Source organism: Hyla sarda, unplaced genomic scaffold, assembly GCF_029499605.1.
Source record: "Hyla sarda isolate aHylSar1 unplaced genomic scaffold, aHylSar1.hap1 scaffold_26, whole genome shotgun sequence".
Classification (NCBI taxonomy): Eukaryota; Metazoa; Chordata; class Amphibia; order Anura; family Hylidae; genus Hyla; species Hyla sarda.
Window position 1 is genome coordinate 249,914 of NW_026609289.1, and position 72,089 is coordinate 322,002.

General features: G+C 43.0%; 4 non-coding genes and 7 pseudogenes across 4 annotated transcripts; 2 read left to right on the forward strand and 9 right to left on the reverse strand.

The window, feature by feature from the left end:
- The first annotated feature begins 9,440 nt into the window (after positions 1–9,440).
- Positions 9,441–9,617, forward strand: LOC130324148 (U2 spliceosomal RNA; annotated as a pseudogene).
- Positions 9,618–16,303: 6,686 nt separating this feature from the next.
- Positions 16,304–16,505, forward strand: LOC130324145 (U2 spliceosomal RNA; annotated as a pseudogene).
- Positions 16,506–18,783: 2,278 nt separating this feature from the next.
- LOC130324154 (U2 spliceosomal RNA) lies at positions 18,784–18,962 on the reverse strand (annotated as a pseudogene).
- Positions 18,963–21,043: 2,081 nt separating this feature from the next.
- On the reverse strand, positions 21,044–21,218 carry LOC130324149 (U2 spliceosomal RNA; annotated as a pseudogene).
- An 8,099-nt stretch (positions 21,219–29,317) lies between these two features.
- Positions 29,318–29,506, reverse strand: LOC130324146 (U2 spliceosomal RNA). Its single transcript, XR_008869256.1, has one exon. It is a non-coding gene; the product is annotated as a U2 spliceosomal RNA (small nuclear RNA).
- A 5,168-nt stretch (positions 29,507–34,674) lies between these two features.
- Positions 34,675–34,807, reverse strand: LOC130324161 (U2 spliceosomal RNA; annotated as a pseudogene).
- A 2,076-nt stretch (positions 34,808–36,883) lies between these two features.
- Positions 36,884–37,091, reverse strand: LOC130324164 (U2 spliceosomal RNA; annotated as a pseudogene).
- Positions 37,092–46,891: 9,800 nt separating this feature from the next.
- On the reverse strand, positions 46,892–47,024 carry LOC130324162 (U2 spliceosomal RNA; annotated as a pseudogene).
- A 2,085-nt stretch (positions 47,025–49,109) lies between these two features.
- On the reverse strand, positions 49,110–49,294 carry LOC130324173 (U2 spliceosomal RNA). The gene has a single exon (XR_008869260.1). It is a non-coding gene; the product is annotated as a U2 spliceosomal RNA (small nuclear RNA).
- Positions 49,295–56,460: 7,166 nt separating this feature from the next.
- On the reverse strand, positions 56,461–56,644 carry LOC130324172 (U2 spliceosomal RNA). Its single transcript, XR_008869259.1, has one exon. It is a non-coding gene; the product is annotated as a U2 spliceosomal RNA (small nuclear RNA).
- Positions 56,645–61,292: 4,648 nt separating this feature from the next.
- Positions 61,293–61,482, reverse strand: LOC130324143 (U2 spliceosomal RNA). The gene has a single exon (XR_008869255.1). It is a non-coding gene; the product is annotated as a U2 spliceosomal RNA (small nuclear RNA).
- Between the last annotated feature and the right edge of the window lie 10,607 nt (positions 61,483–72,089).

Genomic DNA, 72,089 nt, shown 5'->3' on the forward strand with positions numbered 1-72,089 from the left:
GTTTTGCCCATGGAATCCTTGGGCCTAAACGACGAAAGCCAATACCATCATGTGTCGTCAATTTTATTAGGTCTGAATTTCCAGATCCTGACGGGCAATATATTGGATTCCACTGGCCTGATGAATACCCAGCAAGTGACATGGCTGCTGATGTTTGATTCACTATGACACTTACTTTCTGCACTTTTCATGTTACTACAGTTTTACATTGCACTTTTATTGTTTACAATTTTTTTATGTTTATTTATCTTGTTATTTATATTATATTAATTAGTTATTTAAATTTTTATGGTGGTTATTTTATTTTGTCTATTTTAATCTGTCTACACCAGTCATTTCCCAAACGTGGTCCCTCGGCACACTGCTATTCCATTTGACACTTCCCATTGTTGGAGTTTATTTTTCCGTTGATTTTTTTATTTTTTTATTTCCAGCCCTGGCATGCTCGCTGATGACTGACGGCACAGGGTGGAAGGGAAGCCTGCGTGCGAACTGCGCACAGTGTCCCCCTCCCCCTTGCGGCCCAGTGAGGCAAAAATGGAGCCATGGTGAAGAAGATGTAATACCTGCGGTGCCACCGTCACTGCGGTGTCACCCAGGTCCACCCTCTACCCACCCCAACTGTCAACCCCCCCCCCCGTCCACACCCGTGTCACCATGTTCATCCTCCTGTCCTCACTGTCACACATGTTCCCCCTCCCCGTCAATCATGTCTACCCCCTATTCACATCTGTCACCCATGTACACTCCTCTACACCCCTGTTACCCAATTACACCCCTCTGTTACCCATGTACACTCCTCTACACCCCTCTATAAACCATGTACACTCCTCTACACCCCTCTATAAACCATGTACACTCCTCTACACCCCTCTATAAACCATATACACTCCTCTACACCCCTCTGTCACCCATGTACACCCCTCTGTTACCCATGTACACTCATCTACACCCCTCTGTTGCCCACGTAAAATAATTGCGGATCCTAATGTGTTTGTTTTGCATGTTTAACAGTGAAGAATTGTGTGTGGAATAAATAGTCAAGATGGCAACAATTCAAAGTAGAGAAGATATTATTTGTCAGTTGCTATATAAAGCAGAAATTTAAAATACATACCAACTGAAAAATAGATAATCCATACTCCTTGTATCTCGGCCAGCTGCAGCACCTGGCGTATGAGATAACCCCCGGTTTTCTATAAAATTTTACCTTGTTTAAAGGTAGTCTTATATGGCATATAAAAAAAATATTAGTTCCTTAGAAACTGAATATTTTTGATTTACGTTTTTTTTAAACAATTGATGATTAAAATTTATTTTCTGTAATGAAAACATTTCACAAAAACAAGTAGTAATAATATTTTTTAATAAACAACACTATAATAATAAACCATTAATAAAAAAAAGTATTTTTTACTCATGAAAATATACATGAATATGCATGTTAAACAATATAGCACATAAACAAGTATATAGCACATAACAAACAAGTAAAAAATTAAAATCTTGAGTGGTGTTTTTCAACCATTGATTGTTTGTCTGGTTTTTCAATTGGTGCTATATTAGAAGCCATTGTTGACCGGCGAGAGGTCCAGTCTATGGAAATGTTTCCATCGGCAAGTTCCATTACATCCTGCATGATTTTCGAGACGAATTCCTGAGTGGTTGGCTCATACACTGATCGTACAAACCACTCTTTCCGGGCTTTTGAATAGGCAAGATTGTACCTCGGTGTGCCTAAAGGTCCGCTAGTTTCAGTCTCTCTTGTAACAACTGCTTGCACTCTATTCACATTATAATTATGGTCAAGAGCAGCAAGCTGTGTTCGAGCATACACCCCGTCTGTACTAAAATGAAGTCTTTTAGGCCTGTATTTTGTTAGTGAACTATGAAACACTTCCAGATCTCCAGTGTGACAAAAGTTGCTAAGATGTCTAAGGTCTTTTTGTAGTCTTGTATCCATGACAATTTTTCCAAGTTCAACATAACAGGCACTTTGTATTTTTAACCATTTTCGGGTGGACTGAATGTCCTCAGGGAGTTGGTCATGATGACAAGATGATTCCTGACCATTATCATCCTTCCAAAAATGAACGTTGGTGACATGGTACAAGACAGAGTTCCATCTGTTTACAAGTTCATCTGGATTGCATTCACAAGTATTAGAACTCCACCATAAATGATTTTTAATTGGTCCTATCCATTCTGCTAAATCTTGGCAGTTTTTTTTTGCTGACGGCAAGTAGCTTTTTTCCAATAGATTTAGCTAAGTGCCAGACATCAAACTGGTGACCAATTGTTTTATATTCCTCACGCAGCATTTTTTTGATGGATACGTGCCGGTCAGTGCAAATGATGTCTATGTCCACTTTATTTTGCAGTAGAAATTCCATGGCATTCTTGCACGCTATTTTTTCAAGGGCAACAGAGGATAAACCAATACCGATTTGTTGAATGTTGTTAGTTTCTACATCCATCAATGTGTATATACAATATTTTGCACTGTGCCCGGGTGAATCACATTGTCCATCTCCAGCAACACATACTGCATGTTGTGATATTTTTTCCATTTCTAATTTTTGATTAATTGTCCAAGAGTTTTCAATTGCAGGAAATATATATATTTTTGGGATACGGTAGTAAGTAGCCTGGCTAATTCCCAAAATATTAAATATTTTTAGGAACTGTTGGATTTTGATGTAAGTGTTTCCACTAGTAATGATAGCAGTAGCTAACTGTAAATTTCCAATTGGTTTCTTTCCCAATCGGGGCTGGCTCTGCCATATGCGTTTTAAATGTTTGGCCTCACATTCAGCAAAGACTGAAATATATGATCCCTTTGTTTTTTTATACACTCTTAGTATTTTTTTGTTGCAGGGTGGATTAGAGGTACAAGGCATCTTGTGTAGTAATGTGTCCAAATAGCTTTCATAAACTATGAATTTTCTTTCTTCATGATGTGGTACATTTACATTTACAAATTTTTCACTTTGCACATGCTGACTGTCCTCTTCTTCGTAGTCTTCATCATCTGAATGAACTGAGTCTCCCTCATCATCACTTGAACTACTTTCATTTGTTGAGACTGGAGTTGTGATTGTTGATAAACTTTTATCTACTTCTAAAACAGATATAGGGGCATGCAGAGTAGATTCCTCCACAATAACAGTGACTTCAGGGTCTTCAATAGGTTGTATAGGTGAAATTGTCAATTCGGATAAAAGCGTGGCAGGTAGTAGTTCGTGTCTAGCTCTACAACTTTCTTGAAACTCAGGTACACTGTTAAGAGTTGCTGATCCAGTTGGTCCTATATTTTTTTTCGGAGTCGAAAATATTACACTGGCACCTTGCAATGGCTCCGAAGGCAGGTTTCCAAATACCAAGCTTTGTCTTGATTTTTTTTTCTCAAGTTTTTTTTTTAACCAGTCTTCTGCATTGTATTTTTATAGAGAAAGTTGTAGGTTTTACTTGTATACACTGATTTCCGGTTCCCCAATTCCTGTCAAATATAGTTGCTGCTTCCTTTTTCGTTATCTCTGAGGCTTGTGGCTCCGTTTCAGTTGGGTTAACATGAGGTACAATATTTCGGCAGGTTGGGCACATTTCCCCTGGCTTTAAACCATTGGTTGAAGCTACGTCTTCATCCAATCTTTTCCTCTTTTGAGGATTCAGGATTTCAGCCTCAACTGCCTCGGCAGCTTGAACTTGTATATCCTGTGTAGGGAAAATACTAGGAACGGCAAAGGGGGTGAGCCTCTGTTTTCCCGTATTTGGATTAAAGGTATAGTCAGTAGTTTTAAAATGGGCTGAGCAGAGCCGATAATTGTTCGTTTTAGAGAGATGAATGTGGTCAACCAGTTCATCAATTTTGGGAAACTCTTGATCTGTAGCCAATAGCCATGCCATGATACGATCCCTCTCTCTTGGGAAGGAATGCATGATGATATTATGGTCGCCTTTTACGCTCCTTGACTTGCAACCGTTGACAATGCAGCCCGGCATTTTCTAAAGAAGAAAATGGAATAATGGATTTTAAAATAAATACTAAATATGTCTATATAAAAATATTAAAATTACATTATGTTTCTATTTTCTAGGAGAACATTTGAAAAATAATATTTATTGAAAAAGCACCATTCAAATAATAAATACAAGATTAATATGTTAGTTCACTAGTACAGTAATGTAACTCCTTCCAAAATTTTACAAAGCTTTCTAAATAATTGTCATTTTTTTACTTGGCCTGTACTTATTACTGTTTATCCAAAATATGGTTACTCCGGTTGTTGCAAAACTTCATTGGCTGTCATGTATGTGTACCCTCTGTATGTCTGAGATTGCTGGGAGTTTTACTTTTGCAACAGCTTGTGGCACACTGATTGTGAAACACTGCTTTAGTGTGTCCTGTTTTAACTCAAATATTTTTACAAGATGAACACAAATCTTTTCAAATTATTATCGTTTGAGTTGAATCATGGCTTGTGTTTCTTTTGAGCCTTTGTGATAGTGCGGGAGCATTACATTATTGAACTGAGGCATAAGATAGTATCCACTATAATCTAAGAATGGTGCAGAATCACGTGGAATAAAATAGTGTCCATTAGTGGAAGATGTTCCCTATTGTGCATAGAGGCTAAAAAAATCTTTATAAATTATAGAGTAGTGTCATGTACTAAATGAAGATTGTAATTAACTATAAAACCCTTAAATACAGTAGAATATCTGAGAGCCTTTTAGTAATCTACTAAAACCACCCCCCCATATGATTTTAACCACTGTGCCATATTATTTCACCTTGATCCGCCACTATGTCTACTACTAATTTTCACCCTACTATTTCATTGCCCCTTTATTACCTCTGTGTGGCATGAAGAGGAAATACATTTATGTATCTAAAGGTTGTTGGGTTGCCCAAAGCAAACAATCATATAGCTTTTTTGATGAAAGAAGCGATCTGAACGGTTGCCATGGGACACTCTTCAGCTTCACATCAGGACAAGTTGTTCTAAAATCACCCACACTATATTTATGTATTACATAACTTTATGTAAAATTTTTATGCAAACCTGAAAAGCGGCTCTGATAAGTAGTAGACAATAAAGCAAAAGAAAAGAGCTGTTGATGAGTCTTCTGAAAAAAATCAAAAAAGGATAATGTCACATTGACACACAGAACTAAACATCATTTTATTACTTAGATTTTTGATCTATGTTGCACAGCTTTTAAAAAATTTAACACATAGACACCATAGGTGAACTAAGCCTAAATAGACAAAATTTATAACACAACAAATGACAACTTATCACAAGTTAACCCTACTAATCGCTTTTGAAAATGGGGATGTGGCTTCCATAAATGTGTGTAGCCTAGGACTGCACACACCAATACCAAAATATTATACACATAGTAGTACACGCAATTACGAAGCCATTACCGTCTCACTTGAGAACTGAGAGCACGCTCCACTGATCACAACATCACCGCTGTCCAGCCAAATCGTGGCATTGGTCCCTGAACCTAGTCCAATAACACCACCATCTGCATTTTCCAGCAAGAGGCACATACTGGCAAACCTTCATTCCGCTTGAAACTTGGTTAATATTGTAACAGCACTGCAAGGGTAAAAGAGTTCCACAGCGGAGGACTCAAGTAAAGCAGTGCGCCCCTGAATAACTCAGTACTCACCCCCACCCTACTAAATATCACTCATACAGCAGGGCTGTGACGACAGGGTATATTGGGCAGAAAATAGAGGGACTCCAGCACAGCTACTAAACTCATTTTTACGTTTTATTTCGACTACATTGGCACAGTGACGTCCGTGCCAGCTACATGTAATGCTAAGACATTGATTATAACAAAAAAAAATTTTTTATGTACATTTAGTTTATATTACATAATACAATTATGTATGTATTATTAAATGCCAACCTGTATAGCTGTTCTGTAGAGTAGTCAACAATAAACACAAATAAGATAGCTGTAGATGAGTCTTCTGAAAAATGAAAAGGAAAATGTCACATTGACATACAGACCAATACATTATTTTCCTAATTATGGTTTTGATCTATGTATCACAACTTGTTCCAAATTGAATGCATAGACACCTTATGGTGAACATTAGAGATGAGCGAACTTACAGTAAATTCGATTCGTCATAAACTTCTCGGCTCGGCAGTTGATGACTTTTCCTGTGTAAATTAGTTCAGCCTTCAGGTGCTCCGGTGGGCTGGAAAAGGTGGATACAGTCCTAGGAAAGAGTCTCCTAGGACTGTATCCACCTTTTCCAGACCACTGGAGCACCTGAAAGCTGAACTAATTTATTGAGGAAAAGTCATCAACTGCCGAGCCGAGAAGTTTGTGACGAATCAAATTTACTGTAAGTTCGCTCATCTCTAATGTTCACCATAAGGTGTCTATGCATTCAATTTGGAACAAGTTGTGATACATAGATCAAAACCATAATTAGGAAAATCATGTATTGGTCTGTATGTCAATGTGACATTTTCCTTTTCATTTTTCAGAAGACTCATCTACAGCTATCTTATTTGTGTTTATTGTTGACTACTCTACAGAACAGCTATACAGGTTCGTGACGAATCGAATTTACTGTAAGTTCGCTCATCTCTAGTGAACATAGGTTAAAGCATAAATATTGACACAATTGACGCCACAACAGATGACCACTTATCATAAGTTAGTATAGCATCTGGTGTCCATTTTTTCAAGACAGTGGACAGGGCAACGCATAAAGATGTGTTACCCTGTCAGGTGCCCTCTCAGATGTCCAACCATCCTGCCTCAAAATTGATGTCCTACAAAGTTTCCCTCTGGCGTGATTTGCGGGTAAAATCATGCAAGAACTGATACCAATCTTTTCTTTTTGACAGTTCACATTCATCAAGAATCTAAATTTAATGCCAGATGGGTGGACATGATGGAGGGCTTATGACAGGGTAACACAACTTTCTGCTTTCACCTGTCCGTTGGCAAGAAACAATGGACGCATGAGTCAATACAATTTATGCCAAGTTTTCATAAGTTATTCAATCAGTTGTGTCAATATTTAGGGTGAGACCACCTATGCAGGATACCTGATATATGTGAACCACACCATATAGCGCCACCTCTACCCTGTTAATATATATTTTGAATACTATGTTACACAATTAAATTATTATGTTTTATTTTCAAGTTCATTAATTGTGAGGAATACAATTTTGCATTCTGTTGCCTATGTAGCTGGCTCTCCTTTATTTTGGTATAAAAACAATAAAATGGAGGGGAGTGCTTATTTCTCTAAAATTTTATAATTTTTTCTTTTATTAATTTATATTATACGGTTTAGTAGTGGAACCAATCGTATAGATGTAGTCCATTACAAACGCAGGGATTAGCGTTTGTGCCAAAAAATAAATAACCAGGAAGCGGTAACCTCCAATTATTACCAAGTTCACAACCTAAAACGAGGTACCGGGAAGAGCCGGTACCAACAGGCTGGTGTTTTTTAGTCTGGGGAGGGCCAGTAACAATGGTCCTCGTCCACTGTGGTAATGTCAGGCTCTTGCTGTTTGTTTGCTATCTGGCAGAGACTGAAAAAATGGTGACACACACGTTGTTTGTCAAAAATAATTACCAAGATGGGGAAAAAAAAAAAAACGTGTGCAGTTCACCATATTTTCATTCTCAGCCAGATACCAACCAAACAGCAACAGCCTGACGTTACCAGGGTGGGTGAGGACCATTGTTACTGGCCCTCCCCAGCCTAAATAATGCCAGCCTGTTACCACCTAGGCCCAGTAGCGCCATTTTTGATTCTCCGGCCCTGTTGGTACCGGCTCTTCCTAGCACCCCTGTGGCGGTGGGTACCAGGGTAATAATGGGGGGGGGGGATAGCGCTAGCTGGTTTTGGCGCTAAAGCTAAGCCCTGACTTAGTAATGGATTCTGTCTACAAGACAGTTTCCACTACTAAGCCTTATAATGTAAATTTATTACACAAAAATAAAAAATTACAACACGTTTTATAAAAATTTTATTGAAAGAAACACTACCACACAAGCTGTCAAAATATTTTTTTGAATTTACATCAGAGTTGTAGCCCTTCACACGTATCTGAAATAAAAACTAAAAAAAAAGTTACTACATGCATGGCACTCACCCCTGTGGAGAACGTTTTTTTAATGTGGATGCTCCAACTTTTGATAAAAAACAACCCCCATTTCCTGTGTGGGAATGATGGGAGTTGTAATTTAAAAAACATGTTGAGCCTAAAGATTTGCGACAGCAGAAGGCAACCCTTATCATGGGAGTTGTTGTTTAGAAACAGTTATTCATGTGTCTACTAAAATTACTGATGATGAATATAATGAAGTATATGTTTATTGGTCTCAAGAATGTTTTTATCATGTCAGTAAGCAATACATACACACACACATATATATCTCTATGGATATATATATATATATATATATATATATATGGGTATATATATATGGGTGTGTATGTGTTAGCACACTTTTTAAGGATAGTTACTGGTCATATTTTATCCGTTTTAATACAGGTTTTTTTTATGAGGAGGAATGGGTGGTTTAAAACTGTTTTAAGCTGTCCTTATGCTTTTAATCTTCCCCAACAATACAAGATTTTAGAGAAAATTTTCAACCTGTACAACTTTAACGGAAAAAGTATGAATGAAATAACTAATAGCAAAAAACTGTTAAAATATATTAAAGAAAGTGGTTTTATTGCCCCTGTGAATAATTTTAATGGAGAGAAATGCAGGAAAATATGGAAGATGGCAAATATGATTTATCTTTTTAATTCACAGAAAGATCTGGCCTGGAGCTGCATACACGAGTGTCTTCCATGCCGGGGATTTCAAGCACCGAAAAAGAATGGCCAACACTGCAGTATGCCCGAGGGAGGGCTGCCAGGAACCCGAGACCGGACTTGTTTTTATGCAAAAAGGATATAGACTAAAATACTCCCTCTGGTGAAGAAGATAACAGAAATAAAGGACTTAAACTCTGCAGCTGTTTTTTATGGATGTCTGGAATGCCCAATACGGACTCAAGAGATAATGGCATGGAAGATCATAAACTGTGTTAAAGCAGCTCTATGGAATGCCAGAAACATTTTACTTTTTAAACATGAGATTTTATCTGTGAATGATGTTTTAGCTCTTTGTTTTAGTGATATGTACCAGTACTTTTTATTAGACAAGAAATATTATCCTTTATTAGCTAGAAAATGGTATTTTAATGAATGGAACGCCCTTTTGTAAAGCCACCAAGTGCCCATTTTAAGTGTATTATAATTGTATTAATGCAAACTTTTATTGTTATATGTGATTTTATTATCAAAATTTGTTTTTATTGAAAAAACTATATTTAAAAATCGTAATGCACTTTGTAAAATTTTATGAATTCTAAATAAAAAGATACCCCTCAGGGGTAGCCAAGTTAAAAAAAAAAATCTGTTCTTATCTGATACGTCCCCTATCTGGGGACCATATATTAAATGGATGTTTGAGAATGGGGGCCGATTTCGAAGCTTGCTTCCGTCGCCCTATGCATTGACCCGATATGGCAGTATCTTCGGGTACAGTGCACCACCCCCTTACAGGGTTAAAAAGAAAGATTCCTACTTTCATTGCTACCTGCTTGCTGGCTAGCCAGCTAGCCAGCCCTGTGGGCCTTGCTGCTGCTGCAGCCGAAAAACAAAAGGTGGTGCTGCTGCTGCTTGTGTCTGGCCGCTGTTGGAGCGTCCAGGCACAGGACTTCTGCTGCTGCTGACTAAATGGCCTCCTTAATTGGATCATCTGAGCAGCCAGCACACCTGTGCAGCTAGGGCATGACATGATAGGTAGCTGCCTTATAGCGGGTGGGTGCTGAATGTTCCTAATTGACATAACATGGGGGGTCTCCTGGCTGTTCACACAGGTGTGTCATTGCTGTACATTGACCATGCATTGCTTCTGTGGTATTGCAAAGGCAAAGACAAATGCTTCCAGCCATCCATTGCACTAATGGATTGGTCATCAGCTGGCTGTCTATGTCCCGCATCAATATAGACCAAAGTACAGAGGGTTAGGCTATGCTATTGTGCACCTACCTAATGCATCAGAAGGTGCGAGGCCCTTGCTAAATTCTGTGCACAGACTTTGAGATCTATGCTTTAGACTGTATCTAAACCTGCTCCAACATGGACTGACATTCTGGCCTACTTTCAGCCGATGCGACTTGTCTGTCGCTGAACAGTCGCTTTTTATGTATTCAGCACCTATGTATAATGTTGTAAAAATGCTCTAGAAGCTAAAGTCGCAGAAATGTCACACATATTTGGCCTGCAACTTTCTGTGCGACAAATTCAGACAGGAAAAATCAGTATAAATCCTTAGAAAATTATCCCCCAGTGTCTCCATCTGCTGGTGGTATTGAATAAGCATTGCTGCACTGATAGGGTATGCATTAGACGAAAAAAAAGAAGAAAAAGAAGAATAATACGCCGAGAAAAGAGGCGAAAAGGAGAAAAACGTGAAAAAACGTGAAAAAAAAGTAAGGAGAAGGGAAAAAAAGGTGGAATTGGGTTTAAAAGTGATTTCGGCGGAGAAATATATATATATATATATATATATATATATATATATATATACGCGCACACACACATATATATATATAAACGTATTCTCCGTTGAGATATTGCAGCCGCTGCTGTGTCCAGGCCCAGCAGCTTTAGCACTGTGCTGTGATGTCACTCAATACCACTGACATCACTAGGTGTAAACAACATCTCACCTTTGCTGTGTATGTGACTATGGAGCTGGTTGGTGATGTCGTCTATTATGGCCTTCATAGAAGCAACAGGAGATTGTTGCATCCATCTAGAACCCTTAGAACTACAGTGCTAAGATGTCACTCACTTCCACAGGCCTTGCAGAGTGTAAACAACAACAACCCAGCTTTGTTGTGTATGTAACCATAGGGATTGTGATGTCGCCTAGAACCTTCACAGCAGCGACAGCTTTATGAGGAGCATCAGCACTGCTCTGCCTGAGCAGAACCATCACCGCCATAGGTTGTCAAATAACCCGGATTTAACCCACACAAGTAAGTCCAATAGGGTGCAGGCATGTCCTCTATGCTTACAGCTTCCCGTGGGTGTTGGTTTGATACCGTTTGGGGACAGCCAAGGAGGCATCTGCAGGCAACAAAGGTAGGTGTGTGCTTGTGTGTGTGTTTCCTATGCAGATCCTAAGCCCAGTGTCACATGCAAGTAGGAGGAGTAAGAAGGGTTCCTGGCAAATCCGGGTTATGGATTGCATTTAAAAAGGCCCCGTGGGAGTGCAATGGGCCCCTGTCTTGCTGCTTAGCAATAATGGTATGGGTTTAGGTTCTGCTGTGTGTACTGGTGGTTGACTGCCCCCCAGCCCAGAGTGTGCATGGGAAATTGTCTGGCAGCCTCCCTTCCAGCAAGCAGTGATAGTGCCCATGAAGGGGACCTTGTTGGGCCCGCCCCTTTCACGGTTATCGCTTCTCGGCCTTTTGGCTAAGATCAAGAGGTGCGAGGTGGATTGCAGGAGCTATCCCTTGCGGGGGCTACTGTGAATTGTGCGATAATGGCTTTCCAGAGCCGAATTAATTACCTGAAAGATGGAGAGACCAGGATAAAGAATGGATTTCGTGTGGATATCCTTGAAAGTGCATTGGACAAGTTCAGCTTGGAACATCTTGTGAAGAACATCTTCCTAAAGACCTTGCTGGTGAAAAAGCAGGATATTCTATGTCTGCAGCAGCATGGGAGAGCTTCATATGTCCTTGTGCTTGAATCTCACAGCGCCTGTCAGAATCTGCACTACCAATTAAAGTCCAAGCTGAATTCACCTGAGCTGGATGGACTTACCTTCACTGTGTTATACACTGCAGGAGAGACAAACCTGGTGGTGTTCATGTACAATCCGTATGTGAATCTGGCTGACATTGGGCGCTTTCTCCAGAGATATTGCTCTGAGGTGAAAGGAGGAGAGAAAATCTTCAATACAGAGGATCTCTGGACTGGTAAATACAAGTTCCGTGTGAAGTTTAGAGCTGATCCTGATGGAATTGAGGGCATGCAACATCCGCCCTCCAGCTTTACAATTGGCAGAGACAGAGGCTACCTGTTTTATAACAACATGCCGGAATTTTGCAGAAAATGCAGGAGCTTTGGCCACAGACAGGATGCTTGCACTTCACCATCTGTGCAGTTCTGTGGTCATTGCGGCAAAGCTGGACATACCTCAGGAGGTTGCACGGAGGAGGTGGTGTGCAATCTCTGCAGGCAACGTGGACATGTGTTCAAAGACTGTCTGTACAGGTCCAGAACTTGGGCGGAGGTCGCTGCATCATCTTGTGACCAGGCTGCTGCTGCTGCTGCTGCTATTGCTGCCACACCCGAGGCTGGATCCAAACCTGTGGACACTATTCAGACTGTGGATCCTGTTGCTGTTGCTGTTGGGTCTGTTCAGACTGCAGTCTCTGCAGTTAAAAAGAAAGAGACTGTAAAACCTGCTGCTGTAAAGCCAGATGTTATCCAGCGGAAAGTTGGTGGCAGTGAACCCCGTGCTGTCCCTGCTGTCACCATGGGGGCGGTGGAGTCGGTGGTCGCTGTCACTGAGTCGGACTTTGCCGAGTCAGATATGGAGCAGGGATCATCTGTGGCTACACTTGCAAGAGACTGGTCAGAGGAGATGGAGGTTGAAGACGTGAAAAAAAAGAGAAAGAAAGATCCTGTTGTCTCAGATGTGAACAGTGGCCAAACAAAACGGTTACTGGTTGCACCATCTCAAGTTATCCAGGAATTTACATCTCCTGAGTCTGAGGCAGCAACTCCTGAAAAGGGTTAAATGGCTACCATCAGCATTGCCTCGCTTAATGCGAGAGGAATAAAGAGTCCTGCAAGGAGGGCTGCTTTTTTTGCATATTTGTCAACTTTGAATGCAAGAATTTTTCTAATTCAAGAATGTGGAATTGATCATCACATGAATTATGAATACCTGAGAACTGACTGGATATATGGCCCATCTATCTGGTCAGGTGACAACTCAAATAAGAACTCTGGAGTTGGAATACTTTTTAAGGGCCAGGACTTTAACATCATGTCCTTTGTGGAAATTGTGCCTGGGAGGGCATTGCTTGTGAATGTACAATATAATGGAGTGGAGTTGAGGATTATTAACATCTATGCCTCCCCTGTTAAAGAAGAAAGATCCTCCCTCCTAGAGATTGTGCAGTTGTATTTGCATGGAGCTTCCTCTCTTGTCTTGGGAGGAGATTTTAACTGTGTGTTGCCTGATGAGAGGAGAGTCTCTGGGTCTGTGAGAAAAGACAAGACTGAAGTGCAGCTGAAGAATCTAATTCAGGACAACAGATTGCAAGATGCCTGGAAAAGTCAAAACCCATCTGATCCTGGATACACCTGGGAAAGTAACATCTATAAATCCAGAATTGACTTTGTCCTTATTTCTGAAAATATAAAAATTAAAAATGCTAAACTCACAGATAATGTCTTGTCTGACCACAAACTTCTCTCTGTGGAAATTTACTTACCTGATGTCATCAAAGGGAAAGGTGTTTGGAGACTGAACTCACAGCTCCTAGAAGATGAAGTCATAAAGAGAGACTTTGTTATTTATTATAAAAAACTAAAAAATCTCCAACAGCGGTTTGCATCAATGCTGGACTGGTGGGAGCATGCAAAGGCCAAAATAAAAGAATTTTTTATGCGTGCTGGTGTGAACAAAGCCAAGGAGAAGCAAAGGTGGTTTAAAAGGCTAAACACAAAACTGCAAACCTGTTACCAGCTGAGGAGCATTGGTGTGAACATGGATGATACAATTGTAAAGGTGAAAGAGGAGATAAAGAAAGCTGTGGAAGGAAAAGGTAAAGAAATAATTTATAATGCAAAAGTGGAACATATGGAAAAAAATGAGACTTGCTCACGCTTCTTTTTAAAGAAACTTGTTGAAAAGAAAGAATTAATAAAAAATCTTGATGGTGAGACTACTAAAGATGGACTTTTAAATAAAGCACACAGTTTTTATCATGATCTTTTTAGTGAAAAACACATTGACTCTGACTTTTTACCCGAAGTAATGGACTCTGTGCAATATTGTCTGAGTGATCAGGACAAAGATGTTTTGTGCAATAGTGTGAATATGGCTGAAGTGAAAAGTGCAATAAAGAGTTTTTTAAAAGGGAAAACTCCTGGATCTGATGGATTACAAATAGAATTTTACCTGTCTTTTTGGGAAATTTTAAAGTCTGATTTTTATGCTGTTCTTAAAGAGGTTTTTAACTGTGAGAAGCTGCCTGAGTCCTGGAGGAGTGGTGTGGTGACTTTGTTGTACAAGAAAGGAGACAAGACAAAGCTAGAAAATTGGAGACCAATCACTCTACTCAATGTGGACTATAACATTTTTGCAAAAATCTTGGTCAACCGCATGAAGCTAGTGATTGAGACGGTGATCCACCCTGACCAAGTATGTGGTGTTCCAGGGCGTGCAGTGTGGGAGCATCTCAATGTCATTAGAGATGCCATCTGGTACCAGCAGGAGCGCCAACAGAAGCTTGCAGTGTTATCTCTTGATTTTATGAAAGCATATGACAGAGTTTCCCACCAGCATTTATGGACTGTTTTTTTAAAAAAAGATGGGTTTTCCAGAGAGTTTTATCAAGCATGCTGCACTTTTATACAATGACTGCTTTAGCAAAATTTTAGTCAATGGGTTTTTATCTGAAGATGTTTTACTGAGTCCGGTGTTAAGCAAGGATGCCCTTTGTCACCGCTGCTATTTATATGTGCCCTGCTGGCTATGCTGAGAAAGGACAAGGTGATCAGAGGGGTCCCCATACCAGGGGGTAATGGACAGTTTACGAAAACCCTTGCATATATTGATGATGTGACCATTTTATGTGGCTCAGAAGTATCTGTCAGAAGAGCCTTGATGAAGACTGAATTTTTTTGCCAAGCGTCTGCTTTTAAACTAAATATTGCTAAATGTGAATGTTTGGGGATTGGGAAGTGGTCAAATACAGACATCCCCCAACTAAAGATCCAGAGTGAGAAAATAAAGGTTTTAGGAGTGGTTTTTAATGCAAAAAATGATGGAGAGGAGAGTTGGAACATTATTAAAGAAAAGGTACAGAAAAAAATTGACTTTTGGAAGCTTAGGAAACTATCAATTGAAGGGAAGCTTTTAATTATACGTTCCTTGCTTTTACCTGTTTTATTGTACCTTAACACAGTGTTTCCTCCATCAGAGACTGTTCTTAAAAACCTGCAAAAACAATTTTTTCATTTTATCTGGAGTTCAAGGATGGAAAAACTCAAGAGAGACATTATGTACAAGCTGCACAAAAATGGAGGTAAAAACGTTCCTAATCTTAAAAAAATTTTATACCTGAAGTTTTTTAGCATGTGTTTTAAGACTGTTTTATCCTCTAAACAATGGACATTTTATCTAAAGTATGCTGCTGGTGATATATTTAGAAAAAGAAAATGGATTCACCTACCTCAGACATCCCCTGTTTTAATCATACCTCCAAAGCACTATATGGTTTTAGAGAAAGTGATTAGTCTGTATAACTTGAAAGACATGGACATTGAGATTCTAAAGCATCCCAAAAGAATAGAGATGGAGCTCAGGAGATCGGAGCAAACCTCTGGGATTTTAAACTTCTCTAAAACAAAATGTGACAGAGTGTGGAGGATGGTTAATGCACCGTATCTGGAGAATTACAATAAAGATCTTGCATGGTCAATAGCACATGAGTGTGTACCTACCAGACACTTTCAGCACAGACGGGGATTGTGCAATACTTCAAGATGTCCAAGAGGAAGCTGTGGAGGAGAAGAGACAGTCTTGCATGTGTTTTGGAACTGTTTTTATGCTCAAGAGGTGTGGAAAAGTGTGGCGAGTCTTTTAATGTTTCTTAACGGTCTAAAGACTTTTAATCATGAAGTTGTTTTATTCGGGAATTTTACGAGTCAAAATAAAGATACAGAGAGAGTGATATGGACTGTTGTGAATACCGTCAAGAATGCCTTATGGAAGTCTCGCAATATTTTGGTTTTCCAGAAAGACTTGATTAGTGAAAGTGACTGTTTTAAACTTGCACTGAGTGATCTTTTTGTCTACTATTTATTGGACAAAAAGAGACTGGGGGCCCAGAAAGCTAATTCACTTTGGCACTTTAGTCTTTGGAATGCAATAATGTGATATGTAATATGATGCATTTTGAATAGTAGTGAAAGTTTACTTGTATGTATTTTTTGTTTTTGCACTTTACTAATAAAAACGTAAAAAAAAAAAAAAATCTGTTCTTATCAGTTTAATATCTGATACGTCCCCTATCTGGGGACCATATATTAAATGGATTTTTGAGAACGGGGGCCGATTTCGAAGCTTGCTTCCGTCGCCCTATGCATTGACCCGATATGTATCTTCGGGTACAGTGCACCACCCCCTTACAGGGTTAAAAAGAAAGATTCCTACTTTCATTGCTACCTGCTTGCTGGCTAGCCAGCTAGCCAGCCCTGTGGGCCTTGCTGCTGCTGCAGCCAAAAAACAAAAGGTGGTGCTGCTGCTGCTGCTTGTGTCTGGCCGCTGTTGGAGCGTCCAGGCACAGGACTTCTGCTGCTGCTGACTAAATGGCCTCCTTAATTGGATCATCTGAGCAGCCAGCACACCTGTGCAGGTAGGGCATGACATGATAGGCAGCTGCCTTATAGCGGTTGGGTGCTGAATGTTCCTAATTGACAAAATAAGATTAATGCTTATGAAGAAATATAAAATCTCATCCCTTCCCCAATATCGCGCCACACCCCTACCCCTTAATTCCCTGGTTGAACTTGATGGACATATGTCTTTTTTCGACCGTACTAACTATGTAACTATGTAACTATGTAACATAACATGGGGGGTCTCCTGGCTGTTCACACAGGTGTGTCATTGCTGTACATTGACCATGCATTGCTTCTGTGGTATTGCAAAGGCAAAGACAAATGCTTCCAGCCATCCATTGCACTAATGGATTGGTCATCAGCTGGCTGTCTATGTCTTTGAGATCTATGCTTTATATATATATAAAACAAACAACAAAAAATGTGGTCTCAAATGGCTGGAGGTGCTCAACCCCAAATGCGGTTGTGCATTTATACTGGGGGAGCAGATCCTGCCCTTGTAGTCCGTTGCTAGGGGCAATCCCCAGCATAAAAATGCATACAATGGAGGATGCCTGCAGCGGACTACAAGTGCCACAATAGAATCCTACACCAGATAAACGGTGTGGATGTGTAACAATTAGAATACAATACAGGAATATGGGTGCACTACTGTGGTAGATGTAAACAATTCATTGGCTATCCCTCAACACTGATGTTAAAATTGAGACATTCGCCAGTGTATCCTCATATGAAGGACACACCAGAGCCCGCACACCAACGCCAAGGTTTCTCAAATTGGTGCGAGACCTAACGCTAATCCTACCTGTGCTTGATAAGCAGAACAGGGGCCAGTGGGCAATTACGGCAGCATTCGGTTGACTCACAACTTCCTTCCAGATACCCTCCAGCGTGACTGAGCACACATGCAATGGGAGGAGGGAGGCAAGCTGCAAGCCCCACCTGAGTTGGCTAATATGGGTGCCTGGCCTCACAGGTGCTACCTTAATGCTGCCTTGTAGATATTCAAGGCGCATTAATGTTGGAGTTTACACACCTCCAAATATAAAATTTAAACAAACAACAAAAAACGTGGTCTCAAATGGCTGGAGGTGCTCAACCCCAAATGCGGTTGTGCATTTATACTGGGGGAGCAGATCCTGCCCTTGTAGTCCGTTGCTAGGGGCGATCCCCAGCATAAAAATGCATACAATGGAGGATGCCTGCAGCAGACTACAAGTGCCACAATAGAATCCTACACCAGATAAACGGTGTGGATGTGTAACAATTAGAATACAATACAGGAATATGGGTGCACTACTGTGGTAGATGTAAACAATACATTGGCTATCCCTCAACACTTTTTTCTTTTTTTATCTAAAGCCGAGGAACGTGCTCTCGATTCACCCAAAGTGCAAGAAAAAGTGCAAACGTGTTACACTAAAAAAACGTGCACAAAGGATGCGGTCTATCGCAAGCCCTTCTCCGATAGGAGAGAGGCCCCCCAACAAACCTTACCCTTCGCCTCCGGACCAAAAGGTACCTGCGAGGTTCCAGGTTCGATGTCCCTTTTCGCCGAAGCTACTTGGGGACCACAAATGCTCCCGGCATCCCCCTTGGCGTTAGCCAAGGTATCTGCCCGCAGAGCCGATTACGGTAGGTACCCTGCCAAAGCAGGAGTACCCGGGGTGTTTGCAGGGAGGTGCGGAACCTAATGGCCACACACACCTCCCCTAGACCGCCAGGAGGGACACCCAGAAGGGCTACCGCATCCTGACAAATCCTGTGAACACACAACACGCAAAAAGTGACACAGTGAGACAAAAAAGAAATAAATAAGTGAATGTGTGCAGATATACTGCCCGGACATCCGGCCAGATCTATAAAAATTTCTCTGATCCTAGCCAGAAGGCCGGGAATCAAGAGGTGAGTGCCACAAGGTGAAGAGATTATGGTGCCCGTGCTTCAACTCAGTGAGTCTATCCTCCCAGTGAGTTTCGGCACCTCGGGGTCACCACTCCCCGAGGCACAAAAGTACCTCGGCTCTAGACCCTCTCAGCCTCATGGCGAGACCCGGAGGGAACAGGTCACATTGGGGCAGCCGTCGAGCTGATTCCTCAGAACCAGCCCCGGAAAGCCCTGGTACACCTGCATCCTCCATGCAGCACCCATCCCCACATCGGCGTTACTGTCCACCGGCATGAAAAACTGATAAGAACAGCTACTACACTTGATCTTAGCCAAAAGGCCAAGAAGCGATAACCGTGAAAGGGGCGGGCCCAACAAGGTCCCCTTCATGGGCACTATCACTGCTTGCTGTCAGGGAGGCTGCCAGACAATTTCCCATGCACACTCTGGGCTGGGGGGCAGTCAACCACCAGTACACACAGCAGAACCTAAACCCATACCATTATTGCTAAGCAGCAAGACAGGGGCCCATTGCACTCCCACGGGGCCTTTTTAAATGCAATCCATAACCCGGATTTGCCAGGAACCCTTCTTACTCCTCCTACTTGCATGTGACACTGGGCTTAGGATCTGCATAGGAAACACACACACAAGCACACACCTACCTTTGTTGCCTGCAGATGCCTCCTTGGCTGTCCCCAAACGGTATCAAACCAACACCCACGGGAAGCTGTAAGCATAGAGGACATGCCTGCACCCTATTGGACTTACTTGTGTGGGTTAAATCCGGGTTATTTGACAACCTATGGCGGTGATGGTTCTGCTCAGGCAGAGCAGTGCTGATGCTCCTCATAAAGCTGTCGCTGCTGTGAAGGTTCTAGGCGACATCACAATCCCTATGGTTACATACACAACAAAGCTGGGTTGTTGTTGTTTACACTCTGCAAGGCCTGTGGAAGTGAGTGACATCATAGCACTGTAGTTCTAAGGGTTCTAGATGGAGGCAACAATCTCCTGTTGCTTCTATGAAGGCCATAATAGACGACATCACCAACCAGCTCCATAGTCACATACACAGCTAAGGTGAGATGTTGTTTACACCTAGTGATGTCAGTGGTATTGAGTGACATCACAGCACAGTGCTAAGGCTCCTGAGCCTGGACACAGCAGCGGCTGCAATATCTCAACGGAGAATACGTTTATATATATATATATGTGTGTGTGTGCGCGTATATATATATATATATATATATATATATATATATATATATATTTCTCCGCTGAAATCACTTTTAAACCCATTTCCACCTTTTTTTCCCTTCTCTTCCTCTTACTTTTTTTTCACGTTTTTTTTACGTTTTTCTCCTTTTCGCCTCTTTTCTGGGCGTATTATTCTTCTTTTTCTTCTTTTTTTTCGTCTAATGCATACCCTATCAGTGCAGCAATGCTTATTCAATACCGCCAGCAGATGGAGACACTGGGGGATAATTTTCTGAGGATTTATATTGATTTTTCCTGTCTGAATTTGTCGCACAGAAAGTTGCAGGCCAAATATGTGTGACATTTCTGCGACTTTAGCTTCTAGAGCATTTTTACAACATTATACATAGGTGCTGAATACATAAAAAGCGACTGTTCAGCGACAGACAAGTCGCATCGGCTGAAAGTAGGCCAGAATGTCAGTCCATGTTGGAGCAGGTTTAGATACAGTCTAAAGCATAGATCTCAAAGTCTGTGCACAGAATTTAGCAAGGGCCTCGCACCTTCTGATGCATTAGGTAGGTGCACAATAGCATAGCCTAACCCTCTGTACTTTGGTCTATATTGATGCGGGACATAGACAGCCAGCTGATGACCAATCCATTAGTGCAATGGATGGCTGGAAGCATTTGTCTTTGCCTTTGCAATACCACAGAAGCAATGCATGGTCAATGTACAGCAATGACACACCTGTGTGAACAGCCAGGAGACCCCCCATGTTATGTTACATAGTTACATAGTTACATAGTTAGTACGGTCGAAAAAAGACATATGTCCATCAAGTTCAACCAGGGAATTAAGGGGTAGGGGTGTGGCGCGATATTGGGGAAGGGATGAGATTTTATATTTCTTCATAAGCATTAATCTTATTTTGTCAATTAGGAACATTCAGCACCCACCCGCTATAAGGCAGCTGCCTATCATGTCATGCCCTACCTACCTGCACAGGTGTGCTGGCTGCTCAGATGATCCAATTAAGGAGGCCATTTATTCAGCAGCAGCAGAAGTCCTGTGCCTGGACGCTCCAACAGCGGCCAGACACAAGCAGAAGCAGAAGCAGCAGCAGCACCACCTTTTGTTTTTTGGCTGCAGCAGCAGCAAGGCCCACAGGGCTGGCTAGCCAGCAAGCAGGTAGCAATGAAAGTAGGAATCTTTCTTTTTAACCCTGTAAGGGGGTGGTGCACTGTACCCGAAGATACTGCCATATCGGGTCAATGCATAGGGCGACGGAAGCAAGCTTCGAAATCGGCCCCCGTTCTCAAAAATCCATTTAATATATGGTCCCCAGATAGGGGACGTATCAGATATTAACCCCTTAAGGACTCAGCCCATTTTGGCCTTAAGGACTCAGACAATTTAATTTTTACGTTTTCATTTTTTCCTCCTCGCCTTCTAAAAATCATAACTCTTTTATATTTTCATCCACAGACTAGTATGAGGGCTTATTTTTTGCGTGACCAGTTGTCCTTTGTAATGACATCACTCATTATATCATAAAATGTATGGCGCAACCAAAAAACACTATTTTTGTGGGGAAATTAAAACGAAAAACGCAATTTTGCTAATTTTGGAAGGTTTTGTTTTCACGCCGTACAATTTCTGGTAAAAATGACATGTGTTCTTTATTCTGAGGGTCAATACGATTAAAATGATACCCATTATTATATACTTTTATATTATTGTTGCGCTTAAAAAAAATCACAAACTTTTTAACCAAATTAGTACGTTTATAATCCCTTTATTTTGATGACCTATAACTTTTTTATTTTTCCGTATAAGCGGCGGTATGGGGGCTCATTTTATGCGCCATGATCTGTACTTTTTTTTGATACCACATTTGTATATAAAAAACTTTTAATACATTTTTTATAATTTTTTTTTAATAAAATGTATTAAAAAAGTAGGAATTTTGGACTTTTTAAAATTTTTTTCGTTCACGCCGTTCACCGTACGGGATCATTAACATTTTATTTTAATAGTTCGGACATTTACGCACGCGGCGATACCAAATATGTCTACAAAAAATGTTTTTTACGCTTTTTGGGGGTAAAATAGGAAAAAACGGACGTTTTACTTTTTTATTGGGGGAGGGGATTTTTCACTTTTTTTTACTTTTACTTTTACATTTTTTTACATTTTTTTTTACACTTGAATAGTCCCCATAGGGGACTATTCATAGCAATACCATGATTGCTAATACTGATCTGTTCTATGTATAGGAAATAGAACAGATCAGTATTATCGGTCATCTCCTGCTCTGGTCTGCTCGATCACAGACCAGAGCAGGAGACGCCGGGAGCCGCACGGAGGAAGGTGAGGGGACCTCCGTGCGGCGTTATGAATGATCGGATCCCCGCAGCAGCGCTGCGGGCGATCCGATCGTTCATTTTAATCGCGAACTCCCGCAGATGCCGGGATCTGTATTGATCCCGGCACCTGAGGGGTTAATGGCGGACGCCCGCGAGATCGCGGGCGTCGGCCATTGCCGGCGGGTCCCTGGCTGCGATTAGCAGCCGGGATCAGCCGCGCATGACACGGGCATCGCTCCGATGCCCGCGGTTATGCTTAGGACGTAAATGTACGTCCTGGTGCGTTAAGTACCACCTCACCAGGACGTACATTTACGTCCTGCGTCCTTAAGGGGTTAAACTGATAAGAACAGATTTTTTTACTTTTAGATATAATATTCTTAGACTAAAAGACCTTACGCAGTCCAGATTACACTTAGTCTGCTAAAAGCATATTCCACAGATGTAGATTCCAAAGACTTTTAGCCACTTTGTGACCTAATCTTTTTTTTATCCAATAAATAGAAAACATACATCTCACTAAGAGCTAGGCGAACACAATCTTTAGAGGTAATAGTGTCTCTTTTAAAAAGAAGAATATTCCTCGTCTTCCATAGTGCAATTTTAATACAATTTATACTAATCCACAAAACCCGAGACTTCTCCACAGATAAAACATTATAAAATCCATATAAAATAACTTCATGATTTAAAAAATTAAGATCAGAAATGAATTTTAGTAAGGGTCCTATCAAATGCCATATCTCTTGGGCGTAAAAACAGTTCCAAAAAATGTGTAAAACTGTTTCCTCACTAGGACACCCCATTCTCGGGCACTTTGCACTACGACACAATCCTCTTCTGTGTTGGAATTCTCTGGTAGGCAAACATTGATGTGCTATCTGCCAGGCCAGATCTTTTAAGTCATTAGATAAGAATCCCATATTCACCATCCTCCAAACTCTTAGAGATTTCTCAGTGGAATAATTAGATATTAAGCAAATCTGTTCTATCTTCCTGATTTCAGGAACTAATTTTCGTGCATTACTACAAATTTCTTGACTAAAATTAGCAATGCCATAAATACGAATAATCTTTTCTAAAACCACATAGTGCGCTGGGGGAATAAATAAGATTGGGGACGTTAAAGGTAAGGTTATCCACTTTCTTTTTCTAAAAATGTGACCTGCAGCATTTTTTAAAAAATAAGACCAATAACAGTTTCTTTGCAAGCCATTAAAACACATAGAAAAAAAGTGAATATATAAAAACCTTTTTAAATCAGGCACATCCTTACCCCCCAATTTCTTTGTCTTCATCATTACATCTCTCCTGAGTTTATCCATTTTAGACCCCCATAAAAAATGAAAGCAAATCTTGTTTAAAAACTTTAAGGTGCGTTCACTCGGTGGGAAAACCAAGCTTAAATATAGCATGATAGGTAGCAACAAAGCTTTCATTATCAGTACTTTTCCTTCTATTGTTAATTTCCTCATTTTCCAAAAACGTATTTTCTTTTGCACTTTCTCTTTGACGATAGACCAGCTTTCCTCTCCATTATTTTCATTGTCAAAGATGACACCCAAGATTTTGATTTTATCATATTGCACATTCACCTCCGTATTGCCCCAATTCCCTATTGCAAAGCAATCACATTTATTTTTATTTAATTTGAAGCCAGAGCCCTCACAAAAAAATTCTGTCTGTCTGATAGCACGTTTCAGGGTTGGTTCATCTGAACATAGAATATTAACATCATCCATGTATGCTATCGTCTTTACGCTCTGTCCTCCACTTCCAGGGATTGGCACTCCTCTAATGAGCTTATCTTTTCTCAAAACATTCAACAGAGGTTCTATTGCACATATGAAAAGAATGGGTGATAGGGGGCACCCCTGTTTCACCCCAGACTGTAAACATACCTCTTGGGATAAAAAACCGTTAATTAAAATACGACTAAAACTGTTTTTATATAAAAGTGCAATTTTTCCAACAATAAAATCAGGAAAATTCATTTTCTTTAAAACCAACCATAAAAAATCATGAGAAACACGGTCATAAGCCTTTTGAAAATCCAAGGATAAAATTGCCAATTTCTGATCACATTGTTTCTGATACCATAAAACATCTTTTACAAGGTTTAGATGATCACTTATTTTCCTTCCAGGTACTCCGCATACTTGGTCACTGTGTATAACCTTAGCAATTACCTGCTTGAGCCTATTTGCTAAAATTTTTGCTAAAACCTTATAGTCTGTATTTAGCAGGGTAATAGGCCTCCAATTTTCTAATTTAGAGATGTCTCCTTTTTTAAAATCAGAGTAACAACACCATCTCTCCAGGACGCAGGTAAAATCTCAGATTTAAAAGCACAGTTAAAAATACCTAAAAGATCATCTTTTAAAATGGACCAAAAACACAAATAAAATTCAACTGGCAACCCATCCGAACCAGGTGTTTTACCATTTAAAAAACTCTTAAAAATGCTTAAAAGTTCAGGTAAAAAGATTTCATCACAAAGGCTGTCTTGGTCAGTTTTGTCAAGTTTTGAATCCAAGGTATCTAAAACATCATTAGTAAAGGAAATATCAATATCTTTTTTATTAAAAAGCTCCTGATAAAATACTTGTGCTTCTCGCAACATCTCTTCATTAGTTATCTTCCCTTCTATTACAGATATCATTTCTTTCTTTCCCACCACCTTCTTAAAAAAGAATCTCGAACACTTTTCATCATTCTCCAGACATTGCACCTTGCTGTTAAAAATCATTTCTTTTCCTTTTTGACTAATGGCATTTTTTATTTCATTCTTTGTCTGAGCAATAACATCATCCATCTCAAGCCCGGCTTGCTTTAGTTTATAATATGTTTGGATTTTAGTGTTTAACATTTTAAACCATAACTTTTTCTCCTTAGCCTTTTGGATGCCCACACGGATAAAAAACAGTTTGGTCCACTTTTTAACATCCTCCCACCAATCCAAAATATTTTTATATTGGGATTGACGCAATCTCCATTTGTTATAAGCAGCAATAAAATCATTTTTTGTTTTCATGTCCTCTAATAAAGTAGTGTTGAGCTTCCAAACGCCTCTGCCTTTCTCTAGGCCAGGTAAAGTGACATGTGCATATAATAACTTATGATCAGAGAAAATATTCGATAAAAGAGAAACATCAACTAGATTAAAACTTTCCGATAAAAAAATAAAATCAATCCTGGATTTGCAGACATTATTTTCCCATGTGTAACCAGGGTCGTCTGGGTATTTTCTCCTCCAGACATCGGTAAAGTTAAAATCCTCAGTCATACTCTTAATCTGTTTCTCTGTTTTATCCACTCTGACATTCACACTTCCACTCTCACGATGATCACCACTCATACAACAATTAAAATCTCCAGCCATTAAAATAGGTGTTGAACCTGGGATAAAAGCCTGAATATCATTAATCAAGTCGGCTCTCTCATTTTTTTCAGGAGAAGCATAGATGTTAAAAAGCTTAATCTCCGAGCCATTGTACTTAATATTAACTAATAGCGCTCTACCAGGTATAATTTCTAAGAAGGACAAAACTTGTACATCTGAACCTCTAAACAAGATCCCAACACCTGAAGATCTGTTCATATTGTCACCCGACCAGACCGATGGTCCCAAAGTCCAGCCACGACAAAGGTCCTCATAATTTGGACTATGTTCAATTCCACATTCTTGTAAAAAGAACAGAGAACAGTCCAAGGTCTCTAAAAAACTAAACAAAGCAGCCCTTCTCGTAGTGCTCTTTAGACCTCTCACATTAAGAGAGGAGCACTTTAAGGAAGCTATTCGCTACTGGAGTTTGAGTCCGATATTTTTTGGATCGGACGCTGATCTTATAGAAGGCCTCCATGCATGTTGACTGTCCTCACATTCCTCTGAGCTTTTTTTGACAGGCCGTTTAATGCCAAGTTGTGGCTCATCTCCGAGTTCCTTCTTCCGCTTGATCTCCTTCACGCCAACCTCCATGGCTTCACTGCTCACTAGTGACCCTCCACCGCCAGAACCCTCCACAGAAGGTCTCCCCTCTGTCTCAGGCACAGCAGCAGAAAGGTCCATAAGCTCCGCCACGACATCAGAAGTTACAGCCGGCTTTTCTGAAGGCGCCTCAGACCGCTGGGGTGCTTTCGCAGGTGGTTCTTCAGCTTGCACTACACCCACTCTCCCCGCTACACGGTCAGCCCACGATCTAGCTACACTGGAACGGAGACTGCAATCTTTAAAGGCATGGCCTTCTTCACCACAAATGTTGCAGACGATTTTAGCACAGTCCTTAAAACATGGCCTTCTTGATTGCACCGACCACAGCGAACTGTAGTGTCCGTGCAAACTTCCATAGTATGTCCGAATTTCTTACATTTCCTACAAAAAGTAGGCATCTCGGGATAAAACAAATAGCCCTTATCCCGACCGATAGAAAAGTTGGAGGGTGGATGACACAACCCTCCAATGCCAGTAGCATCCTCCTTCATTTTCACAAAAAACTTATGTTTCCCCGTCCATAGGTCTTCTGAATTCATCACCTTATGGGAATACTTAACAGAACTGCAGTATTTCCCCAAAAAGAGCTCAATATGGGACACAGTCACAAAGGGATTGTGCATACACACAACTAGAGGAATATCGCCTCCAGTATACAACACTGTGACCGTGATCCCATCAAGCTCAGCAAGGTCTTGATTGCTTTTCAGCTTCTCAAAAAGATTCTGGCATGCATAAGCAGAGTCCAGAGTTAGGATGAAGCTGCCCTTCCGAGGATCTCTGAGACAGACGATGTTCTCTTTCTTCACCCCAAGAAGCTTGTAGAGAGTTTCTTTCACAAAATAAGAAAGTTGGACGAGTTCTTGTTTGTCTTCATCAACATCAAAGCGAAAGGAAAAACGAATCCGCGTTTCACCGGATGTAAGGTAACGGATGCGAACACCCATCTTGTCGATCGCCTTTTCGGTTCCTCGTAGCAGCCCCCCTTGGAAAAGGTAGGACAAACTCCCAGGATCCTCCTGACCAGACACTTGATCTAGCCAAAAGGCCGAGAAGCGATAACTGTGAAAGGGGCAGGCCCAACAAGGTCCCCTTCATGGGCACTATCACTGCTTGCTGTCAGGGAGGCTGCCAGACAATTTCCCATGCACACTCTGGACTGGGGGGCAGTCAACCACCAGTACACACAGCAGAACCTAAACCCATACCATTATTGCTAAGCAGCAAGACAGGGGCCCATTGCACTCCCACGGGGCCTTTTTAAATGCAATCCATAACCCGGATTTGCCAGGAACCCTTCTTACTCCTCCTACTTGCATGTGACACTGGGCTTAGGATCTGCATAGGAAACACACACACAAGCACACACCTACCTTTGTTGCCTGCAGATGCCTCCTTGGCTGTCCCCAAACGGTATCAAACCAACACCCACGGGAAGCTGTAAGCATAGAGGACATGCCTGCACCCTATTGGACTTACTTGTGTGGGTTAAATCCGGGTTATTTGACAACCTATGGCGGTGATGGTTCTGCTCAGGCAGAGCAGTGCTGATGCTCCTCATAAAGCTGTCGCTGCTGTGAAGGTTCTAGGCGACATCACAATCCCTATGGTTACATACACAACAAAGCTGGGTTGTTGTTGTTTACACTCTGCAAGGCCTGTGGAAGTGAGTGACATCATAGCACTGTAGTTCTAAGGGTTCTAGATGGATGCAACAATCTCCTGTTGCTTCTATGAAGGCCATAATAGACGACATCACCAACCAGCTCCATAGTCACATAAACAGCTAAGGTGAGATGTTGTTTACACCTAGTGATGTCAGTGGTATTGAGTGACATCACAGCACAGTGCTAAAGCTCCTGGGCCTGGACACAGCAGCGGCTGCAATATCTCAACGGAGAATACGTTTATATATATATGTGTGTGTGTGCGCGTATATATATATATATATATATATATATATATATATATATTTCTCTGCCGAAATCACTTTTAAACCCATTTCCAGCTTTTTTTCCCTTCTCTTCCTCTTACTTTTTTTTCACGTTTTTTTACGTTTTTCTCCTTTTCGCCTCTTTTCTGGGCGTATTATTCTTCTTTTTCTTCTTTTTTTTTCGTCTAATGCATACCCTATCAGTGCAGCAATGCTTATTCAATACCGCCAGCAGATGGAGACACTGGGGGATAATTTTCTGAGGATTTATACTGATTTTTCCTGTCTGAATTTGTCGCACAGAAAGTTGCAGGCCAAATATGTGTGACATTTCTGCGACTTTAGCTTCTAGAGCATTTTTACAACATTATACATAGGTGCTGAATACATAAAAAGCGACTGTTCAGCGACAGACAAGTCGCATCGGCTGAAAATAGGCCAGAATGTCAGTCCATGTTGGAGCAGGTTTAGATACAGTCTAAAGCATAGATCTCAAAGTCTGTGCACAGAATTTAGCAAGGGCCTCGCACCTTCTGATGCATTAGGTAGGTGCACAATAGCATAGCCTAACCCTCTGTACTTTGGTCTATATTGATGCGGGACATAGACAGCCAGCTGATGACCAATCCATTAGTGCAATGGATGGCTGGAAGCATTTGTCTTTGCCTTTGCAATACCACAGAAGCAATGCATGGTCACTGTACAGCAATGACACACCTGTGTGAACAGCCAGGAGACCCCCCATGTTATGTTACATAGTTACATAGTTACATAGTTAGTACGGTCGAAAAAAGAAATATGTCCATCAAGTTCAACCAGGGAATTAAGGGGTAGGGGTGTGGCGCGATATTGGGGAAGGGATGAGATTTTATATTTCTTCATAAGCATTAATCTTATTTTGTCAATTAGGAACATTCAGCACCCACCCGCTATAAGGCAGCTGCCTATCATGTCATGCCCTACCTACCTGCACAGGTGTGCTGGCTGCTCAGATGATCCAATTAAGGAGGCCATTTAGTCAGCAGCAGCAGAAGTCCTGTGCCTGGACGCTCCAACAGCGGCCAGACACAAGCAGAAGCAGAAGCAGCAGCAGCAGCAGCACCACCTTTTGTTTTTTGGCTGCAGCAGCAGCAAGGCCCACAGGGCTGGCTAGCTGGCTAGCCAGCAAGCAGGTAGCAATGAAAGTAGGAATCTTTCTTTTTAACCCTGTAAGGGGGTGGTGCACTGTACCCGAAGATACTGCCATATCGGGTCAATTCATAGGGCGACGGAAGCAAGCTTCGAAATCGGCCCCCGTTCTCAAAAATCCATTTAATATATGGTCCCCAGATAGGGGACGTATCAGATATTAAACTGATAAGAACAGATTTTTTTTTTTTAACTTGGCTACCCCTGAGGGGTATCTTTTTATTTAGAATTCATAAAATTTTACAAAGTGCATTACGATTTTTGAATATAATTTTTTCAATAAAAACAAATTTTGATAATAAAATCACATATAACAATAAAAGTTCACATAAATACAATCATAATACACTTAAAATGGGCACTTGGTGGCTTTACAAAAGGGCGTTCCATTCATTAAAATACCATTTTCTAGCTAATAAAGGATAATATTTCTTGTCTAATAAAAAGTACTGGTACATATCACCAAAACAAAGAGCTAAAACATCATTCACAGATAAAATCTCATGTTTAAAAAGTAAAATGTTTCTGGCATTCCATAGAGCTGCTTTAACACAGTTTATGATCTTCCATGCCATTATCTCTTGAGTCCGTATTGGGCATTCCAGACATCCATAAAAAACAGCTGCAGAGTTTAAGTCCTTTATTTCTGTTATCTTCTTCACCAGAGGGAGTATTTTAGTCCATATGCTTTTTGCATAAAAACAAGTCCAGAAAAGGTGGTACATGGTCTCGGGTTCCTGGCAGCCCTCCCTCGGGCATACTGCAGTGTTGGCCATCCTTCTTCGGTGCTGGAATGCCCGGCATGGAAGACACTCGTGTATGCAGCTCCAGGCCAGATCTTTCTGTGAATTAAAAAGATAAATCATATTTGCCATCTTCCATATTTTCCTGCATTTCTCTTCATTAAAATTATTCACAGGGACAATAAAACCACTTTCTTTAATATATTTTAACAGTTTTTTGCTATTAGTTACTTCATTAATACTTTTTCCGTTAAAGTTGTACAGGTTGAAAATTTTCTCTAAAATCTTGTATTGTTGGGGAAGATTAAAAGCATAAGGACAGCTTAAAACAGTTTTAAACCACCCATTCCTCCTCATAAAAAAACCTGTATTAAAACGGATAAAATATGACCAGTAACTATCCTTAAAAAGTGTGCTAACACACATGCTAAAAAACTTGGTAAAAAGGAACGCCCTGATGTCGGGGAAGTCCTTTCCACCCATACCTTTTGGCATCATGACGATCTCTCTTCTCAATTTTTCACTCTTGGAGCTCCATAAAAAGGTAAAACATGCTTTAATAATTTTATTTAAAATCATTTCGGGGGGTGGAAAGACCATGCTAAGATACAATAAAATGGGTAAAATCACCATCTTTGTAACTAAAACCTTCCCCTCCATCGTTAGCTTTCTCATGTTCCACATACAAATTTTTGTGTTTATTTTTTGAGCCACCAAGTCCCAGCTATTAAAACCATTGTTTGACTCACTGAAGGAGACCCCTAAAATCTGCACAGACTCAGACACAGGAATGGGTAAATCCCTTAAAAACAGTCCTCCTATATTTAAAACACTGCTTTTATTAAAATTGACCTTAAAACCGGAGGCGCAACAAAAAAATTCAACTTGCTTTAGGGCTTTTTGAAGCGATGGGGTGTCCCTTCCGAGCACTGCCACATCGTCCATGTACCCCACTACTTTAGCCTCTAGTCCCCCTCCTCCCGGCAGGGGGACCCCTCTTATTTGCTTATCTCTCCTCAAGGTGCATAGTAGAGGCTCAAGCGCACATATGAAAAGTAGTGGGGACAAAGGACACCCCTGCTTCACTCCGGAATTTAAAATCACATCCTGTGTCTTAAAACCGTTAACTAAAATCTTGCTTGTGCAGTTTTTATAAAAGGCCTTAAGAGACAATAAAAAGCCTTCAGGTATACCCATTTTCTCTAAAACCTTAAAAAGATAAAAATGTGACACTCTGTCAAAAGCCTTCTCGAAGTCTAAGGATAAAATGGCTAGTTTTCCGTTTCTAGACTTTGTGTCACTAATCACATCTTTTAAAAGGTTAAGATTTTCCCATATGCTCCTCCCAGGCACCCCACAGACCTGATTTAAATGGATTATTTTCTCTATTACACTTTTTAATCTATTTGCGCACAGTTTTGCCATCACTTTGTAGTCACAGTTGAGGAGGGTGATTGGTCTCCAGTTCTTTAGATCTGACCGGTCTCCCTTTTTGAACAGCAGGGAGACATCACCCTTCCTCCATGAACCTGGGAGGGCTTTTGTTTTAAATACTTCCGTAAAAAGGGAAAAAAGGTCATCTTTTAAAACACCATAAAAAATGACATAAAACTCAATGGGTATACCGTCAGGACCAGGCACCTTACCGGATTTAAAACTCCTGATCGTCTCTAAAACCTCCTGTTCCGAGATCTCCCTCTGTAAAAGAGACTGGGACACAGGGTCTAAAACATTGGTAATCTCCTTCAATGAGTCATTCATAAAATCAATATCAATATTTTTTGTATTAAAAAGATCTGCATAAAATGAATGTACCCTTTTTAAAATACCCTGTACATCTTTTTCTCCTTGTATATTATCAATTAAAACCTTTTTATCTGTTACTTTCTTAAAAAAGTACCTGGAGCAGGTCTCGTTCTCTTCAAGGTGCTTTATTTTGGATCTGAAAATTATCTCTTTTCCCTTCTGCTCCAGGCACTGTTTTATTTCTTTTTTTAAGTCAGTAATTTCTCTATAAACCTCTATACCATTGTCTCTGAATTTGTACAGGGTTTGCAGACGGGTATTTAGAAGGGAGTAAAACTCACGCTTCTCTTTAGCTCTAGAGATCCCTACTCTAATAAAAAACTCTTTTATTTTTATTTTCATTTTCTCCCACCATATACTGATGGGAGTGTTAGGATCTCTTACCCGTCTGCAGTCCCTGTAGAAGTTGATAAAATCGGATAAAACCTGCGGATCTTCTAAAAGGGATACATTCATCTTCCAGGCATTCCTCCCAGTCTTTTTTCTAAAATCACTCTTCACCTTAAAAGATAAAAGTTTGTGATCAGAAAAAACATTGGTTAAAACATCACACTTAAAAGGCAGTACTTGATAAGAACAGAAGATAAAATCGATCCTGGAGCTGCAGTTTGCGTTGCTCCAGGTCACACCGTCTCTTTCTGGTAAAATACTATTGCATTTCTTAAAAACATCAGTAAGTCTAAAATCAATAATCATATTTTTTAACATAGAAGATGTTTTATCATAGTTTCTACTTACTGAATTGGTAAAACGGTGCTCCCCCCTTAAAATACAATTAAAATCACCTGCTAAAATAAGAGGTTCAGAATCATTGATAAAAAGGGGTAAAATCTCTAACATCCGTGCTCTATCATTTTTATTGGGTGAACCATAAAAATTTAAAAACTGCCATTTAATACCATCAATAAAAGCTTTAACCAATAAAATTCTGCCTGGTAAAATCTCATGAATAAAATCAATAAAAGCATTTCCTTTAAAAAGTATGGCGACCCCTGCTGATCTGGATTCGTTAGATCCAGACCAGACTGATGGACCGTGTACCCAATCTTTTTTATACTTTTCATAATTTAAACTATGCGGGATGCCGCACTCCTGCAGGAAAACCACAGAAGCAGCAAAAATAGACAAGTAGTTAAAAAGGGCAACCCGTTTCGCTCGTGAACTTATACTTCTTACATTCATAGACAATCCGGACAACTCAGCCATTGGAGATGTAAAAAAAAGGGAGGCTCAGATAACAAACTAAAAACCAGATTGCGCACTGGAGCTCTCGTTACCCCCCACCTCCGACTCTACCGTACACATAGAGGAAGCCGGAGAGGAACCACCATCGCTCGAGCAGCCCCCCTCTTCCAAGACCACAGGTGTATAGACGGAGTACATTGGTAAGACTAGCTTCTGGGCTCCATTCTCTTTTTCGGCGTCCACCTCTTGCCCCTCCATAGGGGTCGGGTGCGTACTTAGGTCCGTTTCCGGGACCTCGGAGATGGTCACCCCTGAAACCTCCTCCTGGCTGGGAGGAGGAGGGGTATCCACCGCTGGGACCTGTGGAGGAGCTTCACTTGGAGCCCCCGTCACGACAGGAACTTCCATCTGCTCCTCCTGGACCACCTCCGAGTCCGGACGCCCTTTGGAGCCCCTCCGTCTTTTCACCTTTGCTACTCCGTCCATGTTTTCACACTCAGGGGGACCCCGAGCAGGAGGACCTTCTGGGGTGGAATCGGGCACCTCTCGCTCTTCCACCTTCTCTGAGGTATCTGCCCGATCCCCTCTCGCATTTCTCTTCCCCGGCCTCCTCTCTATTGGGGTCCCCCTTTCCCCCTGTGCCTCTTTCTCCTGGGGTTCTTTTGGGGGGGCCGTGGTCTCCATCTCACAGCTTACCTCTTCTTGTGGGGGGTGCTCCTCCTCTCTGGCTTTTCCCCAGGCTGGTCTCCGGACGTCTCTCTTGGGTTGCCCTTGCTGTTCTGTGGTTTTTTTTGGTCTGTGGGGACAGGAAGCATACACGTGACCAAAGTGACGGCAAAAATTACATCTCAAACCCTTATCACATTTTTCTGTTTCATGTTGCATGCTTCCACATTTCTTACAGGAACTTTCACAATTTTCCTTTATGTGCCCATAACGTTGGCACCTTCTGCAGAAGTTTGGCATTCCCGCAAAAAAGAGGTCGCCACACACATTGTTTAATTTAAAACGTGCAGGCGGTAAAAGTATCCCCCCTGGGAGGGTGGGGTCTTTGTTACACGTGACTTGATATCGCCATTTTGAGGTCCAGACACCACAGTCGTTCATGATTTTTCCTCTGAACTCCACCTTTTTAAAGTAGGCTGTCAGGAACCCATCAATCTCTCTCTGATTTACAAAAGGGGAGTACATCTTCACGACAATCAACTTGGTTTCATCTAGGACGTGCTCGACAATTTGGATACCCTTAAGCCTCGGATCATCTTGCTTTGGAATTCTCATTATCGCATCTAAGAATACGCCTTCCCCTATGAAAGTGCAGTCGTAGATCCTCTGCTTAGGGTAATCCTGGATGGCCAAAATCTCTCGCTTACGAACATTAAGAATCTTGTCGAGCACGTCCTCTATCATGAACCTCATGCCACGTGCATCCGCCGCATCACCTGTGAGAATGACCCGCACAGTGTGTTTAATCCGGGCATATGCCGGTACCGAACCAGGATCTAGATCTTCATCCATGGTTCATTCGTGTTTTGGTCTGGTTCTCTCCGCTCCAACCAACCAGCCAATTCGCTCAAACCTCTCTCCACCCGAAGGCTTTGAGAGGCGATCGCAACCCGTTACCCTGGGACTAAGCCCTCTCCCCAATAGCAACAAGTGGGTGAAGCCCAGGCAATAAACCTGGGCGATCCCACAAGGCCGAGGAGAGGGGTACCCGAGTACCTTCTGACCAGATCTCCTGTATTACTACACTTGATCTTAGCCAAAAGGCCGAGAAGCGATAACCGTGAAAGGGGCGGGCCCAACAAGGTCCCCTTTATGGGCACTATCACTGCTTGCTGTCAGGGAGGCTGCCAGACAATTTCCCATGCACACTCTGGGCTGGGGGGCAGTCAACCACCAGTACACACAGCAGAACCTAAACCCATACCATTATTGCTAAGCAGCAAGACAGGGGCCCATTGCACTCCCACGGGGCCTTTTTAAATGCAATCCATAACCCGGATTTGCCAGGAACCCTTCTTACTCCTCCTACTTGCATGTGACACTGGGCTTAGGATCTGCATAGGAAACACACACACAAGCACACACCTACCTTTGTTGCCTGCAGATGCCTCCTTGGCTGTCCCCAAACGGTATCAAACCAACACCCACGGGAAGCTGTAAGCATAGAGGACATGCCTGCACCCTATTGGACTTACTTGTGTGGGTTAAATCCGGGTTATTTGACAACCTATGGCGGTGATGGTTCTGCTCAGGCAGAGCAGTGCTGATGCTCCTCATAAAGCTGTCGCTGCTGTGAAGGTTCTAGGCGACATCACAATCCCTATGGTTACATACACAACAAAGCTGGGTTGTTGTTGTTTACACTCTGCAAGGCCTGTGGAAGTGAGTGACATCATAGCACTGTAGTTCTAAGGGTTCTAGATGGATGCAACAATCTCCTGTTGCTTCTATGAAGGCCATAATAGACGACATCACCAACCAGCTCCATAGTCACATACACAGCTAAGGTGAGATGTTGTTTACACCTAGTGATGTCAGTGGTATTGAGTGACATCACAGCACAGTGCTAAAGCTCCTGGGCCTGGACACAGCAGCGGCTGCAATATCTCAACGGAGAATACGTTTATATATATATGTGTGTGTGTGCGCGTATATATATATATATATATATATATATATATATTTCTCCGCCGAAATCACTTTTAAACCCATTTCCACCTTTTTTTCCCTTCTCTTCCTCTTACTTTTTTTTCACGTTTTTTTACGTTTTTCTCCTTTTCGCCTCTTTTCTGGGCGTATTATTCTTCTTTTTCTTCTTTTTTTTCGTCTAATGCATACCCTATCAGTGCAGCAATGCTTATTCAATACCGCCAGCAGATGGAGACACTGGGGGATAATTTTCTGAGGATTTATACTGATTTTTCCTGTCTGAATTTGTCGCACAGAAAGTTGCAGGCCAAATATGTGTGACATTTCTGCGACTTTAGCTTCTAGAGCATTTTTACAACATTATACATAGGTGCTGAATACATAAAAAGCGACTGTTCAGCGACAGACAAGTCGCATCGGCTGAAAGTAGGCCAGAATGTCAGTCCATGTTGGAGCAGGTTTAGATACAGTCTAAAGCATAGATCTCAAAGTCTGTGCACAGAATTTAGCAAGGGCCTCGCACCTTCTGATGCATCAGGTAGGTGCACAATAGCATAGCCTAACCCTCTGTACTTTGGTCTATATTGATGCGGGACATAGACAGCCAGCTGATGACCAATCCATTAGTGCAATGGATGGCTGGAAGCATTTGTCTTTGCCTTTGCAATACCACAGAAGCAATGCATGGTCAATGTACAGCAATGACACACCTGTGTGAACAGCCAGGAGACCCCCCATGTTATGTTACATAGTTACATAGTTACATAGTTAGTACGGTCGAAAAAAGACATATGTCCATCAAGTTCAACCAGGGAATTAAGGGGTAGGGGTGTGGCGCGATATTGGGGAAGGGATGAGATTTTATATTTCTTCATAAGCATTAATCTTATTTTGTCAATTAGGAACATTCAGCACCCACCCGCTATAAGGCAGCTGCCTATCATGTCATGCCCTACCTACCTGCACAGGTGTGCTGGCTGCTCAGATGATCCGATTAAGGAGGCCATTTAGTCAGCAGCAGCAGAAGTCCTGTGCCTGGACGCTCCAACAACGGCCAGACATAAGCAGAAGCAGAAGCAGCAGCAGCAGCACCACCTTTTGTTTTTGGCTGCAGCAGCAGCAAGGCCCACAGGGCTGGCTAGCTGGCTAGCCAGCAAGCAGGTAGCAATGAAAGTAGGAATCTTTCTTTTTAACCCTGTAAGGGGGTGGTGCACTGTACCCGAAGATACTGCCATATCGGGTCAATGCATAGGGCGACGGAAGCAAGCTTCGAAATCGGCCCCCGTTCTCAAAAATCCATTTAATATATGGTCCCCAGATAGGGGACGTATCAGATATTAAACTGATAAGAACAGATTTTTTTTTTTTTTAACTTGACTACCCTTACGGGGGCAACTTTATTAAAAATTAAATAATGTTAACAAAGTTGTGCAAATATGTCAATAAATACAGTTACATATAAATAACATATTTACAACATATTAAAACATAAAATGGGCACTTGGTGGCTTTACAAGATAGAATTCCATTCTTTTAAAAACCATTTTCTAGATAAAAGCGAAAATCTCTTCTTGTCTAAAAGATAGTACTGGTACATTTCATAAAAACAGATAGATAAAATGTCCTTCACAGATAAAACCTCATGCTTGAACAATAAAATATTCCTGGCCTTCCACAGAGCTGCCTTCACACAGTTTATGATCTTCCATGCAATAGTCTCTTGAGTCCGTGTTGGGCATTCCAGGCAACCATAAAAAACCACTGCAATATTTAAGTCTTTTAGTCCAGTTATCCTTTTTACCAGAGGGAGTATCTTTGTCCATATTTTCTGCGAGTAAAAACAAGTCCATATTAGATGGTGCACGGTCTCCTCTTGTCGGCATCCCTCCCTCGGGCAGGTTGCAGAGTTGGATAATCCTCTTCGGTGCTGGAATGCCCGGCATGGAAGACACTCGTGTGCGCAGCTCCAGGCCAGGTCCTTCTGTGAATTAAAAAGATAATTAATACTCAACATCTTCCAAATCTGTATACACTTCTGTTCGTTAAAATTTTTGATGGGAGTCACGGTACTGGTTTCTTTTATTTCCTTTAGTAGTTTTTTGCTATTGCACAGATCCTGAACACTTTTACCTTTAAAATTATATAAGTTTAAAATTTTTCCTAAAATCATGTATTGAGGGGGTAAATTCAAAGAATAAGGGCAACTTAAAACTGTAGAAAACCAGCCGTTCCTCCGCATAAAATAACCAGTATTAAAACGAACAAAATAAGACCAGTAGCTATCTTTAAAAACAGTAGTAAAACACATGCTAAAAAACTTTATTAAAAGGAAAGCTTTAAAATCTGGAAAATCCTTACCGCCCCTGGAGTTCGGTTTTATCACAATTTGTCTCTTTAATTTTTCGCTCTTAGAACTCCAAAAGAAAGTAAAACAAGCTTTTGTTATTTTCTTTAGAACCATTTCGGGGGGTGGGAAAACCAGACTTAAATACAATAAAATAGGTAAAAGCACCATTTTTGTAATTAAAACCTTCCCTTCCATTGTAAGTTCTCGCATGTTCCACATACATATTTTCTTATTTATTTTTTGAGCCACCAAGTCCCAGCTATTAAAACCATTATTAGACTCGTCAAAGGAGACACCTAAAATCTGCACCGACTCAGACACAGGGACGGGCACATCATACAAAGGCATTCCGCCTATGTTTAAAATGTTACTTTTGTTAAAATTGACTTTAAAACCGGAGGCACAATTAAAATATTGAATCTGTTTTAGCGTCTTCTGAAGCGATGGGGTGTCCCTGCAAAACACCGCAACATCGTCCATGTACCCCACTACCTTCGCCTCTAGTCCCCCTCCTCCTGGCAGGGGGACTCCATGGATCTGCTTATCCTTTCGTATTGTACATAAAAGAGGCTCTATTGCGCAAATGAAGAGTAGTGGGGACAAGGGACACCCCTGCTTCACTCCGGAATTTAAAATCACGCCCTGTGTCTTAAAACCATTTACTAAAATTTTACTAGTACAGTTATCATAAAAAGCTCTAAGAGACAATAAAAAGCCATCAGGTATACCCATTTTCTCTAAAACCTTAAAAAGATAAAAATGTGACACCCTGTCGAAAGCTTTTTCAAAATCTATGGATAAAACTGCCAGCTTTCCTTTTCTTAATTTGGTGTCGCTAATTACATCCTTTAAAAGGTTTAGGTTCTCCCATAAACTCCTCCCAGGCACCCCACAGACTTGGTTTGTATGAATTATTTTATGGATTACGTTCTTTAAGCGGTTAGCACACAGTTTCGCCATTATTTTATAGTCGCAGTTCAGAAGGGTGATTGGTCTCCAGTTTTTGAGTTCCGACCGGTCTCCCTTTTTGAATAGCAGGGAGACATCACCCTTCTTCCATGAGCCTGGGAGGATTTTAGACTTAAAGACTTCCGTAAAAAGGGAGAACAAATCTTCTTTTAAAATACCATAAAAAGTAACATAAAATTCAATGGGTATACCATCCGGCCCAGGCACTTTACCTGTTTTAAAACTCTTGACGGTCTCTAAAATCTCCTGCTCTGAAATATTCTGCAATAAAAAAAGACTGTGAGACAGGATCTAAAAAATTGGTGATCTCCTTTAACGAGTCATTCATAAAACATTCATCAATCAAATACAGATGGGGATTCCCGACTAAAATCATTGTGATGAGAAACGGCATCAATCATATCCTCACCTGTCCCATCAAAGCCAAAGAGACATTGGAACAATGGAACATAACGGTTGAGCCCTTCCCATTCCCACCACTGAAAGAAAACCAATCCCTGGAACGAACTGTAACACCAACTTGAACCATCTATCCGAGGTGGTGATGCTCTGTTGATTATCTATTCTAGGAAGTCACTACCCATGTCAAATTTATTTTCTCTCTGGATGCAAGCTCACCCCAACTTGCACATGTTAAATCAGCTCTGTATTGTTATCTATTTTTTCATTCTAGTTATCACATTCTATTGGTTTAATAACAACTACTGTATTTATGTTGTTCACACTCTATTTTCTCCATACTTATTTAGGACATTATGGTATGATGTCTACATACTGTGGTCCGAGGTGCTCAGCCGTCTACAACTGAAATGCTACACTCCACGTTCCCTAAGGTATTATCTACTACTCAGAACCTCCTCTACGCAAATCATTTTCTTACACAGATAGATGACGCTTAAATTTTATAGCCATAATGTTAGGGGCCTAAATTCACATAAACGTAGAACTTTCCTATGGAACGACATTAAGGAATCTAATGCAGATATTATTTGTATACAAGAAACACACATTAGGGATCAAGATAGCAACAAATTTAAATATAAGCATTTTCCAAATATATTCATGTCCTGTGCTCCGACGAAGAAAGCTGGTTCCATGATTTTGGTTAGAGACACTGTGACATTCCATAAGAAACAAATAGAAACAGATCCACTAGGACGCTTTATTATCGTATCCTGCACAATCAATAATAAGGACTACACAATTGCATCAGTATATGCCCCGAACTCAGGCCAGATAAGGTTCTTAAATAAACTAATGAAAAAAATAAATAAGATTAAACAAGGAAAACTAATTATATGCGGTGACCTAAACTTAACAAACGACTTTAAACTAGACTCTAATTCTCAGAGTTCAAGAAAAGTTCTAACACTCAACAAATGGTTATTCACTGAAGGTCTATTCGACATTTGGAGATGTAAACACGGAATTGAGAGGGATTACACATTCTACTCTCAGACACACAAGTCTTACTCGAGAATAGATTATTTTCTAACTACAATTCATACAATCTCTGATGTTGAATTATGCACTATTGGCAATATAACGTGGGCCGATCATGCCCCTTTGTCCTTAACTATCTCCACACCTGATTTTCCAAAGAATAAATTTATTTGGAGGAATAATTCTTACATTATGAACCTACCAGAGGTCAAAAACAGACTCTATAAAAACTTAACTGAATACTTTAAGCTTAATGTAAACTCCACTACAAAGTGCTCAACCCTCTGGAATGCACATAAAGCTTATGCAAGAGGGCTATTAATCCAAGAGACTGCTAGATACAATAGAAACACGAAAGAAAACATCAAAAAAGTTCTCCAATCCATAGCAACCCTAGAATCCCAAGATAAATCGAACCACTCTCAGAACTTGGATATAAACACAAAACTAAAAGCAGTTAGGATAAAATTAGCTGAGTTATTGTCCGCAAAGTTTGATAAACAGATTAAAAGACTTAAATACAATTATTATTGTACTTACAATAAAGCATCTTCATTGATGGCCATGAGAGTGAAGGGTATCAACACTAAAGCTAGAATCCCCCACCTGATTAACCCACAGACAAAAGAAAAAATACAAAACCCACAAAGTATAGCAGATTCCTTTAGTAAGTATTATGAATCCTTATATAACTTATCAAATGACCCCTTAACAACACAACCAGACCCTGACAAAATAGACCTCTTTTTGAAAAAATGCAACCTCCCTCAACTACCACAGAATTGCATTACAGAACTAAACAACCCTATCTCTCCAAAAGAAATATCAGAAGCCATTACCTCCATGAAACTAAATAAATCCCCTGGGCCAGATGGTTTTACGTCAGAATATTACAAAACGTTTGAGTCCATACTTCTCCCCTATTTGGAACAATTCTTCAATGAATCAAAATTGAATGGACATTTCCCTAACGAATCTTTAGAGGCGACTATAGTGACTCTTCCGAAACCAGGGAAAGATCCGTCATGGCCATCTAATTTTAGACCCATATCCTTACTAAATAATGATGTGAAAATTTATGCTAGGATATTAGCTAATAGAATTTCGCTAGTCCTGTCCCACATTATACACGATGACCAAGTAGGATTTATGATTAATAGACAAGCAAATGATGGGGTCAGGAAAATAATTGATTTAATTCACTGGTCAAACAAAAATAAACATCCATCCATATATTTATCATTAGATGCAGAGAAAGCTTTCGATAGGATCCACTGGACTTATGCGTCTAAAGCAATGAAATCATTCGGCTTTCCTGATGAAATTATAAAATCCGTCTTTGCCCTATACAGCAACCCGAGCGCCTCAGTCCTGGTCAATGGCATTCTTTCAGTCCCTTTTCAGATAACAAATGGAACTAGGCAAGGTTGCCCCCTATCTCCATTATTATTCCTTATCTCATTAGAACCATTAGCAAAAATGATAAGAGACAATCTTTCCATCAAAGGCATCCCTATATCTAAAGAGAGCCAGAAAATAGGATTATTCGCAGATGACATAATCTTATCTCTATCTGAACCTCTCACTTCTCTCCCGATAGTACAAAATATTCTACACAGATTCGGCGAACTCACATATTACAAAGTCAATGAACCTAAATCTAATATTTTAAGCATTCATATTGACCCACCCACCAAGGAGCAATTAATGAGACGCTTCTTATACCAATGGGACCCACCGAAAATGAAATATTTAGGCATAATCTTAAACAAAAACATTTCGTGCATGGTGAAAACAAATTTCTCCACCCTAAAGTCAGATCTCCAATCCTCTCTAGATAAATATACGAAAGGTGAATGGAGTTGGATGGGTCGTTCCATCATATACAAAATGTTTATTATGCCCAGGGTTTTATATGTTATGCGATCCCTTCCAGTTTACGTGCCAGCCAACATACTAAACAGTCTTAATAAACAAATGACATCATTTATATGGGGTCAGTCTAAACCCAGAGTTTCCCTAGTGGCATTACAAAAATCTTTTAAACATGGAGGAATGGGACTACCCAATTATCATGCCTATTATAAATCTATTATTATCAGGCAATCCCTGGAATGGCTAATACCCCTAGAACAACAGAAACCATGGGTTAAGCTTGAATCAAATATTACTAACATAGAGAACTGGAGCACTACCCTATTAAATAAATCACGCTTCCAATTACTTAATAGACCTGGAATTCCCCCAACCCTCTCAATAGCGGGAAAAGTGTGGAGTTCGAGTATTATAAACATTGACAAAATTGAGGGTACCATGGACTCCCCGATACCACTCCAATCTCTCCAGCTCTTTCTCCCTAAACTGAACATTCTACATTGGGAGGATCTGGGCATTAAATACATCTCTGATGTACTTAGGAACAACAAAATGCTATCATTTGATGAATTACAGTCAAACTACAAAATACCCGAATCCGATAAAAAATATTACAACATTCTACAGAAGCACTTGCAAAAATTCCCTGAATCCTATTCTTCGCTCCCAAAAAGCCTCCATACTTGGTTCCTTGATCCTGTAAAGGAGAAAGAAAAGGGACTTAAAAACTTTTATTCCTATTTTAATGAAGACAAATGGTTAAACAAAAATTCGGGGATGGTACGATGGGAATCCGACTTGGGACAATCCTTCTCTGAATCTAAATGGCTGAATACATCCTTAAAGATAAAAAAAGCAACAGTATGTGCTAATTTATGGGAACATCATTGCAAGTTTGTCAATAGATGGTACTACACACCTAAAAAATTATCTTTGATTTTTCCTCACCTGTCGCCACTATGTTGGAGGGATTGTGGGGAACAAGGCTCCCTAAAACATATCTTCCTCACTTGTCCGGCCATAGTTACCTTTGTTTCAGAAGTAAAAAGTATGATTTTGAAATTGATCCCTCATTGCTCACAACCTAAAGATGAATTACTTCTATTACTTCTGGGTCTGGAAGATCTCCCAAAAAACATACAAACTCCGATTGTACACATATGTTTGTCATATAAAATGTTACTAGCCTCCAAATGGAAATCAAAAGAGATTCCACACATTAACGAATTAATAAATACACTGCTATCTCATTATAACTATGAGCTAATATTTTTTGGTCAAAAGGGAAAAAGAGATGAGTGTACAGCCTCATGGGAATCCTGGATTAAGCTTTATAAACCCCCATAGACCCTTACTATCTAAACTAAGTTATGATACAATTTAGCTTACTACACACAAAAGAGCGGTTCTTCGAGTGTATAAGACGGCTGACCCTTGTGACACCCTTGTGACACCTCGATTCTGAATTCTACCAAATACCAGACAACTGCCTGATTCAGCAATTTTGATTAATTTTGTAGAAGTTATGGAGACTCACTATTTTATTGTTTTATTGTTTTCCTTCTTATTGTTATTTTCTTGCTCTCAAATTTCAATTAAGGTCCCTTTGGACCTGATAGATCCTTTGTGAATATGCATGACACTGTTTGGATGAACAATTATGCTCCACCAGTCAAGGTTGTTATGCATGTTCATATGTAAACTCTGACACATCTGATGTCATAATATGTTATATGTTACATTTCTTATGTTTATAAAATTCAATAAAAACATTGTGAAACATAAAACATTCATCAATGTGTTTTACATTAAAAAGATCCGCATAAAACTCTTGCACCTTTTTTAAAATACCCTGTACATCATTCACTCCTTCAATGTTTTCTATTAACCTTCTATTTTCATGTATTTTCTTAAAAAAATACCTGGAGCAGGTCTCGTTTTCCTCAAGATGCTGTATTCGAGACCTAAAGATAATTTCTTTTCCTTTCTGCTCCAGGCACTTAGTTATTTCTTTTTTAAGATCATGTACCTCCTTCTCCACCTCCATCCCATGTGCTCTGAATTTGTACAGGGTTTGCAGACGAGTATTTAGGATATTATAAAATTCACGTTTTTCTTTAGCTTTCCTAACCCCAACACGGATAAAAAATTATTTTATTTTTAGTTTCATTTTTTCCCACCAGATACTGGTGGGAGTGTTGGGGTCTTTTACTCGTCTGCATTCCTTGTAAAAGGTGATAAAATCTGATAAAACCTGCGGATCTTCTAAAAGGGACACGTTTAACTTCCAGGCATTCCTACCAGTTCTCCTTTTAAAATCACTTTTAACTTTAAAATACAATAATTTATGGTCAGAAAAAACATTGGTAAAAAGATCACAGTTAAAAGGCAGTACTTGATAAGAACAAAAAATAAAATCTATCCTGGAGCTACAGCTTGCATTGCTCCAGGTAACACCGTCTTCCTCTGGTACGTTAAAATTACATTTTTTAAAAACATCAGTGAGATTAAAATCTAAAATCAAGTTTTTTAACATAAAAGACGTCTTATCATAGTTCCTACTCACTGCGTTCGAAAAACGGCGTTCTCCCCTTAAAATACAATTAAAATCACCTGATAAAACAAGAGGACTAGAATTGTTAATAAAAAGGGGTAAAATCTCCAACATTTTTATTCTTTCATTCTTATCAGGAGAACCATAAAAATTTAAAAACTGCCATTTAATACCATTAATAAAAGCGCTGACCAATAAAATTCTGCCTGGTAAAATTTCGTTAAAACTCTCAATTAAAACGTTCCCTTTAAAAAGTATGGCGACCCCTGCTGATCTGGACTCATTTGATCCAGACCAGACTGATGGACCGTGCACCCAATCATCTTCATATTCTTTATAATTTAATCTGTGCGGGATGCCACATTCCTGCAGGAAAAGGACGGAAGCAGCAAAAACCGACAAGTAATTAAATAGGGCAACCCTTCTTACTCTGGCGCTCACACTTCTCACGTTCAAGGACAGACCGGACAACTCAGCCATGGGAATGTACAAGAAAACGTCTTACACCTCTGATTCCCCCTCCGAAGCCTCATACCCCCCAAAATCTGACTCAACTGTACGCATAGAGGAAGCAGGAGAGGAGGCACCATCACTCAGCCGACCCCCCTCCTCCATCATGATTGAGGCATAGTTGTTCTCGGGCATCCTGGCAATCAGGGCTCCAGACTCATTGGGTTCTTCCACCTCTTGCCCCTCCATAGGGGTCGGGTGTTCACTTAGTTCCGTCTCTGGTACCTCAGAGACGGTCACCCCTGAAACCTCCTCCTGGCAGGGAGGAGGGGGGGTATCCCCTATGGGGACCTGTGGAGGAACGTCACTTGGGTTCCCTGCATCCGCAGGTACTTCCATCGGCTCCCCCTGGACCGCCTCCGAATAGAGTCTTCTGGAGCCCCTCCGCCTTTTAACCTTCACCTCTCCACCCGGATCATCGCTCTCAGGGGGACCCTGAGCCAGAGGTTGCTGAGGAGCGGATTCGGCCGCCGTCCGCTCCTCTCTTAACCCAGCATGCTCCTGGGGGCCAGTTTTTTCACCACTTGCACGTTTTTTGGCCATCCTCTGCTCTTTAGGGTCCCCTCCTTTTGCCTGAGGGGGGTCTTTCTCCTTCTCCATCTCACCGCTTACCTCTTGTGGGGGGGTAATCACTGGCTCTGCTTGCCTCGGCTGGTATCCCGGTTGCTGTCCTTGCTGCCTCCAGGGTTGCCACTGCTGCTCCGTCCTATGTCTGTGGGGACAAGAGGAGAAAAGGTGACCGAATTGTTGACAGAAATTGCACCTCCCTCCTCTTGTGCATTTCTCTGTCTCGTGCTGTGTGCTACCACATTTTTTGCATGTACTTTCACAGTTTTCTTTTGTGTGTCCATATCTGTGACACTTCCTGCAGTAGCTTGGCATCCCCGCATAAAAGAGGTCGCCACACATATTATTTATTTTAAAACGAGCTGGTGGTAGTTGTATTCCCCCTGGCAATCTGTCATCTTTTTTGCATGTAACCTGAAATCTCCACTTAGATGTCCAGATGCCACAGCTGTTCATGATTTTTCCTCTGCACTCAACCTTACTAAAATAGACTTGTAAAAACAACTCAACATCGTGTAGGTTGGCGAAAGGGGAATACATCTTTACTACCACCAGCTTAATATCGTCTAGAACGTGCTCAATAATCCGGACACCCTGAAGCTTTTTGTCTTTACTCGCAGCAGCTCTGGTAACAAAATCTCTGTGGATGCCATTTTGTGTGAACGTCACATCAAAAATTTTACGCTTCGGGTAGTCCTGGATTGCCAATATCTCGCCCTTCTGTATTCCGAAAACTCCTCCGAGCACGTCCTCTACTACGAATTTCAAATCGTCCGCCCTTTTGGTATCATCCGTGAGAATGACTCTCACAGTGTTTTTGATCCTTGCGTATGCCGGCACAGAACCTGGATCCGGATCATCATCCATGGTTCTAACCTCTCTCCACCCGAAGGTCTTGAGAGGCGATCGCCACTCGTTACCCTGGGACTAAGCCCTCTCCCCAATAGCAACAAGTGGGTGAAGCCCAGGCAATAAACCTGGGCGATCCCACAAGGCCGAGGAGAGGGGTACCCGAGTACCTTCTGACCAGATCTCCTGTATTACTACACTTGATCTTAGCCAAAAGGCCGAGAAGCGATAACCGTGAAAGGGGCGGGCCCAACAAGGTCCCCTTCATGGGCACTATCACTGCTTGCTGTCAGGGAGGCTGCCAGACAATTTCCCATGCACACTCTGGGCTGGGGGGCAGTCAACCACCAGTACACACAGCAGAACCTAAACCCATACCATTATTGCTAAGCAGCAAGACAGGGGCCCATTGCACTCCCACGGGGCCTTTTTAAATGCAATCCATAACCCGGATTTGCCAGGAACCCTTCTTACTCCTCCTACTTGCATGTGACACTGGGCTTAGGATCTGCATAGGAAACACACACACAAGCACACACCTACCTTTGTTGCCTGCAGATGCCTCCTTGGCTGTCCCCAAACGGTATCAAACCAACACCCACGGGAAGCTGTAAGCATAGAGGACATGCCTGCACCCTATTGGACTTACTTGTGTGGGTTAAATCCGGGTTATTTGACAACCTATGGCGGTGATGGTTCTGCTCAGGCAGAGCAGTGCTGATGCTCCTCATAAAGCTGTCGCTGCTGTGAAGGTTCTAGGCGACATCACAATCCCTATGGTTACATACACAACAAAGCTGGGTTGTTGTTGTTTACACTCTGCAAGGCCTGTGGAAGTGAGTGACATCATAGCACTGTAGTTCTAAGGGTTCTAGATGGATGCAACAATCTCCTGTTGCTTCTATGAAGGCCATAATAGACGACATCACCAACCAGCTCCATAGTCACATACACAGCTAAGGTGAGATGTTGTTTACACCTAGTGATGTCAGTGGTATTGAGTGACATCACAGCACAGTGCTAAAGCTCCTGGGCCTGGACACAGCAGCGGCTGCAATATCTCAACGGAGAATACGTTTATATATATATGTGTGTGTGTGCGCGTATATATATATATATATATATATATATATATATATATATATTTCTCCGCCGAAATCACTTTTAAACCCATTTCCACCTTTTTTTCCCTTCTCTTCCTCTTACTTTTTTTTCACGTTTTTTTACGTTTTTCTCCTTTTCGCCTCTTTTCTGGGCGTATTATTCTTCTTTTTCTTCTTTTTTTTCGTCTAATGCATACCCTATCAGTGCAGCAATGCTTATTCAATACCGCCAGCAGATGGAGACACTGGGGGATAATTTTCTGAGGATTTATACTGATTTTTCCTGTCTGAATTTGTCGCACAGAAAGTTGCAGGCCAAATATGTGTGACATTTCTGCGACTTTAGCTTCTAGAGCATTTTTACAACATTATACATAGGTGCTGAATACATAAAAAGCGACTGTTCAGCGACAGACAAGTCGCATCGGCTAAAAGTAGGCCAGAATGTCAGTCCATGTTGGAGCAGGTTTAGATACAGTCTAAAGCATAGATCTCAAAGTCTGTGCACAGAATTTAGCAAGGGCCTCGCACCTTCTGATGCATTAGGTAGGAGCACAATAGCATAGCCTAACCCTCTGTACTTTGGTCTATATTGATGCGGGACATAGACAGCCAGCTGATGACCAATCCATTAGTGCAATGGATGGCTGGAAGCATTTGTCTTTGCCTTTGCAATACCACAGAAGCAATGCATGGTCAATGTACAGCAATGACACACCTGTGTGAACAGCCAGGAGACCCCCCATGTTATGTTACATAGTTACATAGTTACATAGTTAGTACGGTCGAAAAAAGACATATGTCCATCAAGTTCAACCAGGGAATTAAGGGGTAGGGGTGTGGCGCGATATTGGGGAAGGGATGAGATTTTATATTTCTTCATAAGCATTAATCTTATTTTGTCAATTAGGAACATTCAGCACCCACCCGCTATAAGGCAGCTGCCTATCATGTCATGCCCTACCTACCTGCACAGGTGTGCTGGCTGCTCAGATGATCCAATTAAGGAGGCCATTTAGTCAGCAGCAGCAGAAGTCCTGTGCCTGGACGCTCCAACAGCGGCCAGAAACAAGCAGAAGCAGAAGCAGCAGCAGGAGCACCAGCTTTTGTTTTTTGGCTGCAGCAGCAGCAAGGCCCACAGGGCTGGCTAGCTGGCTAGCCAGCAAGCAGGTAGCAATGAAAGTAGGAATCTTTCTTTTTAACCCTGTAAGGGGGTGGTGCACTGTACCCGAAGATACTGCCATATCGGGTCAATGCATAGGGCGACGGAAGCAAGCTTCGAAATCGGCCCCCGTTCTCAAAAATCCATTTAATATATGGTCCCCAGATAGGGGACGTATCAGATATTAAACTGATAAGAACAGATTTTTTTTTTTTTTTCCTCAGTTACAGACTATTGTTTGGACGATCATCAGGTCACCTACCAAGACTCGTCACTTAAAACAATATCTGAAAAAACATCATACGGAAAAAACTAACTAAGGGAACCGAGTGCCAAGAAAAAGTGACCAAACAACAAAACAAAAAAACATGTCAAAAACAATCACAGAAATTGGTCAAAAACTTACAGCTTTCTCCTTTACGTACTTCTTATAAATTTTTCCATCGTGTATGCATCCAGATTTTCTCCGCTTCTTCTTCACCAATTCTCTTTTTGTCCAGTAGAAAGATAGTAAAAATCCTTCCTAAAAACAATCTTTTCAATTCCCTCGGAGAAATAACAACATTTTTAAAAACAAGCAAATTGCGTGAGTCCCATAAAACCTCTTTAAAAACAGAAAAAAGAATCCAATTAGTACGTGTATCTTCCTTTTTACTAAGATCTTGACCAATAAAAACTTTCTCAAAAGAAAAACTGTTATATCCAGTGAGTTGGATTAAAAACTTCTTTAAAAACATAAAAAATTCTTTTGCATAAAAACAGTCCCAATAAAGGTGCACTAAGTCTTCTCTACCTCCACAACCCTCTCTTGGGCATCTGTCACTTATTCTCAAACCTCTTCCATTTAAAAAAGATCGGGTTGGGAGGCAGCCATGAAAGGACATCCAACTAACGTCTTTTTGTCTGTTTGATAGTCCAATAACTTTAAAAAACTTCCAAATCTTCACAGACTGAGCATTAGTGCAGAATGGTACTTCATATAATCTCTCATTTTTCCTTATTTCTTGTTCTATTTTCTTTTTATCAGGTTCACCTAAAGAGCTCAAACCAAATTGATCATTGAAAGACCTGAGGAGCACATAGAAGGTAGGTATCACATGTGCTATGGGTCTCCTCAAATCCCTCTCACACCAGCCCCATTTGGAAAACAACCATCCTGCAAGGTATTTACTCATGTCTGCCGCCCTATTATTGCACTGTATCAATTTAAAAATTAAAAGAAAATAGTGCACCTTTAAAAACAGATCAATGTTTGTAAAGTTATATCCGCCCAAATTCATACTCTTCATCACTTCTTCTCTTCTCATTTTCTCCATCTTAGACCCCCAGAAGAACACAAAAAGCTTCCTTGTGACTCTCCTAGTCCATAACTTCCCTGGAGGAAGCACCATAGCCGTATACAAGAGAAGCGGTAGGATTACAGACTTAATGATAAGAACTTTCCCTTTAAGTGACAAGTTCCTTAACCTCCAGAAGGATAGCTTCTTCTCAATTTTACTGTCCAAAGTCTCATAACTTTTCTTTCCTTTGAGGTCTTTATCAAATATCACTCCTAGCACTTCAATGTCTTCTTTTTCCTTAACACCATCCACTACTATATTCTCTTGGTTCCCAAAACTGCATAATTGGCACTTCCCCCAGTTCACATTCATCCCAGCCACACAACAAAAAATCCTCACATGCAAATTTACTCTGTTGAGATCTGCTTGGGATGTACAAGTAAAAACCACATCGTCCATATAACTTAAAACCTTTAACTTACTACCATCACTACCTGGAATAAAAACACCACTCACATATTTATCTTTCTGCACATTCTTCAACAGGCCCTCTATAACGCATATAAACAGAATTGGGGAGAGTGGGCATCCCTGTCTGACTCCAGACAAGACATTAAAAGCAGGCCCCACATGCCCATTTACTAAAATCTGACTTGTCACCCCATGATAAAAACTCATAATAACAGATAATAACTTTTCTGGAATACCTAAGTGTTTTAAAGCAATGAACATAAAATCATGTGCAACCTTATCATAAGCCTTTTCGAAATCTATGGACTCAACAAACAGTGCATTCTTGTTAAAGTTACTGTAATAAATAGAGTCTCTTAAAAGCAATAAATTATCTGTTATTTTTCTTTTCGGTACTGCACAAACTTGGTATTCTCCCACAAGGTGGTCCACTACATCACTCAGTCTATTAGCCACAATCTTAGCAATTATCTTGTAGTCACAATTTAATAAAGTTATAGGTCTCCAATTTTTAAGATCTCTGCCATCACCTTTTTTATGAATTAATGTTATGACCCCTTTCTTCATAGATTCAGCTAAAACACCTGAGTTAAAAACATATTGCACCACCCGTGTAAACTCTTTACTTAAAATATTCCAGAACGCGGAATAAAACTCAGCGGGGAGACCATCACAGCCTGGTGTCTTCCCTTTGGCCATCTTATCCAGGGCCTGCTTGATCTCCCCTTCACTAACATCATCAATCAAAAAATCTACTTTTTCAACAGGAACATTATTCTCCAAAATATTACAATAATCATTCATCTCCGTCTCACTGGCTCTGCTCTTATTACTAAAGAGTGTCTCATAAAATCTGCCAATCTCCTTCACCATCTCCTCTCCAAAAACTTCCCCCGTAGGGGTAAAAACAGATTTAAAAACACCTTTAGCATTAAAACATTTTTTAAAGAAATACCGTGTACACTGCTCATTTTCTTCTAGGTGCTGCACTTTAGACTTATATACAATATTCCTTCCCTTTTCCAACAACCTTTTTTTCATCTCCCCCTTCACCTTAACAATCTCATCCTCCACCTCCACACCAACACGTTTAAACTTATAGAGAGTCTCTAACCGGGATACAAGCCTTTCATCACTCCTCCTCTTCTCTTGTGCTCTCTTTATGCAAAACATCTTAAAGAAATTAGAAAACTCTCCTTTAGCCCATTCCCACCACACTAAGACATTACTAAAATCAGGTTGTTTAGAAACACAGGATAAAAACACATGATTAAAACCAGCCATTACTTCCTCATCTTCCAATAGACTTACATTTAATTTCCAGAGCCCCCTCCCAAAATGAAGGGACTCTGTGACACTTATCTCAGCCGACACCATCTTGTGGTCTGAGAAAGTTGACATCATTTGATTGCACCGGACCACCTTAATCCCATCAGAGACCAGGATGTAATCGATCCGGGATTTACAGCGGCCACTATCTGATATGTACGTATATCTTTCATCAGTGCTAACCATCAGTCCAACATCAGTAAAATGCAAGTCTTGAATAATTTGATTTAAAACATTGGAAGTAATATCAGTTCTAACCTCAGCAGAGCTCTCACGATCATTGACGGATCTAATGCAGTTAAAATCGCCAACAATAATAGTATCTTCACGACCAGGGATAAAAAACTTAAGGGACTCTAAAAAAGACAAACGTGCTTGTTTTTCTGCTGGAGCATACACATTAAAAATTCTCATCCTCTGGCCCAAAACCTCAAAAATTAAAACCATACAACGACCAGGTACTAAAGTTTGGCAATTTAAAACTTTAATGTCCCTGTTTCGCAATAAAATCCCAACACCTTCATTTTTGTTTTCTGCACATGTGGACCAGAAGGACTGCCCACACTTCCACTCATTTGCATAAGGTGCTGACTTTATTGCACACTCCTGTAAACATATCACATCACTTCTAACATTCTCAAGAATATCAAAAATTGCAGCTCTCCTAATTTCAGACTCAATACTTCTTACATTAATAGTTGTTACAACCAAAGTCATAATAACTAGGAAAAGAAAACCAAATGCTTTAAAATCCATCTTAACTTAGAAATTAACATTTTGGCCTTCAACTTTCCTATGTAAACTTGCAAAACAATCAGGCGACCCTATGTTAGAGTCCCTGTCTATTTCATTATCACTACCAAGAACAAGGGCTTCCTGATCCTCAGACCAGCTCCCTGTCTTACACCTTTTATTCACAACCTGCACATCCTCATCTTCCTCCTCCTCTTCTTCCTTACTGCGAGAAACTCTCTGACCAGGTGTTAGAGATCTCTGAGATGACCCAACAACTTCCATTCCCTCCTCCTCCCCCACAATTGGGTTTGGACATTCAATATCATCCATAGCCTCTTCACTAGAAAGAACATCACCATACACTGTCTCAATTTTCTCCACCACTTTCACTTTTTTTGCTTTTTTCTTTTTCACCAAGGTAAATTCACCTCCCACACCTGTCTCCTCACCAGTCACAGCAGTGGAAACACCCTCCTCCCCTGACCTCTCCTGAGTGCTAATGTGCTCCACTATCACAGAACTTTCCTCAGCCACCTGTGCCACATTAACACTCACACTCACACTCTCACCAACTCCAGGAACAAACCTCCCTCCCCCTTTTTCTCTTTGTTCTCCTCTATTCCCAGCTGCATCAGCATAACTTCTCTTCTTTTTATACCACATATCACAGCCTCTTGCCAAATGTTCCTCACTTCCACAGATATCACATGTCTTCTTCTCTGTACAAATACTTGCTTCATGACCAGTTTTCCCACAATTTCTGCAACATTCTCCTTTCTCAGGGCAATAATCCTGCACATGGCCATAGGCATGGCACTTTCTACAATATTGCAACTGGCCTTCATAAAAGCAGAAACCTCTCTCTCCTCCGATAGAAAACACCTGTGGTATGCTCTTCCTTCCATCTTGCATTCCTTCATCTTTTTTAAATTTTACAATAAACTTTCTCTTACAATTAAAGTACCCAAACTTGTTCTTAAGTCTTCCTATAAATTTCACTTCCTCGCAATACCGGAACAAAAAGTTTGTAACCATTTCATCAGAAACCTTAAGATTATACATGTGGACAATTACTACCTTTGTTGTATTCATAAATAACGGTTCCACTTTAATCTTCTTCATTATAGCAGGCTCACTTTTCCTCTTCATTTCTTCAAGATCCATATAGACTCTCTGGCAAATCTCAGAACCACAAAAAGTAATATCATAAATTCCTTGCCTAGGAAAATCCTGTATAGCCAATACATTCCATACCTGTAGGTAATCAAGCTTGCGAAGAATCTCCACAACGATTTGGTCAAGTCCGATCGTCCCCCGGTGCTCGCCAGGAACGTAGATCCGCACCGTGTCCTCAAGTTCACGCGCCTTCTCGCTCATTTTTGCAGGTAAAACCCACGATCGCAGCTCAGCAACAATCCAGGGCCCCCCGTAAAGAGGGCCCCGATCACCACTCCTTTCAACCCAAACCACGCACAGAAATCCACACGTGATCTTAGCCAAAAGGCCGAGAAGCGATAACCGTGAAAGGGGCGGGCCCAACAAGGTCCCCTTCATGGGCACTATCACTGCTTGCTGTCAGGGAGGCTGCCAGACAATTTCCCATGCACACTCTGGGCTGGGGGGCAGTCAACCACCAGTACACACAGCAGAACCTAAACCCATACCATTATTGCTAAGCAGCAAGACAGGGGCCCATTGCACTCCCACGGGGCCTTTTTAAATGCAATCCATAAACCGGATTTGCCAGGAACCCTTCTTACTCCTCCTACTTGCATGTGACACTGGGCTTAGGATCTGCATAGGAAACACACACACAAGCACACACCTACCTTTGTTGCCTGCAGATGCCTCCTTGGCTGTCCCCAAACGGTATCAAACCAACACCCACGGGAAGCTGTAAGCATAGAGGACATGCCTGCACCCTATTGGACTTACTTGTGTGGGTTAAATCCGGGTTATTTGACAACCTATGGCGGTGATGGTTCTGCTCAGGCAGAGCAGTGCTGATGCTCCTCATAAAGCTGTCGCTGCTGTGAAGGTTCTAGGCGACATCACAATCCCTATGGTTACATACACAACAAAGCTGGGTTGTTGTTGTTTACACTCTGCAAGGCCTGTGGAAGTGAGTGACATCATAGCACTGTAGTTCTAAGGGTTCTAGATGGATGCAACAATCTCCTGTTGCTTCTATGAAGGCCATAATAGACGACATCACCAACCAGCTCCATAGTCACATACACAGCAAAGGTGAGATGTTGTTTACACCTAGTGATGTCAGTGGTATTGAGTGACATCACAGCACAGTGCTAAAGCTCCTGGGCCTGGACACAGCAGCGGCTGCAATATCTCAACAGAGAATACGTTTATATATATATGTGTGTGTGTGCGCGTATATATATATATATATATGTATATATATATATATCTATATTTCTCCGACGAAATCACTTTTAAACCCATTTCCACCTTTTTTTCCCTTCTCTTCCTCTTACTTTTTTTTCACGTTTTTTTACGTTTTTCTCCTTTTCGCCTCTTTTCTGGGCGTATTATTCTTCTTTTTCTTCTTTTTTTTCGTCTAATGCATACCCTATCAGTGCAGCAATGCTTATTCAATACCGCCAGCAGATGGAGACACTGGGGGATAATTTTCTGAGGATTTATACTGATTTTTCCTGTCTGAATTTGTCGCACAGAAAGTTGCAGGCCAAATATGTGTGACATTTCTGCGACTTTAGCTTCTAGAGCATTTTTACAACATTATACATAGGTGCTGAATACATAAAAAGCGACTGTTCAGCGACAGACAAGTCGCATCGGCTGAAAGTAGGCCAGAATGTCAGTCCATGTTGGAGCAGGTTTAGATACAGTCTAAAGCATAGATCTCAAAGTCTGTGCACAGAATTTAGCAAGGGCCTCGCACCTTCTGATGCATTAGGTAGGTGCACAATAGCATAGCCTAACCCTCTGTACTTTGGTCTATATTGATGCGGGACATAGACAGCCAGCTGATGACCAATCCATTAGTGCAATGGATGGCTGGAAGCATCTGTCTTTGCCTTTGCAATACCACAGAAGCAATGCATGGTCAATGTACAGCAATGACACACCTGTGTGAACAGCCAGGAGCCCCCCCCCATGTTATGTTACATAGTTACATAGTACGGTCGAAAAAAGACATATGTCCATCAAGTTCAACCAGGGAATTAAGGGGTAGGGGTGTGGCGCGATATTGGGGAAGGGATGAGATTTTATATTTCTTCATAAGCATTAATCTTATTTTGTCAATTAGGAACATTCAGCACCCACCCGCTATAAGGCAGCTGCCTATCATGTCATGCCCTACCTACCTGCACAGGTGTGCTGGCTGCTCAGATGATCCAATTAAGGAGGCCATTTAGTCAGCAGCAGCAGAAGTCCTGTGCCTGGACGCTCCAACAGCGGCCAGAAACAAGCAGAAGCAGCAGCAGCAGCAGCAGCACCACCTTTTGTTTTTTGGCTGCAGCAGCAGCAGCAAGGCCCACAGGGCTGGCTAGCCAGCAAGCAGGTAGCAATGAAAGTAGGAATCTTTCTTTTTAACCCTGTAAGGGGGTGGTGCACTGTACCCGAAGATACTGCCATATCGGATCAATGCATAGGGCGACGGAAGCAAGCTTCGAAATTGGCCCCCGTTCTCAAAAATCCATTTAATATATGGTCCCCAGATAGGGGATGTATCAGATATTAAACTGATAAGAACAGATTTTTTTTTTTTTTTTGATTGAAAGAGCTTTATTTTCCGTTCAGTCATTACAAGTCGTACAATAAATTACAGTCACACAAAGCATGATAGTACAATACACAGCAAAGGTTCCCTAAGCTATACATCGCACACCATGCTACTCTAACATTCAGCTCAATCCTGCAATATAAAGGCACAAGAGATCAAACAAAAACCAAATAATACAATCTGTGATCGGGGTAGGGGTGTGGGCGACTATGTGGGGGTAGGGAGGGGGCGGATCACAGGGCCAAACTGTTGGGCTGTATCTTCAGGGAGACATGGGAGAAGGAGAGGGGTCTTCACTCCTCTTCTTCCTCATCAACGGCCGAGCTGTCCAAGATGGAATAGTCTCTAAGCAGGTTCTTGATGAACCTGCGGCAGTCCCGGACGGACATGTTTTCCCTGTTGATCACGAGGCGGTTCCTGGCAAGCCACACTGCGTCCTTAAAACAGTTCATAAGGCGCCAGGCCTCCTGGATGGCCTCCACGTCGTGGGTCCCAGGGAACAGGCCGTAAAGCACCGAATGGTACGATAGGCAGCTCCTGGGCACTGAGTCTCTGAGTTCCTGTTCTAGGGCGTCCAACAGACCCTGTGCAAAGGGGCACTGCCAAAACACGTGGAAAGATGTTTCCTCCACGTAGGGGCAACGGGGGCAGTACCGGGTCTTGCACAGGTTGCGGGCATGCATGAATGACCTGAGAGAGAGACCTCCCATGACGGCCATCCACGACAAGTCCTTGTGTCCATTGGTAAGCCGCTTTGAGGCCACATTGTTCCAAACTGTCTCTGCAGTGGCTTCGGGGAGTCCCGGAACCAGCTCGGTCGAGTCCTTAGCTCGGATGAGCTTGTGGATTGTCTTTGGCTTCCATAGGTCTGGTTTCAGTCCTTCCAGCTGGTGCTCCCTCACAAACCGGACAACATCCCCATAGAACCAGGGAGTGTTCCAGTTGTAAGGGATGGAGCTGTCCCACTTGTCCCAGCCCAGCTGTCTCCAGAGGGGCATGAGAAGCAAGCGAGACATGGACCTGCCCGCTGAGCCAGTCTTTTCTACAAGAGTCCGCTGCACCGTGACACATGCAAAGGAGGCCCTCAGCAGAGCGGGGATGTCGGGTATTCCCTTCCCACCCTTGCGGGGTTCCTTGTACATCACGGTCCTCTTGACTCTGTCCATTTTGCCCCAGACGAAGCCAAACACTGTCCGGGTGATGGCCTTGCAAACGGTGGTATGGGGAGGCCAGGCCTGTGCGGTATATTGGAGCACAGGCAAAACTTCACTCCGCAGGACAAGTGCCTTGCCTTCCATCGTGAGCTTTCTGGAGCTCCACAGTCCGATCTTCGAGTTTATCCTTCCTAGTCGGTCTTGCCAAGACTTAAGGGCCGCTCCTTCCTTCCCGAACCAGACTCCAAGAATTTGAATGAAGTCCGGCTTAACGGCAAAGGGGAAGGGGGCGGAAGAAGCCAGGTGCCATTCCCCGAAGAGCATGGCCTCCGACTTCCCGCAGTTGACTTTTGCCCCCGAAGCTCTGCCGAAGTCCTCGCAGGTCTGGACGAGTGCAGTCACCGAACGCTGGTCAGCGCAGAAGACGGTCACGTCGTCCATGTAGAGCGAGCACTTGACCTCGTGGCGATCTGGTCCTGGTGCGGTGATCCCTCTGATCTCTCCATTCTGCCGGATAGTCTCAGCGAAGAGCTCTATAACACAAACAAAAAGGAGAGGTGAAAGAGGGCAGCCTTGTCTAACCCCTGAAAGAATAGAAAAGGGGTCAGTCTTCCAGCCGTTCACCAACACCGTGCTGTAAATGTCAAAATACATAACGTTAACAAAAGAGCAAAACATCTTCCCCAGACCCAGCCTGCGCAAAACCCTGTCCATGAATGCGTGGGAGACACGGTCGAACGCCTTCTCCTGATCTAAGCTGACCAGGGCGGCGCGGCCCCCGCGGTCCTGGATGTAATGGACCGTGTCTCTCACAAGGGCAAGGCTGTCGGCAATCCTGCGGCCAGGAATGCTGCAGGTCTGGTCCGGATGGACGATCTGCCCCATGACAGGTTTCAGCCTGTTGGCCAGCACCTTGGCGAGGATCTTGTAGTCCACGTTCAGGAGAGAGATGGGACGCCAGTTTTTCAGGTCACATCTCTCCCCCTTCCGCTTATACAAGATCGTGATCATCCCTTCCCTCAACGACGGAGGCATTCTGCCCCCCACCACCATCTCCTCGTACACCTCCAACAGGTCCGGACAGATCAGGTCACCCAGCGCTACGTAGAGCTCGGCCGGGAGACCGTCACTGCCCGGGGTCTTGCCGGGCTTAAAGGATTTAGCGGCAGAGAGCAGCTCCCCCACCGTCAAGGGATCGTCCATAGCCGCTGCACCTGCGGGATCAACAACGTTAGTGACACCTGACAGGAACCTCTCGGCGGCTTCGGGGTCGGATGACTTGGGGGCGTAGAGGTTGCTGTAGAAGTCGTGGACGACCCCCATCACTTCCTCCTTGCCGCTCCTCATGTGTCCGGTCTCATCTCGTAGCTCAGTCAGGGGCGTGTGGCCGGCATGGAGCTTCCTGAAAAAGAAAGAGTTACATTTCTCACCCTTCTCCAGGTTCTCCACCTTGGAACGAAAGACGATTCGCTTGGATTCCTCCTCAAAGTGCCTTTTCAAGCTCTTTTTGGTCTCTTCCAGCTCCTCCCTGACGTCCCAGCCACACTGGAGCAGGTCCTGCAGGGACCGCAGCTCGCGCTGCAGTTTCCTCAAGTCCCACTTCTTCGCACACGCCTGTTGTCTGCCTTTTGCCTGAAAGAAACAACGGAATTCGACTTTAACATATTCCCACCAATCGCTGATGCACTTGAACAGACATTTGTCATTTCGCCATACAAGGTACGCATCCCTAAGTTCCTCCATGACCTCCCTCTGCTCCAACAGGGCACAATTCAACTTCCAGGAGCCTGGGCCAGGTGGGAATCCATGGCCCAGAGTCCCCCGGAATCGAATGGCCCTGTGATCAGAGAAGAAGCAGGGGACCATAGAGTACGACACCTTTCTGACTGCTCTCGAAGTGAAGATGAAGTCTATCCGAGAACGGAGCGAACCATCGGGGCGGCTCCACGTATAGTTTACGGAGCCGTTCCCGATGGACCCGACAACGTCCTGCAAGGATACCTCCGTCACCATCTCAATCAGCAGTTTAGACGTCACGTCCAGGTTGGCGGATGTGCCAGAACTGCGCCCGTCCACCTCAATGGGGCAGTTGAAGTCACCACCCAACACTACTGCCCTAGTGGTGGCGAGTTCACAACAAGGTGAGATGTTGTTTACACCTAGTGATGTCAGTGGTATTGAGTGACATCACAGCACAGTGCTAAAGCTCCTGGGCCTGGACACAGCAGCGGCTGCAATATCTCAACGGAGAACACGTTTATATATATATGTGTGTGTGTGCGCGTATATATATATATATATATATATATATATATATATATATATATATATATATATATTTCTCCGCCGAAATCACTTTTAAACCCATTTCCACCTTTTTTTCCCTTCTCTTCCTCTTACTTTTTTTTCACGTTTTTTTACGTTTTTCTCCTTTTCGCCTCTTTTCTGGGCGTATTATTCTTCTTTTTCTTCTTTTTTTTCGTCTAATGCATACCCTATCAGTGCAGCAATGCTTATTCAATACCGCCAGCAGATGGAGACACTGGGGGATAATTTTCTGAGGATTTATACTGATTTTTCCTGTCTGAATTTGTCGCACAGAAAGTTGCAGGCCAAATATGTGTGACATTTCTGCGACTTTAGCTTCTAGAGCATTTTTACAACATTATACATAGGTGCTGAATACATAAAAAGCGACTGTTCAGCGACAGACAAGTCGCATCGGCTGAAAGTAGGCCAGAATGTCAGTCCATGTTGGAGCAGGTTTAGATACAGTCTAAAGCATAGATCTCAAAGTCTGTGCACAGAATTTAGCAAGGGCCTCACACCTTCAGATGCATTAGGTAGGTGCACAATAGCATAGCCTAACCCTCTGTACTTTGGTCTATATTGATGCGGGACATAGACAGCCAGCTGATGACCAATCCATTAGTGCAATGGATGGCTGGAAGCATTTGTCTTTGCCTTTGCAATACCACAGAAGCAATGCATGGTCAATGTACAGCAATGACACACCTGTGTGAACAGCCAGGAGACCCCCCATGTTATGTTACATAGTTACATAGTTAGTACGGTCGAAAAAAGACATATGTCCATCAAGTTCAACCAGGGAATTAAGGGGTAGGGGTGTGGCGCGATATTGGGGAAGGGATGAGATTTTATATTTCTTCATAAGCATTAATCTTATTTTGTCAATTAGGAACATTCAGCACCCACCCGCTATAAGGCAGCTGCCTATCATGTCATGCCCTACCTACCTGCACAGGTGTGCTGGCTGCTCAGATGATCCAATTAAGGAGGCCATTTAGTCAGCAGCAGCAGAAGTCCTGTGCCTGGACGCTCCAACAGCGGCCAGACACAAGCAGAAGCAGAAGCAGCAGCAGCAACACCTTTTGTTTTTTGGCTGCAGCAGCAGCAAGGCCCACAGGGCTGGCTAGCTGGCTAGCCAGCAAGCAGGTAGCAATGAAAGTAGGAATCTTTCTTTTTAACCCTGTAAGGGGGTGGTGCACTGTACCCGAAGATACTGCCATATCGGGTCAATGCATAGGGTGACGGAAGCAAGCTTCGAAATCGGCCCCCGTTCTCAAAAATCCATTTAATATATGGTCCCCAGATAGGGGACGTATCAGATATTAAACTGATAAGAACAGATTTTTTTTTTTTTAACTTGGCTACCCCTGAGGGGTATCTTTTTATTTAGAATTCATAAAATTTTATAAAGTTCATTATGATTTTTAAATATAATTTTTTCCAATAAAAACAAATTTTGATAATAAAATCACATATAACAATAAAAGTTCACATAAATACAATCATAATACACTTAAAATGGGCACTTGGTGGCTTTACAAAAGGGCGTTCCATTCATTAAAATACCATTTTCTAGCTAATAAAGGATAATATTTCTTGTCTAATAAAAAGTACTGGTACATATCACTAAAACAAAGAGCTAAAACATCATTCACAGATAAAATCTCATGTTTAAAAAGTAAAATGTTTCTGGCATTCCATAGAGCTGCTTTAACACAGTTTATGATCTTCCATGCCATTATCTCTTGAGTCCGTATTGGGCATTCCAGACATCCATAAAAAACAGCTGCAGAGTTTAAGTCCTTTATTTCTGTTATCTTCTTCACCAGAGGGAGTATTTTAGTCCATATCCTTTTTGCATAAAAACAAGTCCAGAAAAGGTGGTACACGGTCTCGGGTTCCTGGCAGCCCTCCCTCGGGCATACTGCAGTGTTGGCCATCCTTCTTCGGTGCTGGAATGCCCGGCATGGAAGACACTCGTGTATGCAGCTCCAGGCAAGATCTTTCTGTGAATTAAAAAGATAAATCATATTTGCCATCTTCCATATTTTCCTGCATTTCTCTTCATTAAAATTATTCACAGGGGCAATAAAACCACTTTCTTTAATATATGTTAGCAGTTTTTTGCTATTAGTTATTTCATTAATACTTTTTCCGTTAAAGTTGTACAGGTTGAAAATTTTCTCTAAAATCTTGTATTGTTGGGGAAGATTAAAAGCATGAGGACAGGGGGGCGTGGCTTGGACGCTGAGCCGAACGGACGCATGCTGAACTTGCTCCGCTCTGAACCGTGTTGTTTAGCATCCTGTTTTCATCCTGGACCTCAGAACTTTGCCTCAGAGACTTCGGAACCGCAGTGGATCGGTGGGGTCCATCATGCCAGCTAATAAGAGCGGTGTGGCGGCAGCCGCGAAGTTGCAGGGTTTCGCGCGCGGCCAAGACCAAGATGGCGCCGGGCCTTCTTCCTCCGCTCCTGCTGAGCCGGTCGCTGACTCCCGCCCGGAGACTCCCTCTACACTGGCCGCTGCCCCGGGGGAGATGACCCTAAGCGAGGTGTCTGCGCAACTTCTGGCTGCCATTACCATGTGCAAAACTTCCCTGACGAGTATGCTGGAGGAGGTGAAGATTGATATTGGCCTAATCAGGCAGGACCTGCACAACCTCCGAGACAGGGTGAGACAGGCTGAAGCTCGTATCTCCTCAGTCGAGGACTCGGTGGCGCCCTTACCTGCTGCGATTTCAGACCTTGAGCGCACTGCGTCGCAATGGAAAGAGAAGGCAGACGATCTGGAGAACCGGCTGCGGAGGAACAACCTCCGAATTGTTGGCCTGCCGGAGCACTCAGAGGGACAGGACCCCGGCTTCTTTGTTGAAAAATGGCTGCGTGAGCTGTTGCCTGATGCCCCGTTCACTACCACCTTCGCGGTGGAGAGGGCACACCGGGTCCCGACTCGCCCCCTCCCGCCAGGGGCCCCGCCGAGGCCGCTTCTAGCCAGAATGCTGAACTGCAACGACCGGGACATCGCCTTACGTCTGCTCCGTCGCCTGCCAGAGCTCACCTTCAATGGGTCTCCGGTGTCGATATTCCCTGACTTCTCCCAGGACCTGCAGAAGAAGCGTGCCACCTTCCAAGCAGTGAAGCGGAAGCTGAGGGACATGGCGATACCCTATTCTATGGTGTACCCAGCCCGACTGAGGGTCGTGGACGGTGAGAGGGCCATCTTCTTCATTACCCCGCAGGAGGCTGACGAGTGGGCCTCAAGGAGGCGCAATGTGAGGCGCTGAGGTCCTGAACGCCATCTGGGCCCGGCTGGGCCCTGCTGTTTATTGCACTGGAGCTCCCGGACTGCCGGTGAACTGTGAGTACTGCTGTCTACAGTGACTTGCTTTTGGGCCCCCTGGTGTACCCCTGTACCCATCTCCCGGTCCCCTCATGGCCTACTCCCCCTTGAGCATATACACTCTGGGAAGCACCCAACTGCCACCTTCACCCGTGGACTTTTACTCTCCGTACCTGCATACCCCACCTGGATACCCCACCCGACCTTGCTGTCTTACCCCCCCCCCCCGTGTACTGCCCCTCAGTAACTGTATGCTCCCTCTCATGCCGGACCCATGCAGACCCCTTCCTCATGCTGCCCTGTGCCCAACGGACCCTGCATCCTCTCTGTACCGTTTATCCCTTTCCCCTATGCTGGACTTCCCCGCAGGGGACCTGGTAATACACTGGTGAATGCTGCCATACACCCGTGACTGCAGCAGTTCTGATGACCCGCTACCGCTCTGCTGACGGGACTTGAAGCCCGGTTGATACCTCGGGACTGCATGTTACTCTGAACTGCTCATACTCGCTACACTGTGCGGCATATTGCCCGGATTATGGCCCACCCGTATTTCCCCTTGTTTATGTACCCTAGTTAATTGATGGTGCTGCTGTTTGTCCCTGGTGGCAGATTGTGAGGTCTCGTTTCCCTGCGACCTTGATTTACACGGTTCCCCCCGTATTATACATCTTCTCTGGGCCTTAGGCCATTGGCCTTTTGCATGTTGCATCTGTTTATGACCCTCTTGTTTTGTCTTTGTCTAGTGTTTTGTGTCTGTTTCGTTTTGTGTACGTCCCGGTCGGGCTGCCTGCCCTTTTTCCCTCCTCCCTGCGTTCCTTCTCTGTGGTTTCCCTGCTCCTCCACTCCCTTCTGTCGCCCCCCTACTTGCCCCCTCTTCTACTTTCACGTTGTGTACTCGTTTTACCCCTGTTCCTCTTCTCTCACCATTCCTTTCATTTCAGCTTCACTCTCTCCACATGGCGAATGTTAGGTATCTTTCGTGGAATGTGAGGGGTCTTGGCTGTCCTCGTAAGCGATCTCTGGTGTATGCCACTATACGTAAGTACCAACCAACTGTGGTTTGTTTGCAGGAGACGCACTTAATTGCCCCTAACACTCGGTGGTTGTCTAGGCCCTGGGTGCAATGGACGCTACACTCTTGCCACACCTCACATTCCAGGGGAGTCTCTTTTATGATACACAAATCCCTGAGATGGGAGGCGAGGCACACTCGGGTTGACTCTGAGGGCAGGTTTGTTTTCATTTTTTCACTTATTGACAATTCCCCCTATGTCCTCTTGGGTATTTATGTCCCTCCTCCTGGTGCCCTGGAGGTTCTCCACCAAGCTGCAGTTTTCGCTGCCTCTTTTCCAGGGGCTAGAGTTCTCTGCATGGGTGACTTCAATAATGTGTTGGACCCAGCTTTGGATAGGAGAGGGGTTGGCATTGTTCCTTCCTCTTCCCCGACTCCGCTAAGCGCCCTGGTTCAGGAACTAGGTTGGAGGGACACTTTTCGACATTTGCATCCCCATGCCCGCGTATATTCTTGTCAGGCCGCTAGCGGCAATTCCCTTTCGCGCATAGATATGATGTTGGGTAACCCACTTGTACTCCCTATGGTCCAGGCTGTGGCGTATGTTACTAGGGGGGTCTCCGATCACTCCCCTCTCCTACTGACCCTACAGACCCCTGGCCCTTCTAATATCCGAAGCTGGAAATTAAATCCTTATTGGCTGTCCTTATTTGGCCCTCATGATGGTATACCTGTACAACTATCCATGTTCTTTGTAGATCATAATGGGGTTGACGACCTCATTTTAGTATGGGAAACCACTAAAGCATTCCTACGGGGGTGTTTACAATCGGCCATATCTTATATTAAAAGGGAGGCGATGAGGGAGGAGTCTGAGCTGGGGGACCGTTGTGCTGACCTGGAGAGGACTTACATCACTGACCCGACCGATGACAATAAAACTGTATGGCTGCATGCGGGGCGACAGTACCTACATTGTTTGCAGGAGAAAGCGGCTCGTTAGCTTTTTTTTACCCAACAGAAGGCCTTTGAGATGGGAAATCAGTCCAGTAGATTACTAGCCCACCTTATACACCAGAACGCCCAGTCTCCGACGGTACTACAGGTCCGTTCGGTGGATGGGACTGTATTGACCACTACTTCCCAGATATCTGACAGATTTGTCTCCTTCTACTCTGATTTATACACCTCTCAGGCCACATACTCCTCACGGGAACTGTCTGACTACCTGGATGACATCACATTCCCTCGACTGTCCGCTGTCAGTGCCTCCTCTCTGGAGTCGGAGCTGACTATAGAAGAACTGGAGGATGCCTTGGGTGCCCTGGCGAGAGGTAAGTCGCCGGGCCCCGATGGCATTCCAGTGGAAGTTTACCAGCAATACAAGGAGCAGCTGGCTCCGGTGTTTTGCTGGCCATGTATAACTGTGCGTTTGCCTCTGACGTGCTGCCTGAGTCCTTTTATGATGCTACTATAGTGGTCATTTTGAAGCCGGATAAGGACCCTCTGGAATGTTCTTCGTATAGGCCCATTTCCCTCCTCAATTTAGATTATAAGTTGCTCGCTAAAATACTCTCCCTCCGGTTGAATCGAGTTATTTTGGAAATCATTCATGCAGATCAATCAGGCTTTATGCCTGGGAGGTCCACATCTGATAACATCAGGAGGGTCCAGACACTCACCCAAATAGGTGCTACTGGGGGGAGGGATTGGGCGCTGGCCTCTTTAGACACGGCTAAGGCTTTTGACTCCGTTGAGTGGTCCTTCCTGCTGGAGACTCTTCGGAGATTTGGATTCGGACCTAACTTTATAAAATGGATTTCCCTTTTATATAGATCCCCAAGGGCGCGTATGTCCATCAACGGTGCTCTTTCTCCTTATTTTTCCCTGGGCAGGGGCACGCGACAGGGGTGCCCTATCTCTCCCCTATTATTTGCTATTGCTATTGAACCTTTGGCCCTCCGGATCCGTCAGCATCCGGGATACGCTGGTATAAGCATTGGCTCGAGGGAGGATAGGGTAGGCCTGTATGCTGACGACATGATCTTATTCATGTCTGATCCTGCGTGCACTCTGGCTTTGGGGATTGGCCTTATTGACAACTTTGGGGTTTACTCGGGTCTTAGGATCAATTGGAGCAAGTCGGTGTATATGCCCATCAGAGATTCTCCGGTAGGGAATTGTTTACATGGCCTACGGGTTGTAGATCAGTTCAAATATTTAGGCATCATTATCAACAGGCGGTTTGGGGAGGATCACCAGACGAACATTCTACCTCTTCTATCCTATGTCCGTGCCAAATTCCGGACCTGGGCTGCCCTGCCCCTTTCTGTTGCGGGCCGCATTAATCTCATCAAAATGGTGGTCCTCCCCAAGTGTCTTTATCTGTTAGAGCATGCGTCAGCCATAGTACCAGTCTCCTTTTTTAGGCAGCTGCATTCTCTCTTTCCCCCGTTTATTTGGGGCTCTAATAGATCCAAGCTGAAACTGACCACATTGCAACGACCTAGAACTCAGGGAGGTATGTCACTACCCGATCTACAGCTATACTACATGGCTGGCCAGCTCAGGTATCTTAGACACTGGGTTTCCTTGCAGCCCCTCCCCAATAGTGAGCATCACCTTGCCCACAGTCTACACCTCTCTCACCTGTGGCCCGTCTTGGAGGGTAGGGTTGGTCTGGGGGGCCCTTGGCTTCCTTTGCATAGACTGGCCCTGAAACTCTGGACCTATGCTAAACGTTTATTTGCCTTTACGGACAACCTGTTGGATAGACAACTGTGGCATGATCCTACGTTGCCGCACTTCTCTGACCAACTGGATCCGCACTTTTGGAGGTCCTATGGTGTGATCTCCGTTGGTGATGTCTATGATGGTAGTGCCTTTAGGGACTTCCAGTACTTTATTGACGTTAAATCTGTCCCCAGACGATCATTTTACCGATACCTCCAGCTCAGACACGCCTTCCAAGTACAATTCCCTGGGTCTAGTGCTCCATTCTCTCACTTCCCAGTTATTGGGGTGTTCACCACTCAGGGGCCCCGGGGACTTATATCGGCTCTATATACTGCCCTTTTGAATGCTAAGATGGGGGGGGAGCCGCTGTCGGTCGAGGCGCGCTGGAGGAGCTGTGTAGCTGACATGACTGATGAGGAGTGGGATGATGCCCTCTCCTCACATCTGTACGTCTCACCTTCTATCAACAACAGACTGATTCAGCTGTACATGTTCCACCAGTCGTACCTCACCCGATACGCTTGACTAAAATGGGTAGGCGCCCAGACTCATCTTGCCACCGTTGTGGACATCCTGACTCTGACTTTATGCACATGATGTGGTCCTGCCATTATATAGCATCATTCTGGTCCGAGGTGATACAGTTTCTTACTTCCTTAACTCGACGACCGGTGCCGATGCTCCCGAGGCACTGCCTTTTGGGTCTTTTTGATGAGGAACTGTGGTCGCCAACTGAGATCATCTTCCTCAGGGAGGTTCTCTTCCTTGCACGCAAGGCCATAGCATTGCGTTGGATGGACTCTAGGACTCCCACGGTTGCTGGTTGGAAGGCCCTCGTGAACACCTCAGTGAACTATGAATATCTGGTTTACAAACATCGTAAGAACCCTGCCAAGTTCTATAAAATATGGGCGTCCTGGTGTGCCTCCCCCCATGCTCAATACACGGTGTCCAGGTTCTTGGCAGCAAGAGACCTCATTCTATCACAGTCTTCTTCCCCGGCTACTTGATTTCTCTTTTCTCGTCTGACCTAGGCTGATATTTCCCCCCTTCTTTGTTTCTCTTTCTCCTTTCCCCCTTACTTTCTCTTCCACCCCCCCCTTTTTTTTTTCTTTTCTCTCTCTCCTTCTCATCTCCCTCTTCCTCTTCCCCCTTCCTCCCTGACCTGGACGGATTTGTGTGATGTTTTTGCGTTTGTAGTGTCTCGTCTTTGTGTTTGTCTTTGTTTCCCTTTCCATAGTTCTTGAGTTCCCACCAAACGGTGGTTGGTTTTAATGTTTTCTGTGTTTTAGTTGATTCATTGCTGATGTAACTGCTCGTGTCATGCTGATGAATGATCATCCTTCTTCCGGCACGGTGTCGGATGATACCTGTATTTCTCACCGCCAGCTTTTGATACTTTTCGTATGTATTTATTGTGTTGAGCACTTACATTGCAATAAAAACAGTTTAAAAAAAAAAGCATGAGGACAGCTTAAAACAGTTTTAAACCACCCATTCCTCCTCATAAAAAAACCTGTATTAAAACGGATAAAATATGACCAGTAACTATCCTTAAAAAGTGTGCTAACACACATGCTAAAAAACTTGGTAAAAAGGAACGCCCTGATGTCGGGGAAGTCCTTTCCACCCATACCTTTTGGCATCATGACGATCTCTCTTCTCAATTTTTCACTCTTGGAGCTCCATAAAAAGGTAAAACATGCTTTAATAATTTTATTTAAAATCAATTCGGGGGGTGGAAAGACCATGCTAAGATACAATAAAATGGGTAAAATCACCATCTTTGTAACTAAAACCTTCCCCTCCATCGTTAGCTTTCTCATGTTCCACATACAAATTTTTGTGTTTATTTTTTGAGCCACCAAGTCCCAGCTATTAAAACCATTGTTTGACTCACTGAAGGAGACCCCTAAAATCTGCACAGACTCAGACACAGGAATGGGTAAATCCCTTAAAAACAGTCCTCCTATATTTAAAACACTGCTTTTATTAAAATTTACCTTAAAACCGGAGGCGCAACAAAAAAATTCAACTTGCTTTAGGGCTTTTTGAAGCGATGGGGTGTCCCTTCCGAGCACTGCCACATCGTCCATGTACCCCACTACTTTAGCCTCTAGTCCCCCTCCTCCCGGCAGGGGGACCCCTCTTATTTGCTTATCTCTCCTCAAGGTGCATAGTAGAGGCTCAAGCGCACATATGAAAAGTAGTGGGGACAAAGGACACCCCTGCTTCACTCCGGAATTTAAAATCACATCCTGTGTCTTAAAACCGTTAACTAAAATCTTGCTTGTGCAGTTTTTATAAAAGGCCTTAAGAGACAATAAAAAGCCTTCAGGTATACCCATTTTCTCTAAAACCTTAAAAAGATAAAAATGTGACACTCTGTCAAAAGCCTTCTCGAAGTCTAAGGATAAAATGGCTAGTTTTCCGTTTCTAGACTTTGTGTCACTAATCACATCTTTTAAAAGGTTAAGATTTTCCCATATGCTCCTCCCAGGCACCCCACATGTCACGATGCCGGCTGGCAGGAGGTTGATCCTCTGTGCCAAAGAGGGATTGGCGTGGACCGTGCTAGTGGACCGGTTCTAAGTCACTACTGGTATTCACCAGAGCCCGCCGCAAAGCGGGATGGTCTTGCTGCGGCGGTAGTGACCAGGTCGTATCCACTAGCAACGGCTCAACCTCTCTGACTGCTGAAGATAGGCGCGGTACAAGGGAGTAGACAGAAGCAAGGTCGGACGTAGCAGAAGGTCGGGGCAGGCAGCAAGGATCGTAGTCAGGGGCAAAGGCAGGAGGTCTGGAACACAGGCTAGGAACACACAAGGGAACGCTTTCACTAGGCACAAGGGCAACAAGATCCGGCGAGGGAGTGCAGGGGAAGTGAGGTATATATAGGGAGTGCACAGGTGAACACACTAATTAGAACCACTGCGCCAATCAGCGGCGCAGTGGCCCTTTAAATCGCAGAGACCCGGCGCGCGCGCGCCCTAGGGAGCGGGGCCGCGCGTGCCGGGACAGGACCGACGGAGAGCGAGTCAGGTACGGGAGCCGGGGTGCGCATCGCGAGCGGGCGCCACCCGCATCGCGAATCGCATCCCGGCTGGAGGCGGTATCGCAGCGCACCCGGTCAGTGGATCTGACCGGGGCGCTGCAGTAGCGAGAGTGTAGCGAGCGCTCCGGGGAGGAGTGGGGACCCGGAGCGCTCGGCGTAACAGTACCCCCCCCCTTGGGTCTCCCCCTCTTCTTTGAGCCTGAGAACCTGAGGACCAGACTTTTATCTAGGATATTGTCCTCAGGTTCCCAGGATCTCTCTTCAGGACCACAGCCCTCCCAGTCAACCAGAAAAAAGGTTTTCCCTCTGACCTTTTTGGAGGCCAGTATCTCCTTTACAGGAAAGATGTCCGAAGAACCGGAGACAGGAGTGGGAGAAATAAGTTTAGGAGAGAAACGGTTGAGGATGAGTGGTTTAAGAAGAGAGACATGAAAGGCATTAGGAATACGAAGAGAAGGAGGAAGAAGAAGTTTGTAAGAGACAGGATTAATCTGGCACAAAACTTTGAAAGGACCAAGATAGCGTGGTCCCAATTTGTAGCTGGGAACACGGAAGCGGACATATTTAGCGGAGAGCCATACCTTGTCTCCGGGAGAAAAAATGGGGGGAGCTCTTCTTTTCTTATCAGCAAACTTCTTCATGCGTGATGAAGCCTGTAAGAGAGAATTTTGGGTCTCTTTCCATATGGTGGAAAGATCACGAGTTATTTCATCCACAGCGGGCAAACCAGAGGGCAAGGGAGTAGGGAGGGGGGGAAGAGGGTGACGGCCGTACACCACGAAAAATGGGGATTTGGAAGAAGATTCAGAGACTCTGAAGTTATACGAGAATTCGGCCCATGGTAGAAGATCTGCCCAGTCATCCTGGCGGGAGGAAACAAAATGCCGTAAATAATCACCCAGGACCTGGTTAATTCTTTCTACTTGCCCATTGGATTGAGGATGATAAGCAGAAGAAAAGTTTAATTTAATCTTGAGTTGTTTACAAAGAGCCCTCCAGAATTTTGACACGAATTGGACGCCTCTATCCGAGACGATCTGCGTGGGCAACCCGTGAAGACGAAAAATTTGTATAAAAAATTGTTTTGCCAACTGAGGCGCTGAAGGAAGACCAGGAAGAGGAATAAAATGTGCCATCTTGGAAAATCGATCAACGACCACCCAAACAACAGTGTTGCCACGGGATGGGGGTAAGTCTGTAATAAAGTCCATACCAATCAGAGACCAAGGCTGTTCGGGGACAGGCAGAGGGTGAAGGAGACCAGCAGGCTTCTGGCGAGGAGTCTTGTCCCGGGCACAGACAGTGCAGGCCCGCACAAAATCAACAACATCCGTCTCCAGAGTCGGCCACCAATAGAAACGAGAGATGAGTTGCACAGATTTCTTGATGCCCGCATGGCCTGCGAGATGGGAGGAGTGACCCCATTTGAGGATTCCGAGGCGTTGGCGTGGAGAGACGAAGGTCTTCCCTGGAGGAGTTTGCCTGATGGAGGCTGGAGAAGTGGAGATCAGGCAGTCAGGAGGAATGATGTGTTGCGGAGAGAGCTCTACTTCCGAGGCATCCGAGGAACGAGAGAGAGCATCGGCCCTGATGTTCTTATCGGCAGGGCGAAAGTGAATTTCAAAATTAAACCGGGCAAAGAACAGAGACCACCTGGCCTGGCGAGGATTCAGCCGTTGGGCGGACTGGAGATAGGAGAGATTCTTGTGATCGGTGTAAATAATAACTGGAAATTTTGATCCCTCCAGCAGATGCCTCCATTCCTCAAGTGCTAATTTAATGGCCAGTAGCTCTCGATCCCCGATGGAGTAGTTCCTCTCCGCCGGAGAGAAGGTCCT